We start from the raw sequence: 72,089 nt of genomic DNA, 5'->3' as shown, positions 1-72,089 counted from the left end.
CTTCCAACAGGTGGGTAGTGGGGCATCTTAAAGTCTAATTTCAATGTTATCAGCTGATTCTAACTTACAGGCAATAAAAATGGACTACATTAAATGGGTTTAAGGTGGAGAAGAAGGTCAGCCTCATAGTTAAGGCTATCAAGAAGTAGAACCAATCCAAGGGAAAACATCAGCTCAGTCTACTTTAAATTAATACTTTTATGTTTCAAAACAAGTCCATTAATTCTTTTGAACAAAATCACTGGATAATGTTATGAAATACAAAGGTATTTTAAATTTTAGCTTTCTAAATTGCCTTTTAATATGTCTTTCCTGCCACAGGACAAAAGGTTTTGGTGTTACTATTCTTCTGAAATATTTCCGTTTTTCAATTTAAGTAGACTTAGAATAACTTGGTTCAAGACAGATGTTATAATTAGACAGCTGCATCTATGTAGGCCTACATAGTTTAGAATTGAAAATATACACCTTAATCCTCTCAAAATATTTTTTCAGAGGTAAGAGAACCAAAAGAAATAAATGTGTCCTTTACAGGGCAACTCCAGCAATGGTAAACTGATTTTAATGTTGTTGTGAACTGTGTGCCGTATGCTTCAATATTCCTTCTAAAGTTATTAGTATTTCCAAGAAGCTACCTGACAGAGGGGAAACATTGACAAGAGCTGTGGGTTGACAGGACAGAAATGACTTCAGCAAACATGTTGTGCTATGAACTCTACATGATCACATAGCCCACCAGGCTCATCATGTGCTTTGCTGTGTTATTGATACAAAGTTTATTGCTCAGTATTTTTTAGAATCAGGGCTTTTAACTAAAATCAATTTTAAAAAAATACAGCATTGAGTGAAAACGCTACTATTGTCACCTATAGCTCTATCTAGGTGTTCATCAGGTTGAAAGCAGTTGTTTGGTCATGGATCTGATTTGCCTTCATTTTATCCTCCTGTCCCTTCACTAATTAAAGTTTTAAAAATGCTTTTTGTGAGCTATGATCCAGCATCTCTGAGTGCAGTACAGCTATACTTCCCATATGGGTACTGACCCATAACTGTGAACAGATGTGCTGCTTCGACACAGACGGAGGTTACAGATGTTCTGCTGCCAGAGAAAATGCTGTTATTTCAGCGGAGCAAGAGGAACTCAGAGCACCTTGACCCATCTAAGGAACACCTTACCCTTTGCTTTACTGTTCTGCCAGGTTTTTCTTCTTTTCATACAATGTCGTTGATGAAGCTTTAATGTGTGGGAGACAAGGCTATTGCTGTTTATCAAGTCCTTTGAAATGTCCAAAAGCTTTGCCAGAACTGGGAAGCGCAAGTTTTATTGAACTGACTCTGCAGTGAACTCTCTACGCCAGGGTATTTTTACTTTTTTTTTTTTCTTTTTTTTTTCCCCCTGCCAGTTGGTTTATAATAAAGCAGTGGCTGACTCAGCAGGTATGCCCTGCTCTTTTCATTATCATTTTAAGAAGCTTAGAGAAAGGGGATGCTATATAAAGCAGCTTTTTTTTTTTTTTTTTTTACACACTGAGGAAATACTAATGACAGCACAAAGATGGGCAAAAGGAGGATTAAGGGTTGACCCTTCCAGTTAAGGGATAGTCTTTCAGAAGTTACTCAGGCTGCTATTCCTTGTGAATATTGATTTCTAAGTTTGCACAAATTCTGAACTCAGTTCTAGATCAAGAAAGTTTCAGGAAGATTTTTAAGAGGGAGTCAGTCTGATAGAAGCAACAAACCTTGCCAAAAGAAAATCTCCAGTGGAATGAAACTAAAAATGCTTTTTGTGATTCCAAAGCATCACAGCAACACAGTCAAGCAACACAGCATCTTTTAAAACCATAAATGGGAAGAAAAAAAATTTTTTTTTCTTACCTATTTCAAATATATGTAAGGGATAGTGCTTCTATATGTCTGAAGATTAAAAAGAGCTTAGGCCAAAAATATCTGCAAGCGAAGTGGTCTTCTGTTATCTGTCTAAAGTATTTTGGGATATAGCTGATAATCTAAGCAGTTGTTCTTGATTATTTACTGTTACTTTTTACATTTATATTTGCTCGCCTTCTGGGAAAATAATTTAATTAAACTATTTTCACGAAGTGGCACAATAACAGATCATTCTAGGAGGAGAATGAGTTCTTTTCCTTTCCAAAGAGTACTACACTAACGATTATCAGCCTACATTAAAGCACTGAATACACGTGGTTTAACGATAAATCCCTACAAAACCATTTAAGTGCTCTGATTAAAAATTCACCTTTAAAAATAATTATTAGACAAAATAAAAACACTCAGCAATTAAAGGACTACATGTTAGTATTTAATTGAGTAAAACATATTCATAAGAGGAAAAGAAATCCTACCTGACAGCTTCAGATGATTGCCTTACAGAGATCGCAGAACTACATGTATTATTTGGGGGGAAAATATCACTGCAATTCCATGCAGTTCATGCCGTTAAGGACTTGAGGAATCTTAAATGGCAAGTGCTGATATATGAACAAATTCACAAACTAGTAAGCTCAAGCAATAGGTAGGCTATCAAGCTTTTTGATAAACACTGCAGCTGCACTGCCTCAAATCCTGCCTCCCTTCCCACCACCAAATACACCACATTCATCAGCTCAGAGATTGCATCCACCTGCAGAAGACAGAACCCCTACCTAGTAAACTGGTATTCCTCCTTAATAGTTCTGCATAAAGGAGAAGTATGCTCTGATAATGAAGTGGAATGGTCTTACTAGAGGTGACTCTCCAGCCACTTGCTTTATTTGTAAAGTTTGGTTATATATGTGTATATATACACGTAAGTTTGGTTATATAGCTCCTCAGGTGATCACTTGGTACAACTTATGAATGGACTCATGTTTACTGCAGAAACCTATTATCAATTCAGCTCCATCTTGCCTAGCAGAAGTGGCTCTGAAAATCAAGAAGGGATTAAAACAAGGGTCTGTCTTCATCTCTGAAATAGGCATCCAGATGATTGAATGCACACGAAGGACAAAGGGGTAGTAGGAGAAAAAAAAAGCCATTTTAGCCTGTAAATTGACAACGGCTGTGATTATATGTGCTGACTAGGTGGTGTGGTACTTCTATTTGCAGCTATTATACTACTCATTTAAGGTATATGTCCTTCACTGCACATATAAAATTGAACTCCTGTGCCTGTGTTAAATGTTGCTGATTACACTTTTATTGTTTTAATTTATATTAATTTATGATATGCATTACTAATGCTTTATGTGTATGCCCCTATATCCCTATACAAAACAAATAACATTTGAGTTTTCCTTTACTTTGCAAAGGGCATATGGCTACATGATGGTTATATTTCTATCTTTAATCCTGAAAAGCACCTCAGTTAAGTTTCATTTGGGAAACTAAATTGAAAATTTAAAAATTATTTGCATCTCAGATTAATTTGGAAAGAAAATATACCAACAACTGTAATGAGATGAAGAAAGAAAGTGTGGCTGTGTAACTCTCCAGATGCATGCAGCTGTTATTAGGGATATTTCTAATTCTGCAATCAGTACCAAGTCTCATAGAACTAAATGGCTTTCTGACTGCAGATCTATGAAGTTAGTTGATTATGTCTTTGAACTCAGACAGCTGTTCTTCACAAAGAAATCAGACTTACTAAAAACGGCAGCATAAAAAGACCTAACTGTTTATGGTAACACCACTACTGCATGTAGTTTCATTAACCAGACAGAACCATTGTAAACAACTAGAATAAATGAGGAGTACTTTATGTGAGAGATGTAACATTCTAACTGAAGCTGGTTTATATTCCCTTTAACTCATCTTAATTGCAATCAAAATAATGACACAAATTGCTAATCATATCACTGTGGATTTATAAAGCATCACAATCTTAAGAACAATTCTGCAGCTACACAGACATGTAAGTATTTTTAAACTGTGAAGCTAAAAAGGAGGCTAGAGACAACCATCAAATGAACATGGAGCAGCTCAGCTCTAACCTGTCGGTGAAAATTCTCTGTCTCTCTGAAACTTATTTATCCCTTTAAGATGACCTGTGACCAGCCTGTTATCCCCTGTTATTCCTTAATACATTATAGGGTCTAATCAGAAGTTGGCACTACTTTGTGAGGTAATGTACCATTGCAGTGTGAGGAATGGTAGTGCTTTGTCCATCATGAGTAAGGAGTGAAGTAACGGATCCCAGAATTGACTAACATGGGACAGAAAAATTTGTCAGCATCATCTAAATCTCCAACCTTGAAAGAGCCACATCCTCATTCATATATAGAGCAGCAGCTTGTAAATACATTTCCATATTCAAAGTCTAAGCTAAACACTAAGTGCTATGAGACCAAAAACTGTGTCATGTCCATTCATGTATAATTAGTTAAGCATTATTCTGCTGCTGTTAACCTTACTTGTTAATTCATGACAATGTCCTATTAATATAGTAATTCAGCAGACTTCCATTCCTGTGAATGTAATTACTTGATTTAGAAAACTGAATGAAAATTTCATTGTGCATAGAGTTCAGGGGCTCAGTGTAAGCACAGATCCCTGCTAGCTTGGCTGCCCAGGGTCTCTGAGGCGCTGGGCATCAGTGGGATGGGAGACAAATGCCTTCAGTCATTTTCAAGGCCTGTTATTGGCAAGACTGTCTTACTTACAGTCCAAGTACTGAGTTGTCCATGTACCAGGGGACATCGTCTAGATGAACTCCTCCCACACATGCAGACCTTGCTTTGGGACTATTCTATCCTTTTCTGGGGCTACTATATCCTATTTTATACATATTATAGTAAACGTGGTCAGAAATCAGGGGTGAGAGATGAAGGAAAGTAAATAGAAGTGCTAAGGGAAGCATCTTTCCCTCTAAGTAGAAAGTACATAGTTTCTTAATCAGTTACCAGATAGCATGTTATCACATCCCTCTCCCAACTGCATCCACCTTGAAGATTTAGGTTGTAAGCTCCTCTGCACGCATAACCACCTACTCAGCAGTTCTAAACTGTGCCTCCATTCAGGACTGACTTCCTAGATACCCTAATGAGAGACTGAAAGGCTATCATGGTTATTCCCATGCCCATTAGGATTTAGACTGGTAGCTCATGTAGTCTAGCATCCTCAGCTCAGAAATAAAGCAGTTGTGGAAAAATGCTTCAAAGGCAGGGTGCCAGTTCACACACACCTTATTTGGAGTCTGCTGTGAATTTAGCCTCCTTTATATACCATGAATAGCAAATACTGAGATCAATATAAAGCACTGGTCAGGAGATGACAGGTAGGATAACAACAGATTTCTCTTTCATAAAATGAAAAATTAATTAAGAACCACAGTGTGTCCTTTCTCAAAAGTATATTCAGGCTAAAGTTTTATCTTTTGTGTGATAACTTTCTTAATGCTTTGTTACAGTCTAATAATTTGATAACCACTTGGCTTAAGAACCGTCCAGTTTACTCTGACTTAAGCTGGAGTTCAATATCTGGATCTGTGCCATTTCACTTTCATGTTCATCAAAGCTCTGTGTGGGGGAAAAATGAACACCAACATCCTCCAAATCTTCATTATCCTTCTGCCTTTGTAATAGGCTCAAGTGAGCACTGTCATTCCTTAATTTGATATCTTCTGTTTTATTTTGCAAGGCAGTATGTTCAGAATCAGTACACATGTTGCCACCAGTGGTGGCACCCATCCCAAAGAGTAACTCTTCCCACCACAAAGAGTAACCAGTCTTACATTAAAACAACTGAAATACAGCTGATTCTCTGTTATTCATTGAAATGGGAACTAGGACAGTAAAGGTCATGGAAAAAACATGGGTAAAATGATTACCAGACTGCATGGTGCAGAGATGGCTGTGTGGAGCCAGTCTAGATCCAACAGGGGATAATGGTGAGTTGGAGGTAACTAGTCCCTCTGGGTGTGAAATGACTCCTGCACAGGAAAGAGTCTCCCTGCACAGCAGTGCTCATTGCTCACAGTTATAAAAGGAACCAGGGGATGCAGCTAGAGCAGCAGCCCTCTTGTGGAACCATGTCTGCCTCACGGACAAGCTTCTTGAGACCTAGAATACTGGGGATAGTGCACAGATGGCCAGTCAGCTCTCTTTGGGCATCTTTCTGGCTTAGCACTAACTAGGTTACACTTAGAACAGCTCCCTGCAGAGCCCTGAGTCAGTCTTTGCATTGCTTATCATATGCTCTGGTTTAGCATCACTGAGTTGGCAGTGTTGAATCCTTTTAGATCCCCCCTCCCCAGAAGGCTGCTCAGGTTTCTGTGGCACCACAAGCCAACTCAAGTCCAGCATGAGTGGACATAACAAACTGATGGTCCCATAGGACTCCTGCAAAACCACTGGAGTGTGTTTGCATTTCACTCAACAGGGTTGACCATTCCAGAAAGAGTGGTGAGATTTGCTCTGTACAAAGTCAGCTCCAGTTTGCACAGTTTGATAACTCTGTAAGTTTTGCAAGTACAGCTATACTGCTTCTGGACCCCTGATCACCATGGCATAGTTCGTGTGATCGGCAAAGGCCTAGCTAACTTTGCGCTCTTCTGCTTCTCCATTTACAGTAATCTGAAAAAAACCTGCCTGCAGATTTTTACAGGAACAGACAAAAACTTCTAAGTTCAGATTTTCTGCACAATATATCCACAGTCTTTGTTTGTTTTTACTCTTAAGTGGGTTTAATGAATGACTTAGTAGGCTAGACTTAAAGACTAGGATATTCAAAGATGCCTACAGGAATCAATTGCCAAACTGCAGCTCATTCTCAGATACTCTCTGGCCTCTCTGAAAATCATATTCTAACTACCATTTTGTGTCACTTTTAGCATATAGCAACATGCCAGTGAAACCTTTGTTTAGCAGCCAGTTTTGCTGACATTACCACGACTTGACTGAAAAAATGAGTCTTCTACATCTCACATATCTGTTGAATCCAGCAGCTAGGTGGTGCTGTTCTCACCTGTATATTCTAAGTTTTACATGCTAATATCATATCACTATGCTTCACCGTACAAAGAAACTTAAAATCCTATGAGAAAGAGAAAAAGGTATTTTGTTAAAAATAAACTGGTTTTAGAAGCTACAGCTGTTTCATGTTTCTATTTATTCTAACCTCAACATTTTTTTTCAGAATGTTTTTACAGCCTGTTTTGTGTTAAGTACCTGTTGTTTGGCACCTGGACATACGTGCAACTTTTATCTTGTGTACAGTGTCATCACTTCAAGTGGACTACACATATGCTGCAAGTTTGCTGCATACCTAAGGACCTTACTAAGATGGAGCCTCTAGGACCCAGTCTTCCTCTCATCAAATTCAGTAACAAAACTGACCTTGACATCACTGGGCAGAAAGAGAATTTTAAATCCTTACTCTACTTCTAAAGACAGATGCAGCTTGTGACAATGGCTGACATGGGATGACTTTTTTCTTTTCTTAGATAATGCTTACACCTAAAAATATTCTGCAAGTTACTTTTCACTTTTAAACATCTGTAAAGTAAGAACCTTCAGCTTACTGCTTGTGGAATTTCCCACTGAAGTCTACAAAGGTTTTGCATTCAAAATGATTACAGATTTAATAAGTGCTCTAAATGTCATCTTTTAAATTAAGAAGAGGGCATTTAGCAAAGCTTGTTTGTTCCCATGTTTGTATTCAGTTATTTAGATATAATTTAGAAAACAAGAAGATAGAATGAAATTCCATAGCTGCACTGCATTAGAAATGCTGTCAAGACTGGCTGAAGATTACCGATTCTGCTTCAGTTGGAATTTGTACAAGTAATGTTATCTAAAGAAGAACCATATGAGGGCAAATTGAGCAGCACAGAATGAAAACTATTAAAGTTTAACCTAGTGGCAAAGTATCTAAAAAAAGATTAGACATTCAGCAATACATCTGAATACATGAACATCTGAGATACCTAATGAGCACACCAAATTCCTCTAATTTCCATTTATCAAGCCGTAGTAAAAGTCATAAAATCTTAAGAGCATATCATTCAGTTATAGATCCACAATTAATTACTTTCCCTTGATAATGCTGCATCTATTAATTTATAATTCTTTAAAGAGGACTGATGCTTAACAATGACAGAATGCATCAATTTTCTGAAGTGGCATATGCAAAAATGAAAATTACTTTATTCAAATAATTTAACTCTATAAAAACATCTTATTTTAGCACAGGCAGCTATCATTTGATACATACCAAAACTACTTCTCTGCATGCTATTTAGATTAGAAGTATAAGCGGTTTATTTTAAAGAGGGAATCAGACAATAAATTATCTGTACCTGCAAATACTCCATGGTTAACTCATAATACCTTCCTTTATTGGGTTTTATTTGCTTACATGTTGAACAGTACTAGTACTAAGCATTACTACTGTTCACTATAGGCATGCATATCCCACAAAATACAACAAAGAAAGGGTCATAGGGATGAACTGCCACAGCATAACATACGGCAGCAACTAGTGTAGTAAACTGAAGCAACAGCATACCAGAAAAAGGAAGATAATATTGGACAACACTTTCCTCTGCTAAGAAATTATGGGCCCTGTAGTTATAGCACAAGTGGAGGAGACAGGAAATCTGGGATTTATTCTGGGATCTGTCACAGATTTCCTGTGTGGCTTTGAGAAAGTCCTGTGGGGTTAACTTCAGCCATGAGGCTTTCTTTCCTCTGAGAGCAGCTTATACCCGTATCTCCACAACCCCGCTGTAGTGTGAGCTAATTAACACAAAAGGTAAGATGCTACTAGTGCAACTTTTCTACATAAACAATAGCAAAGTCAGGATCTAACACAGGTGAAACAATATGATCAAAAGCAGGCTAGGCAATAAAAGTACAAATACTAAGGCAGGCAACATACCCCTTCCCAGGAGCTAGTGGGGAGGGAATAAAAAGAACACGCGCTCCAGCCATTGACTGGTGCAGCTGCTACACAGGTGGCATCAGGAGACAGAAATTTATTTTCATTGGAAGCCATCACTACATTTCCCTGCTTCCTTCTAAGAAGAAAAACTAAGGGAAAAATACAGGTTAAACTATACCTCCTTTGCAGTTTCACACACAGCACGTTCTCCTCATGAAATCTAGCATCCAGTGGTAGGAATCCAAGATACTCATTCTTCTATAAGATATCTTCACATGCTTTACAAAATTAGCACAGAGTTTTCAGTTACACAAAGTTTTACGGTCATTTCAACAGGTCAGTTTAATTTATCAGGCCTGGGTGGCTTAATATCTCAGATTTGAGCAAAATGGAATAAATCCCACGTGTTCCTGTTGTGAGCTCATACCCTTTTGGGTTCTTCTGGCTGGAGAGAGGGTTCCACCCATTCTCTGAGGACTAGTCCAACATTAAAATAACTAACCCACAACAAAAAACCATGTTGTGTTTTAGGTCACTTCCCCAGTGCTCTCAGATAATCCATTTTTATCCCCTGTGTTCTGAGCTATTTTGTTTCTATTCAATGTTGCTACCTACAAGGGAAGCAGAACCTCAAGAAGATGGCTCAATGCTGTCCTCAACTTCAGTGGAACATATCTTGAACAAGGCATTACTCAACTTAATTTCCTACGCGCTAGCCAATATGGTTATTAAATCACAGTAGGTATTTTTACTTGTTTCAGTGATGCTAACAGATGCTCGGATGCTAACACAGCACTTAATGCATTTATATTTTTTGTTATTTATAGTCAACAAACAAATAAAAACCAGTATTTTGGGAAATGGAAAGTGCAGTCTAGAAAAGCTTTATTTTGGATTTGATCTGTGTGAAGAAGAATTTACCCAACTTCTGAAGTAAAGTGATTTATTTTAGTATGTGCATCAAATCTTAAACTGACAAATGACTTGCTCAAACTTTCATTTTCAGGGAAAGAGAAGACTGGAATCAGATTCTAGGGTCATAAACATCCCAATCTCCTAAATCATCCTAAAAAATGAAAGACGTGACAACATATGACTGCATCCATATAACCCTAAATCACAACTTTTGTTAACAAACTGTCTTTATAGACTGTGACTAAATTTCTAGGAGACCTGAAACCACATTTATCCACTGAAAACGAGGCCCCCGGTTCCTCAGAGATATCCGCTTGCTATTCTTCCAACATGGCTCTCAACTGGATCTGCTGGGCAAGTGTGAGAAACCAGTCATTTCACTGAAAGGCCTAACTGGAAACAAGTGAATGCTTGTTCTATTCTGGCCCATAAGCAGCAGAACTCTAGAAAAAACGGGAAGCAAGACAAGAGCTTGTGTCCTGAGCTTCAGGCTCAGGACTGAAATCAGATTTGTACAGAGATGTAAATGCAAACCTCAAAATCAAAGCTTTATAACAGGAAGCTCAGGACACAGGGCCACACATTCTGTTTGTCTGCTGTAAGTCTCCTCCTTCTGGTGTGGAAGCAAAACACATCCCTACAAATTCTTTCACTGCATTGCAATGGTTGCATCTGTCTGCTCAAACTTACCCTCTCTTCCTCCTCAGCCCCATGTGGAACTTGACCCTCCAAGAGTTCAGCCAGCTTCCAGGTGGCAGAGTCATCAAGCAAACATGCCAAATCATGCCAAACCAAAGAACCTTCTCCTGATTTGGGCCCAGCATTCAGCCCTCTTCCTCTTAACGAGCTCCTATGTATACCTACAGGGACATTCCCAGTAACAAGTCAGGCTTAATTATCCATCAGAAGACATTGAGCATTCCACTGATCCTGAAGAGGTACAGCATTAAAACACAACAAAATAATTTACAATGTGTTTTTCTCTTCCTAAGGGCTCTAAGACGACTAGAATAAAAATGTCCTGGATAGAATTTTTCTGTTTAAATCCATACTAATTCTAAAGAGGTCAACAATAAACAGATTTCAGACCCAAGGTACAAAACCAACATCTTCCTGATGTCTTCAGTTTAAGTTCTATTGCTCTTTGACATAGCATGGATCATTTAAGAATCTGTCCCAGTAAAATGTATCTGATTGCCATTTGTCATTCCAATTAATTTTTTCCTCTGGTGTTGTATCAGAATCTTTATGAATCTTCTCAGACACCTGGAAATTTAACTTTATGGTAAAAACCCCTTGTTTTGCAGAGTGCAAGATACAAGTCAGTCAAATCTCTACAAAAACTAACTCATAAGTAAAAGATTATGAAATATTTCTTCTATATGATATGCATTTTGTTTAAGCTTTTATTTTCTGTTTTTAAGAATTCAAATCAATCCATCTTTACACAAACCTCGTTCACATATATCCATGTTTTCTAGCACTAGCATTGCTACTTCTTCTCCCTATTACTTTATATCACTATGTGTTAAATGCAACTGTAACCTACCTGGGGCTGGTCTTATTGACCTAAAATAAGTGGAATTTACACAGTTTTATACCTTCAGGGCTTAGGGATTCCAACTGATATGGCACATCACAACATTCCTCCTCAACAGCAAACACTTCCTGCCCATGTTCCATTGTCTCCCAGGAATACCAAACCCAGGTTCCAGTTGGCAAATACAAAATGAGAAAGACTTTTCACATCTTCATTTAAAAGAAGAAAAAGAAAGTCTTTACCTTATTGTAGTTTCAATGATGACACAAAATTTCTAAACCAAACATTCTTTTCAGTGCTGTTCTTTTTTAGCCTTTGTCATCCTGTCTAAAGCATCTTGGGAAGGTTTCCATATACTGTGATAATAGGAACAATAGAAGAGTCTCTCAATTACAGTAGTATCAAATTTGGGGCATGTCTTTTTTTATTGTATGTTTGTGTAACATACAGCACAATGGTCCTCTAATTCTGACACAGATTTCTGGGAATACAGTACAACAAAAACTAAAAACAGAAGAGAGGGTGAAGGTGCCACTGCGGTTATGACTAGGGTATTCTAAGCATGGGCATGAACCATTCAGAAGGGATTAGAAGACCAGATTGTTTACCATATAAGACAAAAATGCACAGGGTTTTTAATAAATATTTTTTTCATGCTGTTACTGGATTTTGACAACAATATAATTTTGTTAAAATATCATAAGAATAGTTTATTATCTCACAGCATTGCTTGAAAATCTAAACTCTCCTGAGTTCCACAGAGCTGTACCAGATAATTGATATCAGAACAGTGTCCATCTGTTGTCCTTCCTAGAAAACTGGTACCTCAGAAAAGAACTAAAGTTAACACTCACAAACATTAAAAAAGAAAAAGAATCTGCTCCAAACCATGCTATTGCTCTACATGCAAATCTGATTCCTGGAATCCTGAGGGCAGCTATTTAGGGGTGCCTGTGTCTCAGATGGTATGTTCAACTCACAGTCTTGGCTTTTATATTGATTCAGGGTGGACATGGGTACATTAATTAATGTAAGGAAATAAGGTCTAATCATAGGGGGGGTAGGTTCTGGCCAAATTCCAGTTGGAGTAATTACACTTTGCCTTCCTGAATTCTCTTCTCTTAATTGCTATTTAACATAGGATTCTCTAACAAGGTTGTGTGCTTTTTCTAAGTTATGAAGAGAGGAAAGTAATTCCTGGAAGTCTACATGCTAAACAGGAGAAACTTTATATGTATTTGTAGGATACTCTTAAATACCACTAGGCAAAATAAAATAATTATACTTACTCTAAAAGGAAGAAGATATTCTTATCACAAATCAGCCTACTATTTAGTAACAAAAATGCAAAATGAAAAAAAAAAAAACACCCCACCCACCACATATTGATGTCTTCAATAGAATTTTTTTATTGGGGCTTCATTACCTTTTCATTACCACTGAAAAGATGCCAGGCCTGAGTAGGCCACTGTCAGTTTAATTTTGTTCCAATAAGTACTGACATACAACAAGCACGTATGTGGATTGATGCCCCAACATTTAAACATCTGTTCTATATGACCTGATCTTAAAAGGGTTTTCGTTTCTTTAGTGTTCACCTCCACCAGTGTGCAAAACTTTATCCAGAGATGAAACACCATGAAATCCCTTACAACCAAAATTGAGTTACAGCAGAAGAACATGCACAAGGATATGGCTGCCAACCACTTTGTCTGCCTCAGAGCCAGGTCAGTAACCAACATCCATGCTCACCCAGAAGTGCTGACCTTAGAGGTTGCTGCCAAAGATACATGATTTGAACTGTGACTACTTCATGTGAAACACAACAAGGTCAAATTATCTGGAACTGGGTGAAGGATGGAATAAAACAATTTTTTTTTTTTTTTAAATCTCTGAATACTTTTAAGCTTCTATGACAATTACTAAAAACTCCTCTTTCTTCTAAGCATTTACCTTGCATTTAAATGTGGTATGTATTGCCCTTGACATATTGCTATCATTTACAATTATTCACTGATTTGCACCATTTGTTTGATGAAAAAAAGCAGTGAGAGCTGAGGAAAGATAAGCACCAATTCGATCATTTAGTGACATAAGGCCGCATACTCAGATGCTCTGTTTGTGTCAGAAGCCATACTTTTGCTGCAATAGCTGACTAAGTGGCCCATGAAAGCTCACTCCTGGATTTCTGGCCTTCTGTGGCAAAGAAGCCCAGGCACTGGTAATTAATGATGCCTGAGCTGGAACCCTGGTATAGAGCACAAACAAAAACTTTTGAAAAACTGCATTCATGTACCATCTTTCCCCTTCACATTTTGCAACACACTGTTTTTGTGTGAAAAGCTATGAGCTAAAGACAACTTCACCAGTAATTGGATAACACACTTTACCACCATTGCTGTCTAAATTGACAGTATAGTAACTGTTTTGTTTTATTAAATGTGACATTTCCAGATCTTTTTATATGCGATAGCAGATAAAACTTTAAAAATATTTTTAATTTTTTTCTTTTACTCTGTCTTTATTACCATGGAACGGGTCTTCAGCCAGAGTAGATTCTTATATATCATAAACTTCAACAGAGGTTTGTCATCTTTCACTAGCATTTTACACTAGTTACTTTTGCTATGTATTTAGGAAATTACAAAAAATCCCTATCTTTTCTAGGAAGGAGAGAAAGCACAATTATCCCTTCCTAATTATTGCACTTTGGCTTCCTCAGACGATTTATTTAGCATCAAGATTTGTTTAAGTTCACTGATACCTTGGTTAAGTTTACTCTTCATTTATTTTAATTTTATGTTACAAGAATATTTCACTGAACACTCACTGTAAGACCTTCAACTGTGGCCACCCTCATCCTGAAATTTTCTCTCTACCTAATCCTGCCTTATGCCATAACAGAATAATTTTTTTTTTTTACAGAATACATTTCTTCCAGCAAAACATACACATCCCATAGTGTTTTCTATGTTATTTTAAAAAGCTTGTGTAGCATTGCACAGTGTGTGTGTACGTAAGCGTGTACACATGCTAACCTCCCCAAGAACATACACAGAGCTATTGTTGAAAACTTTCATTAAAACTTTGTAAAGGAAGTCCATCTGCCACAACTCAGGATGTCCTGTTTCTGCGAGGGGCTTTGGCTATTGCTTGGCCATTTTCTCATTGAAAACATAAGTAGGAGACTTGAGATCCTTTAGTCTTGCTACTATTAAAACAATCTGATTTGGAAAGGGTGTTTTGAAGGGTTTTTCCCCACCAGCTGGGAATCTTGAGGCATGGACACTTCCTCAGACATAGCACACTTAGTTTAGTGTCCTCTGTTCTAGTGTTGTCAATCGGAAGGATGGGGGAAACAATTTGTTTTGTAAGGATGGGGTACATTCTGGCTATCAAGATAATCTCAAAATACAGCTGTTTTTCCCAAGCAACACCTGTGTCCCTGGTTGTCTTTCAATCCAAACCATAATGCAGCCTAGCCAGGCCTTGTGGGCTCCTGGCAGTGGTGTTCCAGCAGAGTGGGTGGGCTGGAGTTCCTCCCCTGAACTGGCTGGCTGCAGAAAGCAGCCGTGCTTCTGAGTCACCTGGTCAGTCAGAGCAGGTGGGCCTCATCACACCCTAACCCAGCAAGGGCTATGCACGCTCCTCTCCTGTCGGAGGGAAAAACAGAGATCCTTGGCTTCTAAAGTACTGGGGATATAATTTGGGGTTAGCATCTGCTCATAATATCTATTTGTTTGTTTTAAGAGACTGGCTGCTTTGTAAGAGGATGGAGGCAGCTCTGTGGCTAGTTTGGATTCAGATTTTATTTTGAATTATTGAAGACAAACAATAAGTTCAAACCTTAGGAAAATTCTTTCATGATTGGTGATATTTGTTTTACTTTAGTACTGCTCTCCAAAATGTTGTTTTAATTTTACAGTTGATCAGTCTGCAAACTGCAGAAAGTCTCAAATCTCATTTCCACTGATCAAGGGCTTTCCTTGTTTGCGTTCCTCATTTGGAAATAAAGGATTGTAGCCACCAGAGGTAACAGTTTACACTTATACACAGTGGTTATGAGTACCCAAAAAATAATGTTCTTGGTGGGGACAGTTATGATACCCAAGTAAACAAAACTAAATGCCACAGGGGTATGCCCTTCTACCAGGAAATGAAGAAGAGGAGAGAAAGGGACAATGGGTAGAAAAAAGAAAGTGTGTGAGGGGTCAAAAATGTCAAAATAAAGCACCAGTGGGGAACATGAAGCAGAGAACCCAACAGCAAAAAAGAAACTGGCGGTGGAGAAGGGTCATTAATAAAGCCCCTAAACACGTTATTCTTCCTATGAAGGTTTCCTCTTCCCCACATTCTCCTCCCACCTCAGGTAGCCATGTTTCCAAAATGGAATGACTGCTGGTCTTTGTCACAAGACAGCTGCAGTAGGATGGAAAAGACAATGGGGAGGAACTGGAAATAAAATGGCTGCTCGATGCTATGCCTCTCCTTTTTGGCATAGAAAGCAGCATTGCCTATAATAAGAGAAAGAATAAGACACCGCTACATTCATCCTACCACCACTGAGTCCACCTATCCAACAGGAACTACAAGCCATTGGACAGTCCTTCAGTCAGTTTCATTGTGGCAGAACAGGAAACAGCCTTTTAATCCCCCTGTCCCAAGAGGCAGATATACAGCCTTCCTGCCCTACTGAGAATACACCAGTGGGCAGAGGGAATGTAACATTCTGTGGTGTCTCAAGCATAATGTCCATCTGTAATACTCTTGGTGGGTCCTCACCATTAAAAATCTCCCTCTTGTTTGTACAGCAATAATACAATACATGCAAAATTGTACAGAGGCGCATTAAAGTCATATCATCGTCTCATCCTTCTAAAAATTATTTCTGCCTACGTTTCTGTAAGGTGAGATAATTAACTTTGCCAAACATAGGACAGGGTGAGACTTGCTGAATAAAGAGGCAGCATTTTAAAAAGTAGGGCTGTTTGGAAAAATTGAAAAGACATTGAACAGTTAATGCAAAATTCTAGTAGGAATTAAAATAATACCTGATCAAAAGTCCTCAAACTTACATGACAGCTACTCATTAAACCCTTTAATATTTTTAAAAAATTAATATATTTCATGAGGCCTAATGAAAATGAAAGTAGGAATACATGCAGTAACACTTCATTTTTACTGTCCATCCAATCGATCTGTATTTTAAAGTTGGAGGAATCAAGAAACACAAAATGGGAAAATGACTGACCCAGAGTCACCAAGAAGTCTGTGGCAATTATTAACAGAACCTAGCTAGGAATTGGTTTTATCTTGATGAAAAGTGACCCACACAGACTGGGGAACAGAGAAACCCAAAGCAGTGAAACAGAGGTGGGATATGACACGGAAAAGTAACAAAACACTACATGTGATTTAACTACATTACCACAACACACTCAATCTTCTCCTTAAAGATTGGGCAGGATGCCCAATGCAGGATTGGGCCCTTTTGAATAACATGTTAGCTGTGTAAGATCTGTGTTTTTGAAACCAGTTCTTCTGAAGTCATCCAAAACCAACCAAATACTGACAAAGTAACAACTGCTGCACTGTTTGTCTTCACGATGACTCTTCAGCTCAAAGTGAGGGCATAAGGTTGCTGTTGCTACCTAACACCTTTTGCTTTTTACTTAATTTTCAAAATGTCCCTTCTCATCAATGCCACAGCACTGTGTAAAAGGTTATTTGAGGAGATAGAAGAGAGCAACACACTAGCTGTCATTCCTTCCTTCCTGTTCTATGGTAAGGAGCATGCTGATGATATCAGGAACTGAAAATTTTCCCTTTTGGTAGATTAATCTATTGGAGAGCTTTATAGTAGACCAAAAGAATGAGCAAATGTTGTACTTGCCAGTCTAACTCATTAAGAAATGTTCTCCATGTAATCATAATGCAGGAATAAGAAGGTTTGCAATGCTTTTAGAGTGTAAAAATCAAGCATTTACACATTTTAATTGTTTTCATAATAAAAAGGCAATATTACAAATATTTTTGAAAGATGAGGATTCTTTCATGTGTTGAGAGACTTTGGCTACTGTCATTCCTGTGTATGACACGCAGCCACACAGTGCCATCTAGTGTTCTGTGGCCATACAGGGAATAACGTTGAGAGCTTTGAAAGGATACTGCAAATTATTTCACAATAATAAACACGGATCAGTTTTGTTTTTCATAAATACAGTACTATGTCATAAAACAATCACATCTAATAGTTGACAAGGCAGATACTATTCTGAACTACCATTCTCTTTTTTTTTTTTTTTTGAGTAGCACTGAGGAAATTATTACAAGAAGGCAAAAGAATATCTGACTACAAAGTAGGCATCACTTAACTGTCATCAGTATGAGCTATAATCGCATTTAGAGCATATAGTATATTGCAGAGTCACATATTGTACCAGCATTTAGAAGAAGTTTGATTGGGTGTACCATGAAGAAAGAGATGAGAGGAGAGGGAGAAAGAGTGAACAACTAATTAAAATGATGCCTTGCTTTAAGGGCAAATATTCAGTCCTTCGGGCTGAAATATGCACAGCACATGGCCAGTTAATTTCGGACACAGTTATCCAAAATTACACAATACTGATCTCATATTGCTCTGTTGCTCACAGGATCAGACCTAATTTTCTGCTGCCTCAGCATTCAAATTGTCCTTTTAGTTTTTGGATCAAAACTAAAACCCTCCAAGCAATAGCCTAATTTGTAAGTATCAGTCAAAACCTCCACTGCCTACTTACAAAGTAAATGGTACTTGGGTTAGAAGTAATTCTGCTGCACTGGAGCATACAGGAAAAACAAAGGGATCTCAGTGCTACAAAATTCTACTGTAAAATATCATGTGGATTGGCTGCATCTCAATAATACCTTGTAAGGTTTAGGAAGTCCCTGTGCTGTTGCAGAGACACAAAGGGAACAGAATCCGATTAGCTTTTCCATGCAGCGTATAAGCTCCCTTTCAGAGTCAGATCCTGAGTTTGTATGTGGCCCGAACCATTGTGCTTTTAATCAAAATTCAGAAGAAAATAATTGGCTCTGTTTATTGACTATCATGGAGACCAAAATGTTTCCAGCAAGCAAAACAGCCCAAGGGAGGGCTTGAACAGAGGGAGCAGGATGGTCTTAGATCAGTTTTGGCCAGTTATAAAGCTGCACCTTGAGGTTGTAGTTACCTGAAACGGTGTGACACAATCTGGAGGCTTGCTGCTAATGAAATGAGAAGATCCTTCTTCCATTCTTTTTCCCTTAGAGGCTCTGGCACTCATTACACCCCTCTGTGACTTGACTCAGCTCAATAACCTGAAAGAAAATTATTCATTGTTTCCACTTGAATAATAAGCTGAGACTGTTTATGAAAAGATATGATGTGCGTGTATGGAGTGGGTGTAAGAGAAGGAATCAGAATCAGGCAGCCCAGAATAGGGTGAATACAAGGGAGGACCAAGACATTCCCCTTTTGCTGTGCAGTTGTAAAAAAAAAAAAAAAATCTAACCAGATACGAACATTTGGATTTCTAGCACTTTTAGCTTTTCATCTTAACTTTCAGTCTATTTGGTTGCTGTAAGGTTGTTTTTCATCCCCTTCCCCAACAAGGGAAGAATTCCACACTTTGACTTTGTGTCTTATGCACTCATCCCTCTGACAAATGGGGGCACGCTGCATACAGTGCATGGGGCAGAATTAGGCCTGTGTTTTTTATGTTTCTGTCACTAGTATTTCTTCTGGCATGCTGGGCCGTCTGCTGGTTTTTTCCCTTGAAATATTTTATAAAGCCACTACGAGATCTCTCCAGCTGCCCAGCTACATTATTTATTTAGATATGTAATATGTGCCTTCATAAAGATCCAAGCACTTATTCTAGTCCAAATGTACAAACATTGACATATGTTAATGATCATATCATGTATTGCAAAATGGCATGGCTGAGCATATGGGGATTATGGGTACACCGGAGAAAGAGCTGTGGTAACACAGTGTACAGGTTTCTACCCATATACATACTCTCTGAAAACCAAAAGAAGCATAAATGCAATTACTCATTCAGTGCACAGTTTTAAAACAGTTTGTAAAGAATATACATCTATATTTTGCCCCAGATGAAGCAGGTATAGCACCAGCTGAATCATTTTTGTCCACGCTGTTCTGGAAATCATCTAGTGACATCTTGTACACTACTCAGACAGTTTGTCCAAAAATGGATGGGAGTCCTCCTATCAACTCTAGTGGGCAACCTAATAAATGTCAAGAGGTTTACTTGGAAATAAATGGGGAAAACAATCTGATAACTATTTGACCAAATTAATGCTGTGTCTATTTTTGTTTCTAGGATTTTCTTGATTTGCTTGGATAGAAACAAAATAAGAATAAACACAAGTGGAAACTGTTCTTGTGAGACACGGTCTTCACTAAAGAGCTGAATAACCATTTAATCTTGGACCTAAAGACAACCTTCATATCAAACAGGTAAACAGAGTTGTTTGGCTAGCAAATCAAAATACTTCTGCTTAAAATGAATGAAAAAAAGTTAGATTTTAACAGCCTAACAGAAATGGCTGAGATTTAAACTCAGACTAGATTCTTTTAGCTCTGCTTCTGTAAGATAAAAATATCTTTTACTTTCTGAGCCTTTTCTTTCATTTATTTGATCATGAAGAGAAGATACTGTAGATTTATGTGTTGTTTGTACTGGAGAGCACAGCTGGTTTAGCTTTTCTGTCAGACCCCCAGGATCCTGTCTTTATAATGACTTTTTTAAACGCACAGTGGGTTTGCCTAAGCAAATTTAATTTGTATTACATCTGGATCCAAAGGAAAGGAAAAAAAAAAAAAGAACAAAACCCACCAAAACCCCCTCTCCAGCGCCACCTTTAGAAGAGAGTGGATTTGATTTTAAATAGTGTAAAAAAGTCCTTTAGTCTAGTATGGGTAAAAAATCAGTTAAAAAAAGTTGGCCCTCTCACGTAGGCTATTTAAATATATAATAGCAAGCCAAAGGTATGCATTGCCCTTATCAACAACAAGAACAAAGTAAATAAAAAACGCATATTGTTAAATAGCAAACTGCAGGAGCTTATTTCCATGAAAAATTAATTTGGGGAAAGAAGAAAGAGAAAGCAAGGTGACAAAACTAATTCTAATAAATCCAGATGAATTCAAAGAAATAGAAGATGAAAACAGGAAGGCTTAGGGGCAAAATGAAGAAGAATTAGGAGATGTAAAGAAAAATAATTACGTAAACCAGAAGAAGCGAACTTGTGAAAGAATCCCACAGACAGATGGAGTATCAGAGGCAAAAAGAACATGAGAAGGGAATGGCATGCAGTTAAGAGTGGTTTCTGGGCAGCACTAAGCAACAAGATGGCTGGCTGTGAGGTAACTGCTCTTAAAACTGGAAAAAAAATAAACAAAGAAAATTATGATAGAGACTGAACCAGTTTTGGAAAAAAATTAATCTATTTAACTGTAACAAGTCATCAGCAGAAAAATGTATTCACCTACTTCTGAAAGAATTGAAGAATGAAGTGGTTGTGTCTGTTAATAAAATCAGCTATTATGAGAAAAGGCTGGAAGAAACAAAATATTGCTGTTACCATGAAACAGGTATTAGAACAGTTTATAACTAGGAGGATATGCTTCTGTGTCAGGTAAATTCATTGATTAAAATAATAAAATGAAAAACCATAAAATGATACAAAAGTCCTGATGAAACTTGGATTTAAAAAAAGCAGGAAAATCATATCTCCAGGCTACTTTGGGAGAGTGACAAAATAGGACAAAGTGTAACTAGCAGACACATCTGATTTGGATTTTTATGAAGCCTTCGACAACAGGCCAGGCAATACACATAAAACACATCTAGGTTTAATCTGGACAGTCTAGGTTTCAGAATATTCTGTCAGGTTTCAGTGAAAAACAGATAAAAGTACAATTGTGAGAGAAAGGTATTGACTACTTGTGTTAGCAACAGGAGAGAAGAGAAACATTATAATTAACCTTTGAATTGGAGGGTGCCGTTGCCTCCAAACATTCCTGTCCCCAGAGAACAAAACAAAGCAACAAATCAGCCAGGATCCTTGCTCTGTCCTTCTACTGTGGAAATAAAGGTATCAGATATGTCCTATCCTGCCCACACATAACAATTTGTGCTGGACACCAGATTTAGTTCACAATGCCCTCACGAGTGCTTGGATTCAGATGGACACGACTTTAAATAGTGATGGAATGAGAGAGAAGTTAAAAAATTATTAAGAAGGGGGAAAACAACAACTACTCAAATCCTACCTTACTTTGAATAATACTGAATATTTACTATTATTTTTTTTCTTGACAATTCATTTTTAAAAGTATTACAACAGCAGAAAGGAAGAATAAAATTTATTTGAAAAATATGGGCACTTAATTCAGAGCTTGCTGAAGTCAGGGAAGGACTTCCAATGGCTTTAATGGGCTTTGGCTCAAGCCCTTGTAGTGTAGGAAAGAAAACAATATAAACTGAAGTGGGATTTATATCCCTACTATAAATAATGTATGTAATCTCAATTACTGGAGACAGTATTTGTATATATCTAATTTATCATTATTAAAGTGAGATTATGGCAGCTTTATGTGAGACAGAGGCAAATCTGAGTCATTAATGAAAACAGTTCATTTACATTACCCACTATAACTATTCAGGCACTTTCATTCTTCATGTTTAAAATCTCAATCTTGCCCCCCTGTGGCCCATAGGAATATAGCACATGTGCATAGCATAAATTCATCTGAAACTAGACTAAAAATTAAAGAGCATGTATAATCCTTTTTGGTTTGTCATTTTTCCTTCAAATCTGAAATACAAATGTCAAATAGTCAAGGCACAAATAAAACCTAGAGGGACATTTGCTCTTCAACCTATGCTTAGTATTAGCACTTGCTAAAACTGACAGCACCAAAGAAACAAACTTGGAAGACTTTTGCAGAATGTTTCACTCATTCCCTCTCACTAAGGATAGTTACAGAAGGTAGCTGTTCCTGCAGCATGATAATGGGTACAGTTGAGCTCAATTACTTTCGTTCCAGTGGGCATCCCAGTTATTATTTGTAAGAATGGGCTTTGTCCTGCAGAACCACCCATAATTCTGCCCTCAGAGGTGAATTTGGCCCAGCAGCTCAGGAGAGAGTTCTACAGCCATATTGATCTGTCCCTGCTGTCAAGTATCAAAACGAAATTTGAAAATAAACCAGCTTCAGATATCTATATGGTCTTTAAGATAGAAAATAGCTGCTTTGATGTACTAGCAAAGGCTCATGCATCATCACCACCACCATCATTAAAATAGCTACCCCGGGTTCTGGATGGCAATGCAAATCCATGGCTACAGACCTTAAAAGACAATTCCAGAGAAAAGAATACCCTCTCCCTTAAGCAAAAGAAACTGGCAAATAAGATGCTTGCAGGTAATATGCCTGAAAATAGACAATAACACTACAAATGACCACCCCAATAATTTTAGCAAAAAACCCAACCCACTCCATCTATGTACATGGGGAAACAAAACCAACCACATGTGATATATTATTCCTTTAAAGACTAATTTGATGATATAATAATATTTGTGTCATCTCTCTTACTTCAGCACTCTCTGCCTTCTCTGTGAAAAAATAATTTCTCTTCAGACTAATCCATGCGGGTTTAGTAAAAAGAGCTTCCAACCTGGTGCATTGTGTCCCTCAGAAAAATGTTCCACAGGATTGCCAGATTCCTTCTTATCAAGAACAAGAGAACCAACCATTAATTTTAAAAAGGTCATGTCATCAACTGTGACATGCACACAGCCTGACTGGGTTCACTCTGTTTCTTCTTACAGCAGCTGGATGCACAGTTACCAAAACTTACATTTTGTATTTTTCACTGTATATTTTCTGAGAAAGAATTATTCCTTCCTAACAACTTCTTACTACTAATTTGACATATTTATTATTCAGAAAGACTGATAAACTACAGCCCCTTATTTTATCAATTAAACAGGCAAAGCAACAACGCAAGCTCCTAAGCTCCCCATTTGCCTTCTCTTTCCCCGAGCTGTTAACCAAACTGGTTCACTCTCAGCAGCCATCTGATCCTTTTGCTCTCCTGAAACTACCAACAAAAAGGAAATTAATGCCAACTGTGGAGGTGATTTTGTATTGACACTTTTCCAATAGAATCCAGACTTAGACCACCAATGTGCTTCACAGGGGACATCTCCCCCATCATCAGATGGTTGTAATTTTCCAACAGCAACTGTCCTGGGATGCATTCAAAATAGTAACAAAAGCTAAGAAAGATTCTTTATTTCATTATAAATTTTTACACCACTGATTCTTCAAGCTGGTGTTGTATTTCTAAGTATACCAATATAAAACATCCTACTTAAAATTGTTACATCAGTACAAATATAAACTATAAATAAAATCTAATCAACCTATCCAATATAAATTGATATTGCTTTATAAATTATGTTAACGTGCTGTACTTCCATCTACAGTATAGTTAGTTAATATTTCCTTTCATCCCACCAGCCAAAAGGCTAATCCTCACAGCAGCTGTTATTACTCCTGTACAGAATGAATGTGAATTTAACCTCTCCTGGATATAGCCCAATAAATTCTGTTGTTTTTCTAAGCACTTTTGTGAATTAAAATGGATGTTGGCTTGCCATCCAAATTCATGAACAGGTCTGAAGTGGCTTTTAGGCAAGTCGCCAAGTAACTTCCCAATTCCCTTATAGGGTATAGCTCTCACTCCAGAGATCTTCCAAGCAAGAATTGAAAAACAACATCTTCTCCCTTTCCTCAAAATTATTTTTCATTTTCTTAGCATTATTTAAACAAGTTATGCACAAAATTACATTAAAATAATATTAAGGGTTCGTTTGCACTCTTCAATTCTCAATGATTTCAACTTAATTGTACCAATAGAAATATGAGAAGAATATGCCCTCCTGCTACCTTTCTGACAATGCAAAGGCCAGGATATTGAAAAGCTTGAACATAAAATTCAACCCAGTACACATGTTTGGATATTGAATAAGGCTCAGGAAAACAGGAATACTTCCTAGTACAACGAAGATCTATTATTGGAAACAAATATATTGTTCAGCTGATGGTTAACTTTATTCTAATGAAAACCAATATATGCTATAAAGCCTTCTTTTCTCCAAGACATCTATCCCCATTTTCAAAAGTAACATAATTTAGACTTTGATTTGGCAAAGCAATGAACAACCCACTAAAATTTAAAACAATCGGAAATCTACAGAATTTAAGCACATTACTTGTGTTCCCATGGCTTCCCTCCTGGAGATGAAGTATTTCCTGTTTCGACAGGAAGTCATCAGCCAGCTTGCATCAATGAGTGGCTTTGAACATTTTAAAATTCGAAGCATTCAGAGCCCCTGTACAGAGACTTGCCTGCTGATAATAGGTTTTCTTTCTGTTTCACACACCCCTAACCACAGTCTGTAAGGCTGAAATTCACAATAGAAAATATAGACCAGCTAGAGAAAATAAACTTCAAGTAATAATAAACATTCATCCCCTTGAAACTGACTCAGTTATAAGAAGTCAGTTATTGTTTCAATGAAATAACATCCCCGTTTCAACAGCATGCCCCCTCTTCACAGCCATTCGATCTGATCTGCTCTATCTATTGGACATAAAATTTAATTTTGGTTTTATGCTTGAATAGAGTTATTTATTTTCCCTCCTTTGCAAAAATGTTAGAGCTCCCTGACCATGAGAAAGTTCATCACCACCAATGGAAGTGACTGATTTTACCAGAGCGAGGAAGCCAGTGCACTATACAGGCACAGGTACTCCTCAGGTAGTACTTTCAGGCACGAACACTTGCTGTATCCTTTGGAGTTCCCCCAAATTATGGGCCAGAGAGAAATCCGCCGCCTGACAACACCGCCGTCCACTGTCCTTTCAGTCACCACGCAAGCGCCGAATTAGCGGAGCCACACGAGGTTTTTAACTTTGTACAAATTACGGCAGTATTTCTCCCTCTCAGGTAGACTGCCCAAGGACTAGGGCAGGTAGCCGCCTGCCCTGCCGGCTGACCGGCCGGAGGGGCATCAGACAGGCAGCTGCTGATAAAGCGTACCCAACCTACCGCCTCGCACCTTTCCTAATCTCTGAGCAGCTGCACTTTACCGGCGGTTTAACCGCGGCGGTGCACACGGTGGCCTCAATTCCTCTTTTTTCCTACTACTCTGTCTCCCCACTAAGCAAGGAAACCTGCCAGCCTGGAGCCTTGCCTCCGTCCCCTTCCCGGCTGAGGAAGCCGGCCGCCACCCTCTCCTCCCGCCGCGTCCCTCCCGCCCTGCTCCCGCTCCTGCTCCCGCCGCCGGCGTTGTCCCTGCTCTGACAGGAACAGGAGAACGGGTTCGCACCCTAACCTGACCCTCACCTCCACCTCAGCAGCGTTTTAATAACACAAACGCACTGGGAGCGGTTTCTTGCCATTTCCCTCAGGGAAAAGGCCCGGGGGACCGCGTTTCTTTCTCACTGAGGCGGGCTCACGGCCCCGGGGCGCCGCTCCCCCCGCGGCGCCGCTCTCACAGGCCGCTGGGGCGAAGGGAGACTCCATTTCCCAGCGTGCCTCGAGGGGCCATCCGGCGCAGGCCGGGAAGGGGCGTGCGTAAGATGGCGGCGCTCGGGGCGTGGGGCTCGGCGGCGGGGCCCGCGCGGCTGGCGCGCGCGGCGCGAGGGCTGTGGGGCTGGCGCGCGCGGCGGGGGCTCGGGCAGGAGGCGGGGACCGCGGACGGTACGTGCGAGGGGCGCGGAGGGGGTCCCCCCGCCCGCCTCGCCTCACGGACTGCGAGCGCCCGTATAGCCGCCCGCCCCCTTCGCGGTGGGCGCCTGCAGTCCCCGGGGCGAGGGGGGGGGGAAGCGGGACGGGGTGGGTGTGCCGGGGGGGGCGGGAGGAGGCGTGGGGGGGGGGCGATGGCGGGAGGAGGCGTGGGGGGGGGCGATGGCGGGAGGAGGCGTGGGGGGGGGGCGATGGCGGGAGGAGGCGTGGGGGGGGCGAGGGCGGGAGGAGGCGTGGGGGGGGCGAGGGCGGGAGGAGGCGTGGGGGGGGACGAGGGCGGGAGGAGGCGTGGGGGGGGGGGGCGATGGCGGGAGGAGGCGTGGGGGGGGGGGCGATGGCGGGAGGAGGCGTGGGGGGGGCGAGGGCGGGAGGAGGCGTGGGGGGGGGCGAGGGCGGGAGGAGGCGTGGGGGGGGCGAGGGCGGGAGGAGGCGTGGGGGGGGACGAGGGCGGGAGGAGGCGTGGGGGGGGGGGGGCGATGGCGGGAGGAGGCGTGGGGGGGGGGGCGATGGCGGGAGGAGGCGTGGGGGGGGCGAGGGCGGGAGGAGGTGTCGGGGGGGACGAGGGCGGGAGGAGGCGTGGGGGGGGGGCGAGGGCGGGAGGAGGCGTGGGGGGGGGCGAGGGCGGGAGGAGGCGTGGGGGGGGGGGGCGAGGGGGGAGCCGAGGGCGGGAGGAGGCGTGGGGGGGGGGCGAGGGCGGGAGGAGGCGTGGGGGGGGCGAGGGCGGGAGGAGGCGTGGGGGGGGGGCGAGGGCGGGAGGAGGTGTCGGGGGGGGGGGCGAGGGCGGGAGGAGGCGTGGGGGGGCTGCAGCGGGGCCTTGGCGTGAGGGGAGGGGGCGGCGCGGCCGTCTCCTCCCCCCGCCCCGCCCCGCCCCGCCAGCGGCTTCCCCGCCACCCGGGTTAACGGCGTGTGAAATCCTCCCGCAGAAGAAAAAGCCGCCAAGCCTTCCTTTGCGGATGAAGCGGTTCAGAATCTGCTCTACAAAATGACAGGGCTCAACCTGCAGAAGGTTTTTAGGCCGGTGAAAAAGGAGCTTAAACCGCCCAAGTACAAGCTGATGACCGAAGCTCAGCTGGAAGAGGTAGGCTGCTCTGCTGCGTTTTGAAATAAGTTTTGGTTTTAGCAAAAAGTCTGTAACGGTCCGTATTTCTGCTTCCTTTAATGCTGCTGTTGAAAACAGTTAGGTTTCTTTGCTTTGTTTCAGGTCATTTCCTAAATTAGTGTAAATCGGTGTTTCTTCACTTTAGTCATTTTTATTTACCCAATTTTTCTCGATTACTGTGGAAAATGGAAAGAAATTGGGTGCTTTTTTTCTTGAGTGACAGGTTCTCTTTATTATCCCCTTTCCTTATGTTTCCTAATTGTGTTAAATATCTTTATCTAGTATTTAAATTATAGCTCTGGGAATCCTTTGACTACTTTTTTTTTTTTTCCTGTTGTCTGATCATGGTCCAGGATGATGAAGGGACCTGACTTAAGCCAGTTCTTCTGAAACCACCATCACAGCTACATATAAACTGTTGATTGTGGCTTATGCTTTGGGTGAAATTTACTGTGGAAAAACACCTGAAACAAACTTGGTGTTTGTAGTAATATATGTAGATTTTAGTTTTGGAACTTCCTCCAGCAATTTGTCCAATTTACAGTAGTGGTATATTGTGCACAATGTAGTCCTGGAGATTGAATTAGTGTCTCACTTCTTCTCAACTGCAGAAGATAAAAAAGATTTTTAAAACTTCTCTCTAAATGAAGATACTTGTCCCAAAATTGTATGTTAGGTTTGCAATAGGATGATTTTTTTTTAATTGTAAAATTAAACTACTTTCCCCCCTGCCAAGGCCACAAGAAAAGCCATTGAGGAAGCTAAAGAAAAACTAATCATGCCCCCTGTTTTGAATGAACGAGAGCCAATTGATGATGTCTTAGCAGAAGACAAATTCCTTGAAGGAACTGAAACTACAAAATATGTGTTTACAGATTTAACTTACTCCATTCCACATCGTGTAAGTAACAAGTATTAATTTATTTTAAGAGTGTTTCACACTTAATTTCAAAATAAGATTTAGGTTTTAATAAAAGGTAGTTCTAGCAGTTTGCAAAAAGGTTGAGGAGTTGTAAAGTCAGTCTGGTATGAGGCAATACAAAGACATATATTTCTAAATGTTTGCTTCTAACTGATAATGATAAATTACATTCTAGTGCTCAAAAGCAAGCATGGGGGGGGAAGATGTTGGATAGTTAATTATTTTAAAAGCAGATGCTTGTGATATGCTAGGAGTGCTGAGTTCTTCCATACTTCCTAGAAGCTTTCTGTGGAATTTGATTACTTAGTGCTGTGCATAGCACACACCAAAAGATGGAGCTACTTCACAGTTGCGAAGATTTGGTGGAAAGCTGAGTAAATGATAAATGAATTCATGAGAAAGCTGTGAAGAAACAGTTGTCAAATAGAATTGTGGAGTATAGGGATAAAGATTCCTTTGTATAATGAAACATTTAGATTGTCGTAAGTACCTGTAATAAGAGGCTGGAACAATTCTTAAAAAATAGTTACGATTCTAAGAAGTCTCCACGGTTCAAACACACATATAGTGATGATCCTGTGAAGTGAATTGCCAGGTCTTCTATATATTGCTCCATCTCAAGCTCTCTCCAGGAACCTCCTATTTATTCTTCTGCCTCAATGTACTGGAAACTTCCTTGTCCCAACAAACTTTCCTATCTGCTGCCCTAAACCAAATATGCTTGTGAACAGATCTGAGTATATTGTTTTATTTGTTGTATTCTTTGTTTTGCACTTGCCCTTACTTGATTCTAGCACCTACCTCTGAAATAAAGTACAAGACACTTGCCTTCTTAATTTAATATGTGTTACTAAATGCGTAAAATCAGGCCAGCAGCAACATTAATGACTTTCTCTAGGTATCACTTACGTTATCTGTCAAAACTTCACAGAGCTGTAGCTTTTAGTGTAGGCACGTGCACAGTTACGTCATACAGTAAAATTAGGGTGCAAATGTAGCACTTAATTAGCAGTTATCAAGGGAGAAATGACAAATCTAGCACTTAGCAACGATCAATTAGAAACTGGTATTATTAGTGTGAGCTTAGGTATAGGAGGAGTTTGCCAAATAAGAATCTTTTTTACAATGGTTCTGGCTACAAAGAGAGAAGACTTGAGAGATAATGCTTTTTTTACCTTCTTTCCAGGAACGTTTCATCGTAGTTAGAGAACCAAATGGTGTTTTACGCAAAGCAACGTGGGAAGAACGGGACAGAATGATACAGATATTCTTCCCAAAAGAAGGGCGCAGAGTTATTCCCCCCAGTGGTGTTCAAGGATGAACACCTTGTGGTAGGATCTTCCTTGTTTTGAAAACTGCTCGTTTTTACTTAACTGTGCTCTGATAGTGCAACTGTGCTATAAGCCAATCTGCTTGTATGTTTTAAGCTGCTTGAATTCTGTTTTGAACTATTGCTTATCATTGTAACTTAGTTAAAATACTTATAATAAAGTTCCAGGTTAGGGCCAGGTAAATCCTAGGTAGGTGTCAATATGCTGTCGTACTAGAAATCCACATTTAATTCTTATGCATTGATGAAATTATATGCTCAATCTGAAAATGTGAACTGGTGTTTCAGAAACAAAAATCAAGAAACATTGTATTAATGTCATCAAGACAGTTACTGTACTTCTATCCATTTTGTCTTGCGATTAAGGGGATAATCACTGTAAGTGTTGCCCAGAACAGAAATGTTGTGGCTGCTGTTTTGATTTTGGAGAGTTGGAATGGCATGATACAGAGTCTATTCCTGAATCTGAACTGTTGTTTTAGACTGTGTTTCAGCAAGACCGTCATGAGGACATCCTTAACATGTGCATTGCTCAGTTTGAGCCAGATTCACCTGACTATATCAGAGTGAGTTCACTTTTCATTTTTCTAGTTAAAAATAGTATTAGTGAAGAACTTCAGGGTTTGTTTTGTAAACATAAGTATTATTTGGGGACCAAAGGTGGTGTTCATATGTGTTCTTTTTTTCCCCCATACAGATTACCTGTTATCCTGGTGATGAGTTTTTGGGTTTTTTTCTTGCAGAAAAGCGAAACAGGATTCTGCTTAAGTAACTTTGAACGTTATAGAATGAACTACAGATGCATAAAAATAGTCTTTATATAGGTATTTTTGGTATCAAACCAGAATTGATGATAATGCCCAAAAGTGGCCACAACCAGAATTGTGCTACTGAAGTCATGCTAACTGCTGTGTTAGGATTTGAAAGGACCAGGTAGATAACTGATGAAGTTAGGTAACTGAGCAGTGTACCTGAGAGCACTGTACACAAAGTATTATTTTTAACAAAGACCAGGTACAAAAATACGCTTCTAGCTGAAATACTTAAATTTAGTAACTGTAGTTAACTGGTGAGTATGTTAGTCTACACTTGCCTTTAAAATGTTTACTTGTCTTTAAGCTGTAATAGTTTCTCAAATCACTGAGAATGTAACTTCTATTAGGCAATTTTTCAAGTACCTTTCTTCAAAGTAAAATTTCACCTCTTTCCTCTAGCATTTTTCTCCTTAAAGAATAGATGACAGCTTGACAGCAGTGAAACGAAGGTTCAGAGCTTATGTCCCTCCCTCCCCAAATTTCCAGTACATAGCTAGTGTCTACCTTTCTCTTAACGTAAAGATGTCTATGCCTAAGTACTAATAACTAGGTTATCCCAGTGTTACCCTGAATTACAACATGTATAAAGCTTTAAGGTAGCATGGTTCAGCCTGTGGCTTACTCTGGTGCTTCAGGGAGGTCTGAAAATAGATTAAAAACTCTTAAGTGAGAGGTAGAGGGGAGAAACTGTCATCAAGCTCCAGTTATGCTAACGAAACAAACTTTTTCTGTGTGTAGGTTCATCATCGGACATATGATGACATTGAGAAACATGCCAAATACGATCTGCTCCGTTCAACAAGACACTTTGGAGGAATGGTATGGTATCTAGTAAACAGAAAGAAAACGGATGGCTTACTAATAGATATGATCCACAGAGACTTGTAAGTGGTGTTTGTCATTTATTAATTCTGCTTATCTAAACAAATAGAAAACAGCAGGTACCATTGTTTGAAAATAAAAACAGTATTTCTGTGAGATGTATAAGTTTTCATTTGCCTGAACTTTGAGGCTAGCTGTAACTTTTAGCTGTATAGATGCTGGATGGAAGCACCAACTACAGTCCATAAAGTTGTGGGGTATTAAACTAGGTTTCTGCAGAAATTAGCCTTTTGTGGTTGTTGGGTTTTTATTTTTGTTTCCCATGTAATAGTCAGTACACTTCCAGCTCTGGGCAGTGCTGATCTTAGAGCCTAACAATTCTATACTACTGAGCTCAATTTTGGCTTTTAAGATTGAGACACTCAGGTTTTGGAGCAATTCCTAAGTAGTTTTGGAACAGACACACTTTCATTTTGAATGGATGCATTTCTGTAAGATATGCTGCTAAACTTACTCAAAACTCTCTGAAGCAAACAATATTTAATTGTGCAAAATGTCACTAGAGCTAGAAGTTTGTATAATTAGAACTTCAAGTTCATTTCCTACTCTTGAAGTTGGAAACTTTCAACAGGTGGTCAGATCTTACTTTTAAACCTGAGGATATGAAGAAATACAGGGAAGTTCCAGTTTTGGAATCAAATTGTTAAAGGGAAAATTCAAATACCTGGACAACTTAAGTTACCAGAGTTTGGAACATCTTTACCTGCCACGCACCCACTTGTGGCTTATGCTTACATTTATGTAAAAAAACCTGTTCAACTTTTAAATTCAATTGAGGTCAAGGTGTCACAAGATTTCTAATACTACTTCTGTAAAACAAGCTAGTGACTGCAGTCAGTATTAGAATGTTTCTCTTCCTACTTGTTACTGGATAATTAGTTGTATTTTACAGAAGATTTCAGCTTTATTACTGCTGAACAGTACATCAAGCTTAAACTGCAGTATGGATAAATTTATATACCTGGTGCACCTTGGTGTTCGCATGCTTCTCGTCTTCCTTCTCACGAACAGGTTGCCGTTGCAATAGACAATGGGGTGTATACTCAGTGAAAGCCAAAGTTTATGAAAGCCTGTGGTGTGCAAAGTACACTTTCTCTAAATATGCTAAGTATTAAGAGAAACTAATTGCTACAAATGGGCCTTTATTTGTTTAGGCTGGATGATGCTACAAGCTTAATTACACTGTATCATATGCTTCATCCTGAATGTCAATCAGCAAAAGAAGCTAAAGAAGGGAAACTTCAAGGAGTTGATCTGATCAAGGTACGCTTTCCTACTTTAAGGCTAATTAACTACAGAAGAAAAAGCTTTTAAACAGCAGAAGCCTATTTAGTATTCTAAGTTTCTCCTTACCTTCAGAAGTAGATACTTGACTAGAACAGTTGTGCATGCCAGGTGGTTTTGGTGTTCTGTTTTGGGGTTTTTTTTGTAAACTATATATAGGTGCACCAGGATTTCAGTTGTAGCTGGTTGATCTACCACTGGAATGGTGAAATCTCATTATGCAGCTATGCTTTCAATTGTACATTAATCTCTCCCCTGCCATGTTTGCAGGTATTTGCGAAAACTGAATCGCAGAAAGAAGGCTATATACAACTGGCCCTCCAGGCTTATGAAGAAGCAATGGCTACTTCTACAGCTTCATGAAATAAACCTTAGTTCATCATAAGTTTTAAGTCCGTTTATAAACATTCTCTGTACAGGATTCCACAATAAATACTTTAAACAACTGACTGTTCTAAAAATTTCTGTACTAAAACATGTAGGAATCACTACAGCAGCTTGTTATTATCAGAAGTTCTGTAAATGAACTTAACAGCAGTCATCATGATTTTTGGTTTGAGGTGACAATACACCCGAATTCCTTTCTTTACTGTTGCACCTTGAATATAAAGAATTAGCCACATTTCATTTTACTTCCTGAACCTTTATTTAGGAAGTGTGTAACACTACCTCTGTCCCTTAAGACTTACTACTGTTCTGTTAGATCTTTTAGCTAAAAGTGTTGTCTGGCAGAGTAACTGAGCTACTGATTGTTAACAGATACAAGCTAAACAGCACAGTGAAAAAGTAACCATGTACCTAAGTGTATGTGCTAAGAAAAGTCAGGTTAAAATACTAATGCTTGGTTACTATGCTCCTGTTTCAAATATTTGCAATACACACTATTGAAGCTGGGCTAAGAACAGCGCAATTACTAATAAATAGAGAACTGAAGAATAGGATGTTTAAAAGGGTTTATTGAATTGCTTGATAAATGAAAACATTTTTTAGTATGCACAGGAGCAAGCCTACATCTTGAATTTCAATATGCTGGAAGCTGATTCTTTTTGTACAGTTACTGGGTCTACCCTTCCTTCTACATGTACATGGTCCACTTGCAGTATAAAAAAATCAAAATAACTTGAAGCACGTAGTCCACAGAACTTCATTCCTTTGTTTAGAGTAATTGATTTGGTCATCTAAAAAGTATGTTCACTCATCTAAGATCTCTTCATCCAGATTGATATCTGTGGTATCGATATCCTCCAAATCCAAGTTATCTAAGTCATCTTCCAAGTCCAGCAGTGTCTAGGAAAAGAAAAGACAAGATTAAGGGGAGACTAATGGTTACATGTTAGCCAGCTTATATGATGTCTGATTCTGTATGATGTATTTGCACATTCTGCAAAACACCAAGCTGAGGCAGTCAGGTGGAACATAAATGTTAAAATAACCTGTAGGAGAAGCTGCCTTCTTGGCAAGAAAGCAGCTCTCAGTTGCAACTTATACCATGTTCTGACCAGCTGTCAGAAGGACTTCCCCTTTCGTTCCTTGTAAATCCACAAGGCTGTAGGAGCTGGTCCATATTGCTGTGTACAGTTTCTGCATACAACAGGAAGGGATCCATACACTTTACTGGTCCTAAGCTGTCTATTAATAGAGTAAGTGACATTTTCCAGTGGCTTAATTTAATCACATGATTAGTTGGAAGTCTTCAGTGTAAAATTAATTTAGTGCTTGTACTTCCCTTCAAAAAAAAAAAAAAAAAACAACAAACCAAACCCAAACATTTCAGTACCTTTTGATCTCTTGTTGGAAGTAGATCAGAATTCTGCAAAACTGTCTTCATCACTTCTTGTTTAGGAGATGGAACTGGTTCTTCAGCCTTCTTCTAATAAAAAAGATATTCCTTAAGTTCCTTTTGTTGAAAGAATTGAAATTCAAAAGAAGTAAACAACAGCAGACCTATAATCCCCCCATCCTGGTGGTTCTCCTTCAAAGTTTTCCCTCAGTAATTCTCCAGCCACATCCATCTTCACAGCCAGTAAGTCGGTAAGTGTTCTAGTCCTCCCTCCACTGGAGACTGTTTCCCCACCCAGTTTATTTAAAGCAGTTGATGATGGAACTGATACAATGAAAACAACCTTCAGAAAGTATCGGTTTATTTCAAATACTGAAATGCTGTTAGTGATCTTCAAGGTCCTCAGCAGGAAAGACATTAGGTTACTTGAGATTGTCACAGCAGTTTTAGCAAAGGCGGTAAATCTTAGTACTATTGCTGGGCTTTGTGTTCCGTATCCTGTAACGGTTTAACACTTATCCTCTCTTCGCTGCTGCACAAGTTCTACATTAAGACAATTCAGTTAGTACCATTACTGAAGCAATGGTACTATTCAATTAACTGTATTTAGATTAGTTATATAGTTATCTCCTACGAAACTTCCCATATTCAGCCTCAGCTGTAAAAGACAACTGTTGATTAAGGACTTCCATGCAATCATTAACTGAATGCAAGGATACACTTCTAACATTAGTGGTCTTGTTTTCAGCTTCTAATGCAAGCTAGTTTTAGTTTGTTTTAGGTAACTTTTGTTAAAGATACAGAAATAGCATTGCAAATGTGCACACAAGTTTGATTGTGCTTTCATGATACTTGCTTTGATACACAAGCAAGCAGTCACTAAAGCTGCTTGCAAGTAAGCTAACTTCTCTGAACTGTCAATGAAGTTTTGTAGTGCATGTCCTACGAGGAAAAAGGAGAGGCAGAATGGATAGTTGAGACTTTCTGTTTCTCCCTCAGTTTCCACTGTGTTCTTTTAGAAGTTTATAGCCTTGAAGAGCTGTGCCAACATCATTGTTCCTAAGAAACTCTCACATTCTGATTTTCATATTCAAATGTAAAGTATATTTGACATGAGCAAGAATTAGAAGTTGTCATCTTCTGTTTAAGCTCTGAAAAGCATTTTAAGTGTTCGTTTCAATCTCTATGCTTACACCTTATATTTAAGTCACGTGTTTTCTGCATAATACTTAGACAACTGAAGTGGTAAAAAAAAAAAGTTATCAGTTTGAGTTAACTTCAGATATTGATTAGAACATATTTTCAAGTAATTGAGCAGGATTCCTAATCAGTTAGTTATGGAATAGTCTTATTCAATAACCACGCACACTAGCAAAGAATATAAAGCATTTCTAATTGCTGTAATATGCAAGAGTTTCCAGGTTCCAACTACTGAGCTTTTAGAAAATGAACAGCAGTTGAGACAGTGTTTGTATGTGCAACTGAAAATTATTTTTTCTGCAGGATGAATTCAATGGTAAGACTCTGCGAGTACTCACACTAACAAAAGATGACCCAAGGTAAGTCACCACACAAAAGAAATAATTTCACAGTCAAGAAGTCATTAGTAGTTACAGAAGCAGATGAAGAGTCTGAGGCAAAAGAACATGGAACTCTGCTGCAGTGCTTACAGTCAAGCCAATAAGAGCAATAATTTGTCTATTAGTGGTGAAATATTCTCTGGGATAGATACTACTGTACAATAGGAAAATTGCCACTTTCTGTAGAGTTCATCATTTAGTAGTAATACTGACCTGAGGTGCCATTACTCCAGAAGGCTCAAAGCCTTTTGCTTCTTCAAGTAAGTTTCTTTCTTCATTTGGCTAGAAGTAAAAACAAACAAACACCAGAACACATGTTCATGGAATGCTTAAGTGGTTGCACCAACCTGCTTAAAGCTAATCTACACAGCACCAATTGTTTTTCTTCTAGAGACAATAAGAGCTCCCCCTTCTTACTTACAGTGACAAGGGGGTATTCCCTGGCTGGCCGCAAGTCAGCGAGACTCTGTTTAACATACTCTTCAGCAACAAAAGCTTCCTTTAATCCAGGGAAAAGATTTTCATATTCTGTAGGATCAGCAAGGGACTCAGCAGCTTTTTGATTGACTTTAGAGAGATTCTCCCGCCACAGTTTAACAACCCTGGAGACGCAAACCATATTTGTTATTTACAGCTAATTTCGACAACACTATTCATGCTCTGCTTATGCTTTAAAGTTACCTTGAAACTTGGCTTGGCAAATATGTCCGTGCAAGAAAAGCAGCTTCTGGGAGACGCCCGGTTTTAATCAGGAGTTCCAAACATGAATCAAGCCTAGAAGATTTTAAAATGTGATTTTAACCAGTAAGTTTAATAAAGACAAATTTTCTTACCAGCTGTTTGTTCTATTACGCGAAAAGTGCTTTCATTTCAGATTTGAAAAGTAGCAGCCATCATAAAATAGAATCAGCTTTTCTGAAGAGACACATGTCACAATCTTTCTTCAGGAAGTTTTAAGTTAGTTGTACTTAACCATTTGAAGAACCTGAGGTTCTTTGTATTTCGGAAACCAGAACAGAACAATCTGAATCCATGCTTGCTACTTACTTTCCCTGCAGGAAGTAGCTCATAAATGCAACATTGTTCTTGCCATCTTTTTCTGCTCCTTCAGCTAACTTATTCACCATGTTAGCGTTTCCTGAAGCTGTAGCCAGGAGCAGCAGTCCTCCGTAGTCTTGTGCATGGTGGAGACACTCCTGGGCTAAGCCAAACTGGCATTTACTAATGGCAAGCTCAGCAAGTTGCTTCCATTTCTGTTCTGACTAATGGTACAAAAAGGGGAGAAGGAGGGTAAGAAAAAAACCAAAAGATAACCCTCACATTTTTGAACGGCATCTAAAGATTTTTCAGATCATTCAATATGAAAATATAAGTTCACTTCTGAAGGTACTGTATCCCATCATTACACTTGTCTTCCCTTCGAGATACTATGATTACTGCAGCTTCACAGCATGACACAGTGAGTGTTATATGCAGATCATTACACAGCTACACCATGACATAAAATAAACAGTTTTTCATTAAAGATGGAGGGAAGAGGTAGAAATAACTTTGGAAATGTAAACAGTAACAATCTCTTAAAGAAAGCTCCGAAGTTAATCTTCAGAATGTAAGACAGACATTTGTGTCTGTAACTAAGTTAACACTCCTTATCACTAACTTCATTATTTTACAACAGGAACTGTGAGATCAATTCTCTGAATAATGGCTATGGGACAAATCACTGCCTGTCCATCTTCCTAGCGCATCAGTCTAAGTTTGCCAAGGCTGGAACAAAGGCCCAGAGGCTTCAGTCCCACCACTCCTCCTCTCACTGTTCAATACTGGAGATTAAGGCTTGACTTGTGGTTCAGGTTTTGTATTCTCCAGGAGTTTTGTAGCTTTCTGAGCAGACAACATTTTTCTGTCCCCATCCCACAGCTTATATTCCTTTGAATTACAGGCAGAAGAGCTTCATGAAGGAAGTTGGAGGCATTTATGTAGTGTTCAGGGAGCTGTACTGCATCCCCACATATCATTACCTTTTCCTACAGGGCCTCTTAGATTCACACCAATACTCAGAATTATGACTCTCAAAAAATTACATGTTTACCTCTGCTTCCACTGCAAGCTGATAGGCTGTTTTTAATTCTCCAAGTTGAAGAGCAAGTTCAAAACGATGTTCTGGATCTGTAGATACTGCAAGAGCTTGTTGTTTGAAGCCCTAAAATAGAAATCTGAAAGTAAGACTGTAATCTGTCAGGTCAAACAGCATCCTAGATGTTCTAACAAAAGCCCTCTAAACAGAAGGTTACAGTACTCTCAGATAAATATGGATGATCAAGAAGAGTTTCTGCTTACAGATAAAATGATTTTTTTTGCTTAGCAAATTCAATTAGAAATGTGAAAACACTGATTTATTATGTTTTTGATAACTAAAAAGTAGTTTTCTTGCCTGTTTTTCAAGAAAATGTGCAACTCTGGTTCTCTGTTCTTTTGGAATTGTGGGAAGAACTTTATCAGCCATACTGAAATCTCTTCTCATCACAGCAGTTTGATATTCAAGCACTGAGACCAGCAAAGAGTAGCTAACGATGTTTAGCTCTTTATCACCCAAATAAAGTCGGTTGTCCTTAGGGATATATCCCAAAAGATACATTGTCCTGCAACAAAACAAAGAATATTCACCTTGAATAGATCCACTGCCAAACAGTCTATTTAAAAAGTCCAATAGTTCTTACAGTAGCAAGAATACTCACATGAAAAATTCTACTTTTACTATATATGCACTTTCACATAACACCGATTATTCCCTCCAAGATTACATTACTGCCTCAGAATATACATTAGCATGGTATGTAAGAAAAAGTAGTAATGCATGGCAAGCAGGTGACAAGGTTCACCTTGTCCTAACTTCGTTGAAAGAACCTTTAACATTTGCTTATAACCCAACGCAGCAACTTACCTGTCTAAATGGGCAATAGTGACAATTTCTCCTCCAACATAGTAGTTGAGTCTGTTCACAGAACTGGTGTAAATAAAGCAGTCGCCTACCCACAAGCCTGTTTTCACAATCTCCTGAATTTCACCAAGAACCTGCAAGTTAAGTTCGATTTAATTAGATATGTAAAAAGGTATTTTTAGATAGCAGTAAGACTATTGCATTTTCAGATTAAACTCAGTATTCTATACTTAAGTAAATAGTTGGGCAAGTTGCAAAAAAGTTTAGATACAGATTAGAAGTACTTAAATAATGCTTTTAGTTTTACAAAAATGCTGTAAAATGTGAAATCTCTACCTTATGACTTAACTAAACCAATTACAAATCCAGGAAACAAGCACCAAACTAAGCCTTAAGCAAGATAATCAAAGAAAAAATTCACAAGGATTGTTGTGTTTCTGACATTTCACAGCATGAGGTTTTTTTACTTGTTCTTAAATTTCAATACACACTTCAAAACTTGAAAATTGCAGAAAAAGTTTAACCAATGTAAGCATACTACCTGACTGTGTGCTTTAAAAATAACCTCTGTAACTCTGTGAGAATAGTAAACAGGTATCTGAAGAGAAACACAGGCATCAAAGTCTGTCATACTGGGATTCCAACAGGGATACTCTCCCCAGGGAACCCAAGTAAAACAATTAACAGTGTTCCTCAAGCAGATGTATACTATGTATACTGTATTCCAGTGTTCTGGAAACTAAAATTTAACAGGACTATGTCAAAGACTACATTTGCTATACTCTGGGAAGACTTCCTTCAATGATCTCTAATCCTTTTCCATTTTTTAAATAGAAGGTACCTCAAAAGCATCTTCAATTCCATCTTCAGTGACACCTTCGTGTGTTTCTTGGGCTGCTGCAACTTTTTCCGATAGGTATTTCAGAATGAAGAACGACTCTTCCGTAGCAATGCAGACAAGCTCACCCGAGTCAGACCAGAAAATCTGTATCATCAGAATCAATAATGGCACTGTTTTAGAGACTCCATGTTAAGAAAAGAGGATGTATAAATTAAGGTTAAAACTTACTAACTCTAACAGAAGCTTTAGTACCCAAGAAGCCAATACATACAGGGATTTTCTTCCCTACTGCTATAAGATAGAGATAAACTTAAGAAGTTATTACTTTATGATTGACAGCTTGGCTTCATTCAAGAAAATCAGCAATCTAGTAAAAAAAAAATAAAATCAGTAAACACAGACAGGTAAACATCCTCAGTCCCATCTAGAAACTTACATGTTTGGGCTGAATTTCAATTCTGCGAATCAATTCCGTGTTTTCCCAATCATAGAATGCCAAACCATTAACAGATCTGACGCCCAACAGGAAACCACCATAGATGCCTGCAGGAAAATAAAGGTGGAAAAAATCCACATTGTGCAAAAAAATTGCGCCAAATTATCTATTTTAGAAGTAAATACTTACCTTCTGCTCCAAAATCAGGTTTGAATGACTTCTTCTCTTTGAAATTTTTAAATATCTTTACAACACTGTTGCTCTCCCTGATTGCGTATCTAAATAGAGATTGCATTGTAAGAGAAATAAAAATTACTTGGCTTCCAAAGTAGCAAATTACTAAAATTGTAAGCTGCTACAACACAACCGCGTTTGATTTATCTTCAAAAATTAGCAGAGTGCTACAAATGTAAAATTTTAAAGCAGGACAGTTATTGAAAGTTTGTTATCCACACAGGTTTTAGTCCTCAGGCCAGTTTACCATTTGAACAGCCTGAAAACTAGCAGCAGCAAATTTAAGTTAATACAAAGGAAAAAAATTTGCAACACTTACTCTGAAGAATCATGTGCCCATACAAACTCCTGTGCAGAACCAAAGCTCTTGTTTCTCAAAGCCATAGCTGTGTAAATGATGTATTCACCATCACCACACACTACTACAAACCTACAGCAGAAGAAAGATGCATTTGTCAGACATCAGTTCGATAGGCATGATCGAGTAGACAAATTATCTGAAAAGTTAAAGGCCCCTAGCCCCATACAATCACTGCAAATGCAGACAGAATAAAAGAGCTTCGTATGTTCCAAAATGTCACAGAACTGGATTTTCTTCTGCATCATGTTGCTAGCTACTTGCTATTCCCTCTTCCTTCTGGTCTCTACTGAGCAGCTCTTGTACCTTTTATCTCTTAACCTTTTCTTTTAATTTAGCTTATCTGTTAACAAAAAAAACAGTTAAAGAGAAGCAATAAAAGAATGTGGTCTGCTGCTATTACCTTATATATTTGGCTTGCATACTTCTTTCCCTACCTAGAATGTCCAAGCCCACCTGTTACTCAGATTTTACAGTGCTTGGCTCCAATACACTTGTTCTCCATAGGCTCTCAGCCACCAGCACACATGCAACTCTTTCATTCAAAAAGTTTTCCAATATTAAAAAAAAAAAAAAAAAAACATGCTTAAGTATTTTGTTCTAAAATGTATTACCGTCCATTAGGGTTGTGCTGAATTGTCTGAGGATAGATTTCACAGCTCCCCATATCCTTTACAGCCAGTGGCAATCTTTCTCCGTCTTTGATTTCAGCATCTCCCATAGCTTTCAAGTTAGCCTGTTGGACTTCTGAATGTTTAGCCCAAATAATTTTGCCGTTTGCGTCCATAGACATGGCAGGTTCTTCACGACCAAGCTAGGAAGTGTAACATAAGAATTTAGCAGATGGAGAAAATACATTCTTGATTTTCTTTTCAGTTGAACATATCTAGTGAAATACCCCAGCTCTGTCTACAAATCCCAATTAAAATACCAAATTTTCAGTATTTTACACATCACAGAATCAGAAATCAGTTGCTCCATACACAGGACAGTGATGCATCACCATTTTTCATTTCAAATCATTAATTGTACCTTAACAATAATGCTGCCTTCATCATATCCCAAAGCCACATTATTGGATCCTCTTAAACTGGCCACACACCACACTCTCTCCATACCGTAGTTGAGGGTACTTTCCAGGCGGTAAGTGCTTGAATGCCAAATGCGCACAGTTCCTAGAGGAAAAAGGAATACACGCCTTTTATCTCTTCTCTCAGTGCGAGGCCAGTGGGCGTGTAGCCACACCACAAGAGTTCTCCCATAAGTTCCTCCCCTGTACTTTATGTATCAGAAAATGTAAAATTACCATCTTCTGAGCCTGTGATAATGATAGGCAATTCGGGATGGAAGCTGACACATGACACATTTTGAGCATGTCCTTCCAGTGTTTGCACACACGTTTTATTCTGGGGTGGGGGGAGGGAAAAAAAAAGTCAGAAGTACAGGTACAGATAATAAACACGTTGCTACATTTTTACCTTAATTTCTTAAAAAAAATTTCCCCCCAAATCCAAAATTTGTCTGAAAACATATTTTTCTAGATTTCTTCCAGTAACATTTATTTCCAAGATGCTCGAACAACAGCATTAGACATATTAAAAACTATGACTGTATTGAGTTAATTTCTCCTCCCCAGAAGAAAATATTTCCCTTGACATAGTTGTTTTCCCACTTCTTTCAGATGGGTTTCTGCCTAGAAGATATGCTTTCTCAGAGCTACAAAGCACAACAGATTAAAGCAAGATAGAAAGCAGAGTTCACTGAAAAAAAAAAAAAAAGAAAAAACATCTATCAATCTAGTTACAAGTGAAGCAGTTCTAATACTGTCTTTGTTAAGAATGTTCATTCACACAGTTGTGAAAGAAAAGTTTACTCTGCTTGAGACAACTAAGATCAGACTTCATAACTGATGTATACAACTGTACATGGTGGCAAAATTTCAAGCATTGTTATGTAACAGTCATTACTGCCGTGCATACTTAAATTAACGGTGCCAGCTTTAACTTCTGAGCTTGGATCTGCTCTAAGGCAACATGTGTTAACAACCAGAAAGTACTATCTAACAAATTTTGTCCTGCCCTTCTGGCCATTCATACACTTGTACGCAGGAAAAACTTATGAGTTCTAGGTTCCAGCAGCAGAATTGAATCCCTGGATTCAATCTCTCTTTCCTGCTGAGCATTCAAACAAGTCACCTCATGACCCCTGCAAACTGTCAAGTAGAAGCACATACATGTGTGTGTATGCACACACGTGCCTGTGTACATATGCACAGGATGTAAAAGGAGAAAGGGAAGGGAATAAAGAAAAAGGAAAAAAAAATTAATGAGAAGTGAAAGGATGGAGAGAGTTGATACATGAACAATATTTACATTTGAACACAGAAGAGGAGCACCTTAATCCACAAAAAAAGAAGTCCAAAAGGCAGGGATTACTACGTTACAAGAAAACACCCTAATGCCAATAACAGAAACCTTATGTCAAATTTAATTCTACAAATTAACTTTGAGGTTGTTTAAATTCACAGCAGGTTTTCTCAACGGCTGACAAAATCTTTTCTGTTCTTTTTTTTAAATGAAAGACGTCCCATGAAATATCCTCCCCCCCCCCCCCCCCCCACTTTCTTCTTTCCAAGGAAAACCAAGGAAAATCTGTTGGTGTATTCAAGCCCTTTCCCTCTTTTTTCTATTTCTTCACTAATGGTTTTGCTATGGCAGTCTGCACAAAAGTTTACGAAGAGTTGAACAGATACCTGGTAGTCCCAGATCTTAACCAGCCGGTCATCTGCACCTGAAATGAGATATGGCTTGTCTCCTCCACTGTAATAGTCAATGCAGTTTACTCCTTTCTCATGGCCTTCCAAAGTAAAGTTGGGTGAAGAAGAGCCAAGCTGCCACACCTTCCCAGGAAAAAAAAGAAAACAACAAAACATCCAACCATGTGTAGTTGTTGATCTTTTGCATCCAGGTTAACCTTGCCAAACAGAGCAGATATTCCGATACACTTTACAATTCCAAAGATATGGTTGTTTTCTTAGGTGAAGAACCTGAACAACTGCTTATCAAACTACCAATCCTCCAGGCCCTCAAATAAACAGAAACAGCATGCTGAGCTGCACACGCTGTGCTCACACCTCAAAACAATGAAATTGGTTTCTTTAAACTTTTTTTTTTTTAAGGACATAAAACCATATAAGACACTGTAAGAAGTAGTATCTGTTTATGAAACTAACTAATAGACCTAGAAAAATCAATCAACTATTTGTGCATACACGGGTTGCCCCCAACTGTGTCCTGAATTTTATTTTTTCTAGTTACATTAAATGAATGACAAGTCTCATGGTAAATGAGGCCTCAAAATGAATCAAGTCAAGCTGTAGACATACTGCTATTTTCACATGATTATCACACCAAATCAACATTTATACACACCTAATCTCAACATCTGAGGACGTATGAAATCAAAACTGGCTTTTTACAGCCAATATACTGATAATTTATAGGGAATGTGTGGAAGTCTCACTGCTCAGATGGCTGTAAATCTATAGTCCGAGATATTTAATAACAATTTCACAGCAAATGAGACTCATCAGTGTCTACCACGAGAAGGCTGAAGACACCTTCGCAAACAATTCAATAACTAGAGAGCCAAGGACATGACAATAATGGGAGAAATGCCTTTACTATTTTTTTTAAATGCACACAGTTAAAGGCTTTACCCACTATATATACAGTTTCAATTCTCCCATACTGCTCACTGACAGTATAACCACTACCCCTCCCCAATATTTCTGTGCAATCCAAATGGAAATGCAGCACTTGAAGTTTAGAGAACCACATTTCAACAATTAGAGGTGACAGGCAATCTTGTAAATTTACTGGGTTACTTAGCAGGTGCACAGTAACGACCGACATTCAGGTCTTTGTTCAATAAAAATTCTATTATTGCACCTGTTCTTAAGAATTCTGACCCACTGTCTATACAGTATTACCAGTTTCTGCACTCTGTCCAATAATTACCTAATGAATAAAAAACACCCCAAAATACAGCTTCTCTACCTTGATTGTTCTATCCAAAGAGGCACTGGCAAACTGATTATTGTCTTTTGGGTTTATGACAATCTGCATGACATAATGGGTGTGTCCTTCAAACACCTGAGAACAAGACCATTTTTTATCCCAGTCCCAGAGTTTAATGAGCATGTCATCTGAAAAAAAAACAAACACAGAACCACAACACAAAACACCAAGCTTCAGTTAGTTTAATATATTCTGAGTCCTACCTTCTTAAACCACATAATCCTTAAAAACTTCAAGTTAAAGACTCACTCATCCCTTCCCCCTTGAAAGGAGGCACTGCTAATACTCAATATATTTTTCATCTGTAAGATTACCAGCCCTTCCTTGCAGAAGGACCACAGGGAGTACAAGTTTCTCGAAACGACTGTCCAGTAAAATGGTCACAAAACTAAGTAAGAAATGCACCTGTCTTAAAAAGGGAGATTAAAAATTGATATTAAGGTATTGAATTATTAATCTGAAAATACTGGGCAGATATTAAGGAATTGGACCTGTGCTTTCTTCTGCAGCACCTACTCTGATGAGCACTATGGAATAGGAAGCAGAGACAACCAAGCTGGCTTCCTAGTACCTTTATTTCCAGTTTAAGTGTATCAGCTTCAACAGCAAAACACAGAAATATATGGTGCTTCTGACTCACAAGGCGCTCTGCATTCTTGCAGAGCTCTGACTGCATTAGTGAGGTTTGCAGGAATGAAAAGGACGAGTAGCATGATGTAGATGTTCCTGGGCAAGATCTGTTGGGATACTGTGATCTTCCAATTGTGAGTAACAGATTGCCTCAGATAACAGAGAGCTCAGTAATATTTTGGGAAAAAAGATGGAAGTTATCTGTTGCTTCAAGTCAAGATTGCCAGCTGAAAACATACTCCAAACCATTATGTAATTTTTTTTAAAAACAGAACTTTAGTGTGGCAAACTCTCAAATAACAGCTAATTAGCCCATATATGAACCTTTCCTCTGGCAGATATTAAGCAACAAGGTTCTTCGGTCTTCTCTGACAAGAACATAAACTACTATATTTTAAATTGTAAGTACAGTTGATATTCCATTAAAAAAAACCCATGAATGCATCTGGCAAAGAAATAACATGAAATGACAACTGACACATCAGCTACTTGCTCAAGGATTCCTGTTTCAGCAGAAAAAGGAAAAAACATGCAATCCCTCACTAGACAGAAAACGGAAACCTAAAAATAGGTGATTAATAAATAAAGAAATAGACCAAAGAGCTCTTACCGCTGCTTGTCAGTATGAAAGGCTGCGTGGGATGCACAGCAATACAACGAATGTAATCTGAATGTGCTTCAAACATGTGAACTCTTTCCAAGGTGTTATAATTAAAAACTCTAATTTGCATGTCATCCTATGAAAGGGAAGAAAAGCCACCATTAAAACAGGACTCTCTGTATAATACACCTTATATTCAATACAGGGTAGCTAGAAAAAAAAAAAAATTCCACCACTGAAGAGCCTCTAACAACAAAATGTTTAAGAATATATCATTACCAATGTACAGAAAATACATAAAGTATATTTTGATTCAGAAGTCTGTAAGTTACCCAATCCTATTCCAAGGTATTCATATGAAATGGAAAAAAGGTCAACTAAAATTCCATTTTTAAAATATGTATTTAAAATAGTCTTTTGATTTAAAATTAATGAAAGTGCAAAAATGCTTTTAAACTATTAATGCTTTATATGAAAATGAAAAGCAAGTTCTCCAACGTAAAATTTACAATGTTGTTAATGCTGTGGGGCCAGGAGGAAAGACATTGGACCTCTAAGTCAAGTGGAAAGGTGATTTCAATTTTATTTTTTAAAATTGAGACTTGGGGGTCATGGTGGTGGTGGGATATTTTTATTTCAGCTACAGTATTATTAAAAGCAGTATTCCCAAACCTTTTTAAAAAAAAAAAAAAAATTGAAGAACTATCTGACAAGGAATAAAACATCAGCTAAAGCTTTCAGAAGTGACCATGATTTACAAGGCCAGAGAAGTGAAGCCTAGCAAAAAACCTAGTGATACACTACTTGTTTTATCCAAAGCATTTACATTTCCACTCCGTCTTTTCCGCTTTCACACACGTGCCTGTTTAAGCAGCAACACCTACAGAAAACACTCTTCAGAATGGCAGGAAAGGACGAGTATGTTGTTTTGAGACCAGCCTACCAGCATAATGAACATGGACCACACAGAATAAGCAATGACTAATGGCTCATTTTCACAGTTACCAAGACTTGGCCCTGCTGCTGAAAGCAGCTGTCTTGCCCTTTTCTTACCACTTCTTGCTACTGCATTGCAGCCTCCCTTGGGAAAGCTAGGACAAATACAGCTGCACACTGAATCAGATCAAGAAACTGATCCAGGTGAAATTAAGTTGATAAAAATAAAAATGGAGACTAACTTTCATCAGTTATTAATCCAGTTCCCATGTCGCTCTTTGAACTCTTGTGCTGCCAAAGGGCAGCGTCATACTTCTTGGGAAACAGGGCTAACTTATGTGCACCTCAAGTAACTCGGTCACAGCAGCATAAGACAATGAAATGACAAGCAATTTTTTACTCTGTGTATAGGGCAGAAGACTACAAAAAAACTAAGACAAAAAATTTTAGGCATTACCTCAATTTAGACAAAACATTCATTCCATCAAGAAAACATGCTACCAAGATTAGAATAAAACTATTCCTCTCAAAGTAGACTCATTGAATAAAAAGAGTATTTTTCTAGAGGTGAGTAGAACTAAAAAATTTATTTTCAATATAACCACGAACAATAGTAGAAAGTAACTTCTAATTCATCTTACCTAGGAGAGTCAATAGTTCCATCTTAGTTAAAGTAGCACTACTAATATTTAGTCAAAATTGGGTGCTGAGTGTGTTCCAGTTGACAGTAAAAGTTGAATCTAGATCTACCTTGCACTACATGCAGAACTAGCCATATTAGATTGGTCTCCTTTGAAATGGAAGTTTACGTTTCTAAGCTTACTTAAAGCAGAAAATTTCTGGGAAACTGTACTGAAGTATTCCTTTCTCTTCTACAAATTCATATCAATTCCTATTATTATGTGAGGTAAGAAGGAATGGCATGAAAGTAAATTAGAAAAAGTACTACTGCATATGGAAATCACAAGATGATGTTAGCTTACAGCTCCTGTAACAACCCAGTTCTTTCTCGCCACGAATTTGGCCGCTCTCACTGGCAGGTCGCACACTTCAAAAGTTTTCACCAGAGTCTAAAAATAAAAATAAGTTTATAGCACAGAAGAAAATAACAGTTTTTAAATCAGCTCTTTATCTTTTCTTAACAGCATCCAGCATGTTGCCTCTGGCAACTCTCCAAGAATCCTACAACACTACATGCACACTTTTTAAAAGGAACATACCTATCCAAGAAGGAGGATGCCTGCCTGTTCTGTTCTTTTAACATCACCTTTATGTTCTCCCTTCATTTGTAACCCAGCCTCACCTCCAAACATTTTTGGAGCTGCTGCCCAATTTCAACTATACTTGATAGGCAGGTAGAGATCTAACAGTTCCTACAACCTTCACAAATATAGATGGCATGTACAAGACAGAGGCATCTAATCATTTAGAAGGAAAGGCATTAGTTTGCAAGGAAACCGCATAGGAGATAATTCTTGAAAAATAAATTTATAGGAAATGAAACATCATTAAAGTTGCAGCTAAAGATATTCCTTGTCTACTATTATAGTGACTTTTGTAATGAGACAGGGGAGAGTACAGCCAATTAGTGGCAGCGATTTAAGATTCTTCTTGTGTACCTAGTATTGAAAAACGGAATTTATACACCTGCCAGTTATGAAGGTTTCATAATAAAGGAAAACCAAAATCATCACCTGTGTCTCATGGTTCCATACACAGACACTGCCATTATAAAGGCTAGCCAACATCCATGGTTCCGTGGGATGCAAGTCTACGCTCTTCACCCGGTCAGACCGAGCTGTTAGTTTCCGTTTTATATCAAGTCGGAGAGGCTAGAGGAAAAGAACAGAGAATACCAACTTATTCAACATAAAACTGGCACAGAAATATGATGGAAGAAGGAAAGCTGAAGTTAAACCTTAAAATAAAAGGAGTCAATCCTGCTTTTCAGGCAGACAGAATACTACTACTCTTTTCTATCCATCTGCTTGTTTGTTTTTGTAGGGGTTTTGTACAAACGTCACATCCCCATCCATGGCAACAGGTCCACTTAATTTACTTTTGTGAAATTCAGAATTTTTTCATACTGTAAAAAGTATCTCCAGCACCAGCACAGTCAAAAAAAAAAAAAGATGCACTGCACATCTTCCTGGTTCCGTGAACTACTAAAGCAAAGCAAATTTGCTTCAAATACAAATGATAGAAAATGAATCCTCCTGCTACTTCATCTGAAAAGCCAGGTAGAAAAGCCAGTTATCACAACAGAACGCAACATTTGCCCATTATAAATTTAGTTCCATTCACAATTCCAACATTAAGTTTTAGAATGGAACACCATGTTGTAAAAACTGGGGAGGAGGAAAAAGTTGAAGTCTTTCCCTTATAAAGGATGCTTTGACCTTCCACTTTTATCACTGGCAACGTAAAGCCAGAGTGTTTAAAAGGCATGAACTATAGCAAAGCGATTTTCTAAAATATTTGAGGCATTATAGATTGGCTTAGACACTCAAAGACTGTTGAGCAAACTTAATGCTGCTGACATTTTATCTCAGAGAACTTAATGGGTAATATCTGATCAAAGAATGCTGCATGTGTTCAGTAGCAGAATAAAATTAATAAAACCTACGGTTACATATGTTAGACACTTCAAAAAGAAAAAGATATCTAGCTATCGCATAGTACCTGTAACTTACAGACATGACATCTGACATTACAGAATAAACTTGTGGTTTATTTCTCCTGCCATAAATACTAGAAAAGTAGACAAGATAATTGCACGTGATTCTGTGCTTATCCTTTGAACAGCTCTTACCTACTGCTAGTAAAGACCAGACTCTGGCTGATCTGAAAGGTTAACTGCAGCATGTACTCAGAACACTCTGACAACTGTTAGGTCCGTCTGATGAATACCACACTGGTAACACAGCCCAAAGGATCTGTTCTGTGACTTCCAGCATAATGGTGCTAGGAGCCTTCCAAGTGCTTTCTTCTCATTAAGTTATTTAACTTAAATCACAGAATAACACTACGACTTCTTCAGGCAGCATGGGAACAGGGACGCCCAGGAGCAAGAAGACCCCGCACAGACATCCCTGCTTGCCCTGCCCAGGGCCGAACCCACCTCCCTTAGCTAGGCAGGGTGCGCGGAAGGGCCCCGCATCGTCCAGGCCTGGCCCGCCCTGGCGGGGCGGCTGCCCGGGCCCTCGGCCCTGCGAGGCCCCTCGCTCTTCACTTCACGTCCGACTGCGCCGTTTTTCTGGAGGCACCCGGCCAGAGCAGCAGCTCTGCGGTGCAAGGCTGGGCTACCTCACTGAGGCCACGTAAAAACACCTCAAGGTTGATTTTTCAAGCCTCCTGCACCGGGGGCTTGCGCGCAGTGCGCTCGGCCAGCCCCGCTGCAGCCGGTCATCGACGGCCGCGGCGCCCACCGGGGCAGCCCCCCAAGCCTCCCCGCACGGGCCGCCGGCCCGCTCCGGGCCGGGCTCCTGGGGCCGGGCCCCTGCCCTGTCCCGCTCCCGGGGCAGCGGGCCTCCCCCGCGGAGCGGCCCCCGGACTCACCATGGCCCCGCGTCGCCCCGCGGCAGCGCCGACGGCTGAGGTGTCGCTGCGCCCCGGGCAGGCTCCGACCCTCCGACGTGGAGCTTCCGCACCCGCGGCTCTCGCGAGAGCAGCACCGGCAGCTCCCGGGCCTCGCGAGAGCGGGCGGGCGCCGTGCATGCCGGGATATGTAGGCCACAGCGCCCCGCTGCGCGCGGCGGGCCGGGGGTTGGGGTTGCCGCGCCCCGCCCCGCCACCGCGGCTGTCATGGCGGCGGGCGTGCGCGTGGCGGCAGCTGAAGCGAGGCCCTCGCTGTCCCCAGCCGCACTCCTTTGTGCGCCCTTGGACCTCTCGGTTCCACGGCGGGGGTGGTGGTGGGGAGCTACCGGGCTCTGCCCCGCTGTGAGTGACCTAGAGAAGGGAAGGGTCCTCTGATCCCCTTTGCCTGCTCGGTGTGGTCTCTCAGCGTGCATAATGGCGACACTGGCCAGAGGGGCCAGGTCCTCGGTGGTGAGCGTGACAGGGCCCTGAAGCGAGCCCTGGAAGGAGCCCAGCTTGCCTCTCTCGCCCAGTAAGAAAGATGTGAGCCTGGTCAGTCCTGCAGACCTTGTAGATGTGAAAGGCTGCGTGACACATTTCTCCTCCTCTTAATCTTTTTGTCAGCTAAAGCTACAGGGACTGCAATCCCAAGCAGCATCTCATAGAAATGTTACGTGAGGTTTTGGGAAGCACCAAAGCACTAGGAACCACTGCTGAGAAAAATTCTCCTAGCGCTGCTGCCAGATTGAAGTTCCATCTTTAATTAAAAATTGCAACTCTCACATTTTGTTGTATAAAGGAGAGGAATAACAGGGAGGATACTTATATTCAGTTAAAGAAAATACTCCTTTTGATACAAGTGTTCACCTGGGGATTAGGAGCCCTCGTGTGCTCTATCCTACAACTCAGTAAGAAGGATTGCATTGCCCTGGAGTGTTTACCGTTTGAAGGACATAAACAAACAAAAGGGTGACAGATTACTTCAACTCTTGTTATTTCCACTCCAAGAGAGCAAAGACAGAAAAGACAGAATCTTAAAATTTGAAAAAACACAAACCTGATGAAAATAAGTGAGAAGAGAAATGCCTGAAGCAAGAAAAGGGGCACAATGTTGTCAACCACTATGGGTGAGTTTCGACTTTCAGCTTTCTTTAAGGCTTTCTTTTCATTTTCAGTTCATTATATGAATGAGTGTAGAATAACGCTTGAAACATTTGAGTACAGAATTTCAGGATGTAGAATCTGGATAAGCTTGCTTAAAAGTAATGATCTGAGTAAAATTTATGACTTTTGAGTCTAACATGATTTTTAGACAGCTGAGGTGCAACACTGAAAGAAGAACAGGCTGGAACACTGAAAGAAGAGATGTAGGGGAAGGATACCCATATTAGAGAATGTAGGTAGTGGGGGATGAACAGCACACATTGTACATTTTTTCCTTGAAAAACTCAACGAGGTCCTGTCCAGAGATAGATGAGGGTATTACAGGGGAATCAAAGACATCAAGGAAGGTAAGTCAAAGATGAAGGAATAGAGCTTGTTAGCCAAGAAAATAACAGCAGGGAAAGGAAGAAATTACTTTGCTGTTAGCTTCTCCTGGAAAGTTTTAATAATAGAAAAACTAAAGTGCAGAGAAGAGACACAGGGTATAAGCCAAGGCTGACCTTACAGTAGGAGAGAAGCAATGAAATAAAGCAATGAAATTAAGAATAAGAAATACTCCTCACAGCTGTTAGATGAATGGTACCAGTTCTGAGTCAAGACGACCATAATCCACAAATCACTGGAAATTAAATGGGTATAGAGAGGAAATATTATTATGTATTTGTTTTCCTTTCATATTCTTTCCTATGTATCCTGTACTAGCCACTGTTTCACCAGGGGCTATATACAAAGTAGCTGGAACCATGGGGAGTCTAAGACGACTTTCAATACAGACATGAAATAAGAACAAAATCTCCACTTCAGGTTCTTTTATGTGACCCAACAGCTATTCTTACACCTATTTACTGAAAGATATTTTTCAGGTAAAAAAACCCAACACAATGTTTTCTTCCAGAGTAGTGGAACAGAGGAAACTTTGCTTCTTGTGGGCATTGCCCTGTTCTGAAGTTCCTTATTGCCCCTTTCATACCCCTGCCTGCTCGGCTATGCAGTAGCACTTGCTGCAGCTTACCTGGAGCAACATATATGCATGCTAGGCATTTGGCTATTTCCTCCTGGGCCTGAGAAAAATCCAGCATTTTCTTTAACTTGGAGGAAGGGCACAAACTTGGTTTTGTCTGTCTCCTGTTACTTTTGTGGCTACTTGATATCTTTAAGACCATAGACAGGGAAAGGGGGGAGGAGAGGATGATGTAGGGCAAATACGAGATGGCTGCAGATCAGTAAAGTGCAATCATAGGCCTTGCTTCCTTAAGAAACCAGAATAAAGCTGTACAGAATATTTACAATGTAGTGTCTAGTACTGTTCTACAGCTGTCTTGTTAGAAACACAGACAGCATTTCTGTAAAGTGCAGATGTGCGTGTGTAATGAATTGTATAATAAAGGAACTGGTAATACGGTTTGCAGGACACATTTCCTGTAGGTGCAAAGCTACTTTTAAATCTCTTGAAAGTTCTCAACACAAAGCATTAAAAAGGACCTTTTTTCATTACGAAAAAAAAGTGTGTTCTAAACAGCTGGCCAGCTAAGTGCTGGTGGTTGAAGCAATTGCATTCTGACACATTAAATTGTGTAAAACTAAAAAATGGGCTGGAGTTCTGTAATAGAGGAATTCTGCACATTTTTATTGTTGGATATTTAGTTAGAAACACAGCAGCTATAATGGCATTGCAACAAGAGATACAACAGTTGTAAGGAGGAAGCAAGTATCGTACTGTTTCAGCCTACCAGTAATTTCTTCTTTACAAAGCTCTTGGTTCTTGGGATAGCCAGTCCATTCAACCTTACTTTTCTGAGATTTTAGCTTAGATCCTTTTGGCTGTGAAATTATTGGCAGGTTTTGAATTTGTATGGAAATAAAAAGTTAGCTGGAAGCAGGATAGGGCATTTTAAGATAAAAAATACTGCAATATCATTCTTCCAAAGAAAAAGGTTAAAGTAGTTTGGGATACCAATCACTAGCACCTATAGTTTATCCTCAGCGTACCAAATGAATTGTAACAGAGAAGGGGAAGTCTAACAATAAAACACCAGTCTACTTTCTTTTTCTCTCAGATAAAGACTAGAGGTCTGGAAATAAGAGCCATATCCATATGGCTCATTCTATATGCTTGGAAATTCATATTCAGGCAAAAATCTAACAGATGCTCTTAGCTAGATCCATAAATAGAGTGTGTGCTGCTGCTTGTTGCAGTAGGCAGCTCAGTCCCGAGGGTCTGATGTTTCTTTGCCTTGATTGTTCTAGCCTGTTATCACACCACCCCTGTTATGTGAATCCCTTGTTTCTCCAGACTTCAGCCATTGCTTATTTTCTTTATGGGGATACGTGGTATCTCCTAGGATCACTGCATTTCACTTTGGGGCTCAGTTTGCCAGCATCGCTGAGCTTCACTAACTATTATCTTGAGATAGTATTATGGATGTTTTCCTAATTCCCTAAGTATTCTGTGAGTTATCTTCTAACCTGAATTACTGTGTTATTCTCATTAGATCCTTTATTTTAGAATATACAGAGGCTTTTATATATTTAGGTCAACTCTATAGTATTGTAAAGTGTTTATTTCATATGCAAAATTAATGTGAAGTGCTGTCCATTGCCAGGAGTTAATACTTGCAGTGCACTGAACTGAAGTAAAATTCATTGCAGCCTTAACTTGGAAGGTAGTAAAGATTGATGTAACATAGTGGGTTTAAAGAACAGGTGTTATTAACATGGCAGAGCTGTGAGACAAACGCCACTGTAAATCTGAATTAAAAGCTCCCTTGAAACTATAGTATTTCCCCTTGTTGCAGATCAGGGATACAGCAGTGTTGTGGAATGCAGTTTGCTCTTTCAGTCTGAGATGCCCAGCCTTTGTCTCTTCTTACTCTCTTGGAAACATACTAGCCTCGGGTACAAACCTGACTCATATACAGAGATCAGAGTATTAAACTCACTAGAATAATGAGGAATTAAAATGCCAGTAAAGAAATCAGAACTTTTAGCAGAACTGTCAAAACTGTAGAGTTCATATTATAAAAAAATAATCCCATCCTCTCTAAAACATGCAACCTGCCAGTAGCAGCCTGATGGTGCATAAACCGATAGTTTCAAAAAATGGTTGTTGCTTCAAGTACAATCATATATGTAGTGCATACAAAGAAAATAGATACTGCAGTATGTAAAGAAGGGATTGGAAGTTTTATATTTGAAGTCACCTAAAATAATATCACCTGACAATTTCATTACAGGCCTGCCTTTTCAACTTACAATTCTGCCAAATTTCAGCTGTGTGGGTTTAGATTTTTTTTTGTTTTGGATATCTTTGTCTGAACAAGGGACCTGTATTGGCTTGTATTTTCAAGTTTCAATGGAAAGGTTTAGTAATTTTTAAAAGGTATTAAGGGAGCACAAAATACCAGCTTCCTTAAAATCAGCAACAGGGTAATCATCAATATTTTTAGCAGCATCTGATATGGACTTAATTTAAGCAAAAAATATAAAGTATTAATCATGGTAGCACAGGAAGTTACCCACATACTAATGTGTTTTGATTGTATAGAGCTCAACAATTGTGATGATAAGGTCGAGTGCTTATGGGTAAGGATGAGGGGGAAGGCCAACAAGGCAGATATCCTGCTGGGAGTCACTTATAGACCACCCAACCAGGATGAAGAGGTAGATGAAGCATTCTATAAGCAGCTGGCAGAAGTCTCACAATCGCTAGCTCTTGTTCTCATGGGGGACTTCAACTTGCTGGACATCTGCTGGAAATACAACACAGCAGAGAGGAAACAGTCTAGGAGGTTCCTGGAGTGTGTGGAAGATAACTTCCTGACACAGCTGGTACGTGAGCCTACCAGGGGAGGTGCCTCGCTTGACCTGCTGTTTACAAACAGAGAAGGACTCGTGGGAGATGTCATGGTCAGAGGCCGTCTTGGGCATAGCGACCATGATATGATAGAGTTCTCGATTCTTGGTGAAGTAAGGAGGAGGGCCAGTGAAACCACTACCATGGACTTCCAGAGGGCAGACTTTGACCTGTTCAGGACACTGGCTGGGAAAGTCCCTTGGGAGGCAGTCCTGAAGGGCAAAGGGGTCCAGGAAGGCTGGGCCTTCTTCAAGAAGGAAGTCTTAAATGCGCAGGAGCAGGCTGTCCCCATGTGCCATAAGATGAACCAGCGGGGAAGACAACCGGCCTGGCTGAACAAGCACCTTTTGCTGGGACTCAGGGAAAAAAGGAGAGTTTACCACCTTTGGAAGAAGAGGTAGGCAACTCAAGAAGAGTACAGGGATCTCGTTCGGTCATGCAGAGAGGAAATTAGAAAGGCAAAAGCCTAGCTAGAACTCAATCTGGCCACTGCTGTAAGAGATAATAAAAAATGTTTCTACAAATACATTAACAACAAAAAGAGAGCCAAGGAGAATCTCCATCCTTTCTTGGATGTGGGGGGAAACATTGCCACCAAGGGTGAGGAAAAGGCTAAGGTACTTAATGCCTTCTTTGCCTCTGTCTTTAATAGCTAGACCAGTTATCCCCAGGGTATTCAGCCCCCTGAGCTGGAAGACAGGGACAGAGAGCAGAGTGAAGCCCCCATAATCCAGGAGGAAGTGGTTAACGAGCTGCTATGCCACCTGGACACTCACAAGTCTATGGGGCCGGATGGGATCCACCCAAGAGTACAGACGGAGCTGGTGGAGGAGCTTACCAAGCCACTTTCCATCATCTATCAGCAGTCCTGGGTAACAGGGGAGGTCTCTGATGACTGGAGGCTTGCCAATGTGACGCCCATCTACAAGAAGGGCCAGAAGGAGGACCCAGGAAACTACAGGCCTGTCAGCCTGACCTCTGTGCTGGGAAAGATTATGGAACGGTTCATCTTGAGTGTGCTCAACAGGCATGTGCAGGTCAACCAGGGGATCAGGCCCAGCCAGCATGGGTTCATGAAAGGCAGGTCCTGCTTCACTAACCTGATCTCCTTCTATGATCTGGTGACCCACTTAGTGGATGAGGGAAAGGCTGTGGATGTCATCTACCTGGGCTTTAGTAAAGCCTTTGACACCATCTCCCACAGCATTCTCTTAAGCAAGTTGGTGGCTCATGGCCTAGGCAGGTGTACTCTTCACTGGGTAAAAAACTGGCTGGATGGCCAGGCCCAAAGAGTTGTGGTGAATGGAGTTAAATCCAGTTGGTGACCAGTCACAAACGGTGTTCCCCAGGGCTCAGTTTTGGGGCCAGTCTTGTTTAATATCTTTATCAATGATCTGGATGAGGGGATTGAGTGTGCCCTCAGTAAGTTTGCAGATGACACCAAGTTGGGTGGGAGTGTCGATCTGCTGGAGGGTAGGATGGCCCTGCAGAGGGACCTGGACAGGCTGGACCAATGGGCCGAGGCCAACTGTATGAGGTTCAACAAGGCCAAGTGCCAGGTCCTGCACTTGGGTCACAACAACCCCATGCAACGCTACAGGCTTGGGGAAGAGTGGCTGGAAAGCTGCCTGGCAGAAAAGGACCTGGGGGTGTTGGTCAACAGCCGGCTAAACATGAGGCAGCAGTGTGCCCAGGTGGCCAAGAAGGCCAACAGCATCCTGGCTTGTATCAGGAACAGTGTGGCCAGCAGGAGCAGGGAGGTGATTGTCCACCTGTACTCGGCACTGGTGAGGCCGCACCTCGAATACTGTGTTCAGTTTTGGGCCCCTCAATACAAGGAAGACATTGAGGTGCTGGAGCGTGTCCAAAGAGGGGCAACAAAGCTGGTGAAGGGTCTGGAGCACAGGCCTTATGAGGAGCGGCTGAGGGAACTGGGGTTGTTTAGCCTGGAGAAGAGGAGGCTGAGGGGAGACCTTATCACTCTCTACAACTACCTGAAAGGAGGCTGTAGTGAGGTGGGTGTTGGTCTCTTCTCCCAAGTAGTTAGCAATAGGACGAGAGGAAATGGGCTCAAGCTGCACCAGGGGAGGTTTAGGTTGGATATTAGGAAAAATTTCTTCACAGAAAGAGTGGTCAAGCATTGGAACAGGCTGGAGGTAGTGGAGTTACCATCCCTGGAGGTGTTCAAAAAATGGGTAGACGTGGCACTTCGGGACATGGTTTAGTAGGCATGGTGGTGTTGGGTTGATGGTTGGACTGATGATCTTAGAGATCCTTTCCAACCTTAATGATTCCTAGTTTTTACTTTCATTAAACAATAATGCAGCCACCAAGCCAGGAAACATGAAATTATTACTCTACCCTTAATTGTTTTAGTGGTGGAGTTGGTAGTGTTAGGTTAATGGTTGGACTGGATGATCTTAAAGGTCTTTTCCAACCTAAACAATTCTATGATTCTATAATAATGAGGAGAGACATGTCCATAAACAGGGAACTCTGACAAAAAAAAGGTTATCAGTGAGAGTGAGTTAAGTGTTGTACGTAATATAAAGACTCCAGTTCTTACCCTCTTGTGCTACAGCTTCTTTGAGTACATTTGATCCATTAGGTAAGTGCTATCTTTATGTCATTTATGTAATCACTTAGCAGGAATGATCTTGACTGACCTGCTAGTGCTTCTGATTTATTAACGCTTGCTTCTTCGCATTTTATTTTCTGGAGGCCATACTCACAATTTTGGCATGATTCCACTTCCATTAACATTGGTGGCAAAAGGGCAGGCCTTGAAACCACAGGAGTGGTTTGAAATGCAGCAGTGTATATCCTCCCAGGTATTCCAAGTTTAGAGAATATAATTTCTTTTTTTATCAGATTTACAATGCCTTCCACTATAGCTGAATGTTGGTATCAATGTTCTTTTATTGAGTTTTGAGGCTTCAGATAAACTTATTCCATTTTCTCTGGTCTTCTTTAAACCTATCTGTCAAACTATTTCTAAGATCTGATTCAGCAAGCAGTTTAGTTTGCCCTGAATATAGTCTTGAGATAACATGAACTAGAAAACCTATAAAATTACTTTGTCTTGTCTGAGGAGTATCAGTCTAATAGCTAGTTAAAAATATCTATAGTGGTATTCATGATTTCAGGACAAAAATATTAATTTATTTTCACTTTTAATTGCTATTATATATTATTGCCTTATAACTGCTGACCACAGAGTTGGAGTGTGCTTGGGAAATGATTCAGCATGGGGTTTTCCATAAGCTTGCAAGAAAGTGTTTATTGAATGGTATTACCACTCATCAGAATGATCTGTTGGCAACACTCTGGAAAACTGAAAATACGCATTTGTTTTCTATTAATGTTAGACAAGACTGACATAGAGTTATTTTTTTATCCAGATATAAAGCAATAATAAAAGGAAGTTTAAGAACAGCACTATGAACACTTAGTTAATGTGAAAGGTTGGTGGCCAGACTTTGATAAATGACTCTAGCTTGTTGTCCTGGTTTCAGCTGGGATAGAGTTAATTTTCTTCCTAGTAGCTGGCATAGTGCTGTGTTTTGGATTTAGGATGAGAAGAATGTTGATAACACGCTGATGTTTTTAGTTGTTGCTAAGTACTGCTTATGCCAGTCAAGGACTTTTCAGCTTCCCATGCTCTGCCAGGTACACAAGAAGCTAGGAGGGGGCACAGCCAGAATAGTTGATCCAAACTGCCCAAAGGGCTATTCCATACCATACGACATCATGCTCAGTATATAAACTGGGGGGGGTTGGCCGGGGAGCAGTGATCGCTGCTCAGGGACAGGCTGGGTATCGGTTGGCAGGTGGTGAGCAATTGCATTGTGCATCGCTTGCTTTGTATATTATTATTACTATCATTATTACATTGTTATTATTATCATTACTATTTTACTTTATTTCAATTATTAAACTGTTCTTATCTCAACCCAGGAGTTTTCTCACTCTTACTCCTCCGATTCTCTCCCCCATCCCATTGGGGTAGGGGGAGTGAGCGAGTGGCTGCATGGTGCTTAGTTGCTGGCTGGGGTTAAACCACGACACTTGTGAATGAACAAAGTTGTTTGTTTTCTCTTGATCAGGCAGTTTTGTGTTTTCCAGATGCAGAGATAAGCTTTGTCATGAATGCAGGTTTGTGAATCCTGCTTATTATGTTAATTTATTGTGAATGAGTGACTTTACACAGTTTGATTTAGTAGCAGTTTAGAACTTACTTGCAGCAAATCACAGGATTTGATTGTAATATTTTAATAGCACTGAGTCATCAGTGATTAACAAAGTGATTAGACAAAATTGATCAAAACAGTGACTTAGTTACAGATTTGAAGATGGCAAGGTTCACTCTATTGGAAGTGCATAAAGGAAAATTGTTACACTGAGTTGGAATGATTCACAGAGAAATTGTGTATGCAGGGGATAAGGAGGACCCTCCCGTTGAGTCACAAGGTTCAGAATAGACCCCCTTGCTTTCTAAACTCCTTTTCAGAGAGAAGTCTAGGTGCAGCTAGGTCCAATCTTAGTGTCAGACTTGGTCAACGGTTTGTAGGAATAAGGATAATGCAGCAGTATAAGACTCACTTTGAAATTAAATTGTACATCTACAGACTACTTAAACTGATTCACACATGCATACACACAAACATGAATACATATATATATACATATAAAAATGGTATACTTGTTAAAAATTCCCCTTGAGTTCAGTGAAATATTCATGTTGAATATCTTGGCATTTCTCAGTGGCCGAGGGTTGAGCCTCAAGGAGTGAAGCATTTCAGCCCAGGCTCCACTGTTGGTCTTTGGCAATGGATCTCCAATTTCTGCAAACTTTTAAGAGTTTGCTAGCTCTGAGAGGAGTCCTGCTCAGAGGGAGGTGCTGGTGCAGCCCGCTGCAGTCCAGGAGAGCTCAAAGGGCCTCGCTTAGGACTACTGTTTTATAGGATTCTGAGATGATTGGCTTTAGTCATTGTAAACCTTCATCCGAGCCACAATCCGGGTTGGTAATTACTGCTCTGTTTCAAAGCTGCCAGGGGTAACTTGATTGTTCTCACTCCTCACTTCAACCATGTAAGAGTTTCTGATAAGGACAAGGCCGCTCTCTGCTTCAACCATGTAGGAGTTTCTGGTACAATTAAGGGGCACGTAACTGACCAACTCGCTACACAAGATCACGGTCTGGCAGGAATCCCTGAGGTCATAAAGCGGTTGAAGAGAGAAAAGGGGTGTGTGTGGGATGCACCACCACAAGGTTTCAGCCCCTGGTGTAACATCTACATATACAATGTACATAACAATACACAATCAAACTGTCAAAGCACATTTATTTAGTTAAAATGAACTGAACAGTATTAACGTCTAAATATTCTACATTAGAATCTGTTTCAAAGGAACAGTAATGTTAAAACTACTTTTATGGGACTGCAGTAAGACAGTATCTTTCAGTTGTGTATTTTCTCAACAAAGAAAGGGAAATTGAGGTTAAAGAGTAGCTGTCATTCTTGTTACTAAGATCCTATTGCTTAGGCACTCATCCTGCATGTCCTAATGCTCTGCTATGAGCAGTCTTCTGTTTTATAGTTTGATAGCAGTTGTTTCACCACAGGATCAAATGCAGGTCAGACTTGTGGTGTGCTAGGCACATAAAACCAAAACCCTGCTACTAAGTTTTGTTTTCATAGAATCATAGAATGCTTTGGGTTGGAAGGGACCTTTAGAGATCATCTAGCCCAACCCATGGTGATGCAGAGACATCTTTAACTAGAGCAGGTTACTCAAAGCCTCGTCCAACCTGACCTTGAATGTTTCTAGGGATGGGGCCTCCACTACCTCTCTGGGCAACCCGTTCCAGTGTTTCACCACCCTCATTGTAAAAAATTTCTTCCTTATATCCAGTCTAAATCTATTCTTCTTTAGTTTAAATCCATTACTCCTTGTCCTGTCACAACAGGCCTTGCTAAAAAGATTGCCCCCATCTTTCCTATAGGCCCCCTTTAAGTACTGGAAGGTTGCAATAAGGTCTCCTCGCAGCCTTCTCTTCTCCAGGCTGAACAACCCCAACTCCCTCAGCCTGTCCTCATAGGAGAGGTGCTCCAGCCCTCGGATCATTTTGGTGGCCCTCTTCTGGACCCGCTCCAACAGGTCCATGTCCTTCTTGTGCTGAGGGCCCCAGAGCTGGACGCAGTGCTCCAGGTGAGGTCTCACCAGAGCAGAGTAGAGGGGCAGAATCACCTCCCTCAACCTGCTGGGATATGGTTGGCTTTCTGGGCTGCAAGTGCACATTGCTGGCTCATGTCCAGCTTTTCATCCACCAGTACTCCCAAGTCCTTCTCAGCAGGGCCGCTCTCAATCCCTTCATCACCCAGCCTGTATTGATATCGGGGGTTGCCCCGTCCCAGGTGCAGGACCTTGCACTTGGCCTTGTTGAACCTCATGAGGTTCACAGAGGCCCACCTCTCCAGCTTGTCCAGGTCCCTTTGGATAACATCTTGTCCTTCTGGCATGTCAGCCACACCACTCACCTTGGTGTCGTCTGCAAACTTGCTGAGGGTGCACTCAATCCCACTGTCTATGTCATTGATGAAGATATTAAACAGCACTTGTCTCAGTACAGACCCCCGAGGGACTCCACTTGTCACCGGTCTCCATGTGGACATTGAGCCATTGACCACGACCCTCTGGATGTGACCATCCAGCCAATTCCTTATCCACCCAACAGTCCACCCATCAAATCCGTATCTCCCCATTTAGAGAGGTGGGGGACTGTGTTGAAGGCTTTACAGAAGTCCAAATAGATGACATCCATTGCTTTTCCCTTGTCCACTGATGCAGTCACTCCTTCATAGAAAGCCACTAGGTTGGTCAGGCAGGACTTGCCCTTGGTGAAGCCGTGCTGGCTGTCTTGAATCACCTCCCTGTCTTCCATGTGCTTGAGCATAGCTTCTAGGATAGCTTGAGCATAGCTTCTAGGATAGCTTGAGCATAGCTTCAGGTCAGGCTAATTTATGCAGGGTGTCAGAAGAAGCTTCTAGAAACCCAAAATGTGACCGTAATTCAGAACCATTCTCTCAAGATATGCCTGTCAAATGCAAAGTGGCTCTGTCAACAGGTTTGAGGCTTTTTTAAAATTTTATTTTTATTTTTTTATTTTGTTTTCAGTAGTTGTAATATGTAAGGGGTTTTTTTGAAAGGTTAAGACCACTCTGTCTTTGTGTTTTCAGCTGCATATTTACATGGTTTCTCAGTTTGCATTGTAGTTCAAAACAATTAGTAATCACAGAATTGTATGGCATTTCTATAGCACTGAATGTATGTCTTTGTATTTGAAGCTTTTTCTTCACAATGACACAGTAACAAGTTATTTATGTAGGAGAGCAGGCAGTGATGAAAGCCGTATTAGATTTTATCCTTGCTCTTTTATAATAAACACACATAAATGATGAATTGCCAGAGGCAAATGTAACAATGTATTTGTATATACAAGTCCTATACAAGCTCTGTTTCTTTTGTTTTCCCATTCCTAGTAGAACCTGAATTGTTAAATTTTTCAGAGGTAGTGTCATATATGTCATTCAAGAGTAACAGTGCATGCTATGTACCCTCTTCATCTAGTCTGAAGACTGCAAGTTATCACAACCATCCCTGTCCAACATTTGAATTTTTAAACTCAGACTGTAGCAATTAATGCTTTTAGTTTTGAATGCCTTTTTTGCAGTCCTTTGTCAATATATTACATAAATGGAACCTGACATAGGACTTGCAGCATTCAGATCTTCTGGACAAATTCACTCTCAGAGATGAAGTATATAATCTGTTGAAGAGTGAGGATGAATATAGAATCTTAGTTCAAGCTAAAAACGTTTAAGCTTTCAATCCTAGAGGTTTCTGGTTCAACTCCTCTTATGCTACTATTCTTGAAAATGCTACAATGCTTCTCTAATACATAGTCAACTTCTTCCCTCCCTCCAATTAGTAATAATAACTATCACTGGTTTTATACCCTTTATGAAGAGGCACATTGAATTCTCCTACCAAAAATAGATATGTATTATTTTTATTTGGCTATCCAAATTAAAAGTGATGAATTTTGATAATATGTAGCTAGTGTGTAGTTGGAATTTAATCCCCTGAAAGTAAAAGCACTTGTAAAGTTGTGATGTGGTTTAGACTACAGACATTGTCTTAATAGTTCTGTTCTTAAACAAAAATTATAAGAATTTTATTCAATTTACTATGGAGATATAAAATTACAATAATGACAGTATTTTTTGTTTTGAGGCTGTGAAGAGGACAGGAAGCTCAGATAAAACCACAGGATGCCCCCCTTCACTGTGTGTTTAAAAGATTAGCCACTAGATGACGCCTTGATTCTGTTAATCTTCCCCCCCGCCCGATGTCTGGAAACTGAAATCCTGAAACTGTTTCTTTAGTAAATCCGGTTGGGAAATAATGCTTTTCACATATTTTTAAACGAGAATTTTGAAGGCCTTCTACTGAAGTAAATAAAATTATTTCAGTTTTCACTGATGCTTTAACTCCAGCCTGTTTTGTGGAGGTTTTGGGGTTTGATTTTTTTTTTTCTTTTTTTGGTCATCGATTTTCTTTTTCTATTATATTTATAATTTATTTGTCTTGGACAGAGCCCCTTTTAAAAATAGTTTTTCTTCATACATTTTTTTTTCCATTTTTTTAATGTTCCTCTGCTTCACAACTGTAACTTAGAAGTAGAAGCAGGTCAGGATAGTGTCCTTTACACCACCTAGTAACAGACATTTAGCATGTGTGGATAAATGCTTGCATAAATATGTTTCATTTAGTGCACATTTTTCCTTACCAGGAGGGTGGGGGGGAGGGGGGAGGGAATAAATGATACTTCTGTAAAGCATTTTAATACTGACTGTATCCATTTTATGAGATGTACTCATACATTTGTAAAAATTATCACTGATCCTGGTACTCACATGTTTATATCCATAAATAATTCCTGTGTGGACCAGGCTAGAGAGAGACTGAGATCTTCTGTTTAACCACAGATCAAGGCAGGCATTGTAGTTCCTATTCCTCATTCGTTAGTCTCTGCACTAATAAACTTCAGGTCTGTAGTCTGTCATACACAAGCAAGTTGCTACAGTATAACAAATTAACAAGGGGCTGCTACTCCACAATAAACTGTGGGCATGTTTCTACCTGGCAGTTTCTTGCCATTAATCTAAGGAAAATCACAATAGCCTCCCTTTCAATGAAAGATGGGTAATCTTCAGTATAGACATTTGCAGGTGGACAGTTGCATGTGAGCAATTCCTGGCATCAAGTTGACCAACAGGAACTGTTTACTGCACTAGGCCATCCTTTCCAAAAAAACTTACTGTAACAGAACTTGTATGATAGGACATTGCTATGTTCCTATGTATACTTGCCTGTTTTGCTGACAAAATTCAGCCTCATTCGATGGGTTTGTAACTGGAAGAGATGCTATCCACTGTTTGAAACTTTTAAATTATTTAAAAACAGACTTTAATGAAAGTGCTATGTCTTTTATTATGGGAACTATTTCATGACAACTAATGAATATTGTTATGTTAAATGTGATAGAAATTAGTGATGGAGTTGTTTGTGGGGCTCAGAGATAGGACTCAGAAAACTGGCTCTGACTGCAAATAGAAGCTGGGAGCTTATATAAAATAACACTGGGACCCAGTGTTATTTTGTCAGCAGTATTTTTGGTGACTGTATGTTGGCTGAGAGAATTCTGTTGTTTGGGAAAGTAGATCTGATTTGGACAAGACAAAAACTGGGCTTTACTAGCTTACATCAGATTTGTATTTATGCTTTTAGTGACAAAAGGAGGTTTCTGGCAATAAGCCTTTGCAGTGTAGACCAGACTTCTGAGGAAATTTTTCTATGCTGAAGATGTTAGTATAGAAAAAAATCTATGATTATTGTATTACTAATTTTATTAAAAATATCATTATATAAATTATCTTCTAAAAAAAATCACTAAATTAAAAAATTTGTCTTCAGAGAAGATGCTGCAGATTATTCTGTGGCTTCAAGTAACTTCATAAAGGGCATGGAGCATATTAGTATTAAAGCTTACCTATATCATGCATTAGATAGGACAGGCATGCTGTACTTTGCAGCTCATTTGCAGCTCATTCATACAGTGATGTGGCTACAATCTTACAAATTAAAGAGGGCTACATAAACCAATTTGTTTTTTTTTTTTTCCCCTCTCTAATTAATAGTGCCAGATAATAATACCTGCCATTGAACTAGACATAAAAGTTCTCAGATTGAATCCTCTCCTACCTAAAGATGTTCTCTGGCATCTTTTTTGATATATAATCATTATAATGCAGGGGGAAAAACAGTGATAAAAGCACCAGGCTACCTTTATGCTCTTCAGTCAGTGGAGGTTAATTACTGCTGATGCAGCTGACAGGAAAGGATAGGAGCAGTAATGGTTTTCATTACCAAAACCTAATGGAGTGGTCAGGAAAGAAGGATAAGTTGTAATCTTTTAATAATCTGAGACCAACTGATTGAAGTGTTTCCATATTTTGTTCTTTAGTCCAAGTGGAATCCAGAAAACAACTAAAACATGCAGCCCAAATGCTCTAGCATTGATCTGATATTTGAGAAAGTGGTTTGGACTGTAAACTGCTTAAGGTGAAACTGACTGTTCTGTGTGAATCTGTATACATATGTGACTGCAGAATTATATCCAGAGTGTATATATTTAGAAGTCTTGATTTTTACTGTTGTTCGTAATTGAGGCAAAGGACTACATACATTTTAAATATTTCGCAGGCCCAGATTTTTAGTAAGTTGTTGCACTGTAGTTATATCCAGTAGAGTGATACTGATTTATTCTGTGAAAGAATTTTAATCTGTGTCTACTTCCATTAGGAAACAAATTTGCAGTGGGAGGTGCATTATTTGGGCCTTTTTTTAACCCTATTCCAAGGTGCCAAAATATGTTCTACTTCTCATTGGAAGATTCCTAATATGTTCTAGGTCTCATTTTATTTAAATTACTTGCACTGGGGCAGCTACAGAGTTCTGTAGTGTACTTTATAAATAAAAACACATATCTGAGAAGTTGTTGTAATGTTCTCATGCACAGCCTTGCTTATAGTTTGTTTATATTGAGATCTACAGTAAGCCAAACAGATTTTTTTTTTCTTTATTTATGACTTTGGGAAGGATTGACTTTATTCCTTGAAACAAAATACAAACATAAACTGTATCAAAGAATATAGAGATTTATCCTTGTGAAAAAACAGGTTATGAAAACCTGTAAACTCAAATGTGAGCTCAAGGGCCAGAATCTTCATTGCCTTACGCTTCATGCTGTGTCAATGGAACATTACAGAGGTTTAAACTGCTACACTAAACTATGTTCTGCAATTCCTTTGAGTTAACTTGTTCCATGGAAAGAGTTCAGCCAGTTGGTATGAGATCATCTCCTGATAAATATTACCCTCTTGTAGTACTGCCTTGCCCTTGTAGAATCTCATAGTGCAGGTAGTGCAAGCTAAGCAAGGTGAGTCAGGTGGGAAGAGGTGTAACCAAAACAGTCTAATATAACCCTATTGCTGTGAGCAGATGTTGTATCTGGAAGTCCAAATCAGGGCAAGGGCTGGAGCTGTCTAGACTTCCATTGAGGACCACACTGGACGCTGCAGCCCGATGGCCAACAGTTAATTTATTCCTGCCATTGTGATATAGGCACAGTCAATTTTGCTCTGCTGCAGAATGACTATGCAATCAGCATGGCAGTAGAAAATCTGGTTCTGCTTCCCGTTTTAAATGGCACAAGTTCACTAAAACAGAAATAGTTCAATTATGATCATACAAAGCCCTTCTCTGGAAAACAGTTATTTTCCTTTAGTGACTTTTGATGTGCTAACATTTTAACTGAGTGTTCGTGTTTTCTGTGTATTCAGCTTATGCCATCAAGGAAAGCAATTTGCTGTAATGCTACTCAAGGCACCCATTAGTAGCAAACAGCAATCTGTGTTTTTAGAGAACCAAGACTGTTATTTCACAAAGGGAGCCATTCAACTCTGCCTTAATCCTCTAACCAGTAAAGCTCATCTTCCAGGTGTTATTCCTGACTATTCTACTGATATTGGCTTCTCAAAAATGTTTAGAAAATGAAAGTCTAATTTAGATTAAGTTGTTGGTGATTTATTTAAAAAATACAATGTGATATTTAGCTATATAAATAAATGTCGATTCTCAAATAGTTTTTGATGTAACAGAAAAAAATTACTATATGTCACATGCTTTTATTTTTACTTCCATGTTTTGAACATCTAAGTGAAAAGAAAAATGTTTAACTTAAACACCTTGTTCCTAAACATTCAGGATGTTTATGGCATTCTTTTATTGTTGAATCTTTGAAGCACATATCAATAACAGTGAAGAGTAATACACATTTTTCTGACACTGATACTTTGAATGCATTAAATTCTGCAGCTTCAGAGTCTATAGTCTGTGTTATCAGTAGGTGTGTATGACCCGACTCAGGATCTGGTCTGGCTGAACGGAATAATGACTCCACAGAAGTGCTCTGACTTAAGTAGAACTGCTTGCAAAACCAGCTCCAATTACAGTTAGAGGCCCTTATAATTATTTCAAAAGTTGACATTTAATTAAAAGGTGTAAAGAAAAGATAAAATTATATATTTTGAGAATACACTGTTAGCTTACTTGTCATGCCAACTGAATTTTACTAAGACTTTACTCGCTTTTGTAACAAAGGCTCAATAGCCTTTCTCTGATCAAGCTAGAATGTAGGACCATGGAGTACGGTATTTTTCAATCAATGAATCAATGTGTTGAAAAGATGTACTAAAGCATTCAGTTGGGTTTTAGGACTACTGCATTGGATGCCATGTTGGAAGAGCATTGCTTTAGTCTGGCCACCAGAAAATTTAAGCAATCTTTGGCTTTAGGCCACCTCCAGGAAAAACATATACTTATTCTTCAGTTACTGAAGTTCTTTTTACCTACACACGTGTAGGAAGAGATGAACAAATTTTGAAAAAACAAGTGATCAGATACTAGAGATAGATAGACAGAAAAAGACAAATCAGAGAATTAAGTAAATAGCAGAAATATTAAATATCATAAGGTAGTCAATAAAACAAGTACTACTGTGAGCAGCAGAAATACTGAAGCTTGTTTTGCCATGGATTTTGTCTCATGGTTGAATTCATTAGTATCAAGATATGAACTCCAGCCAAAGGTTTTCCATGGTTACAGGCATTTATCATGCTTTTATCCTAAGTGATTTTTCTGGGACTTGATGAACATGACTTCACCCTGTAGCCTGCCATTTACTGAAGACATTCTATCTGGCTATTAATTTTCATATAAAATTGAAGACCTGTTATATCTTAGAGAGTCGTTATCCTTTGTCAGATTTGGTTGGCCCATCTATGCTGGGCAACTGGTTCAAAAGCTGCGGGGGTGTGGGCAAACAAATATTGTGGACACCAATGCCTCATTTTCTTAACAAATGAGGCTACCGAACCCCACTCCCCCCGGAATGTAAATACATGTGTGTGTAAAGGTGCACATGTATACATCCAAAAGTGAATGAAATAGAGGTGACAGAAAAAAACAATTAAGAAACTATAGGAAAATGCTTGACTTAAGGTGCAGTGACCAAAGGCAGCAAACAGCACTACATATTAAAAGCAGTTCAAAGGAATGCCCTTTGCAGCTTTCACAGGGAGATATCCTATTTAACTTTCATGCCATGGTTTACTTCTGAAGTCATAACTAAGTTTACAGGAAAAGCCTTTGTGAAGGGTTTATCGGATTTTCAGAAAGTCTTCCTATGACAGACTGTTACCTAAACTAAAACCAGCAGGAATCCAAAGTATAGCAACATGAAAACAGGTAAAGAGAATGTCCAATGGTTCTTAAGGCTTGTTTCTGGGTCTTGGTAAACATGAGTTTATGCTGTAGCCTTTCTCTTACTGCAGGTCCTCCTTGGACATTTTTGTTCATAAAAACGGTAAGAATATAATATCTTTGAGATAGTATTTTTGTCAACTATTACTACAGGTACAATGAAAAACTCTGCTTGATTTGCTGATGGAAGAAAGTGGATACTATGGTTGGACCATAGAGACTCCACAAGCTCATCTGCCAGCCTCTTCCTGTCCTTCATTTTCTTTTGAGTGCAGAAGTGTTGCCTAAAGTCCACCTGAAGTTTCCATGCTGCAATTTAAGTCTGTTACTTTTTGTCCTGTCTTTCTTTTCCTGTCTTTGGGTATGGCTGATAATGTGCCCTCATTCCTTTAGCAGCAGCCTTTCATGTTTGTGGGCTTATGCCAAGTGGAGTCTCTGTTTATTGTTGCATAAGGCAAAGCTCCTAATATTTCCATTGATTCCTCCATCTCTAAGAACACTGGAATATGTACTGTCATCTATTGCATTCCCATTTCTATTTAATGATGACTGAAGCACTGCAGTGTGAGATATAATTAAAGCCAGTGTGATATTTAGAGAATAACTGACAAAATTTTTGCAGCTATTGAAAAGCTTGTCTGGTTAATTTTATCTTAAATCTCATTTCACAAAATGATTTCTTTTAATCTTCACCATCTGCATAACAAGTGTAATCAGCAAGCTGAAATTAAAATATCTGCAACCTCTGCCCTTCAAATCAATCACAAATTAAACCTGAAAAAAATGTGTTCTAGTGGGAAAAAACCTTCCAAAGAAATCCTTTCCATTAATCTCTCCCCACTAAGGCAAAATATGTACCCTTGCTTAAAAAGAATAAAAATAAATTTAATTAACAACTTTTTTTTGGTGAAATGTTATTTGTCTTCATCAGATCTTGAAGTAAATACTGATTTAGAAACCTCAGAATTTTTGCCAGATGGCAGTGGAGTAGACATCTTTCACAAGCAGCAAATCAGCAGAGCATGTAGGATATTCATGGAAAATTTGAAAGCCATTCTGTGCACATAGTACCTGTCATGGTTTAACCCAGCCAGTGACTAAGCACCACACAGCCACTCGCTCACTCCCCCCACAGTAGGATGGGAGAGAGAATCAGAAGGGTAAAAGTGAGAAAACTCTTGGGCTGAGATAAAGACCATTTAATAGGTAAAGCAAAAGTGACGCATGCAAGCAAAGCAAAACAAGGAATTAATTCACTACTTCCTATCAGCAGGCAGGTGTTCAGCCATCTCCAGGAAAGCAGGGCTCCATCACGCTTAACGGTTACTTGGGAAGACAAACACCATCACCCTGAATGTCCCTCCTTTCTTCTTTCCCCAGCTTTGTATGCTGAGCATGACATCATATGGTATGGAATATCCCTTTGGTCAGTTGGGGTCAGCTGTCCCAGCTATGTCCCCTCCCAATTCCTTGTGCACCCCCAGCCTACTCACTGGTGGAGTGGTGTGAGAAGCAGAAAAGGCCTTGACTCTGTGTAAGCACTGCTCAGCACTAACTGAAACATCCCTGTGTTGCCAACACTGTTTTTAGCACAAATCCAAAATATAGCCCCATGCTAGGTACTGTGAAGAAAATTAACTCTATCCCAGCCAAAACCAGCACAGCGCGTAGGATATTCATGGAAAATTTGAAAGCCATTTTGTGCACATAGTACGTAGATGACCCTTCAGAGCTTAATAGAAAGATAGCATCTTAAGAACTAGCCACAGAACATTATTGGTAGGAGCATTTACAACATTATTCTACAGCATTTGCCTGCAGTGTTGCTTTCTTCTTTCAACAGTTGATAAGAAAATGCTAGCTGACTTTTAGGGAGAAAAATTGGCTCAGTGCAAGAAGATCTTTAGAAATTCCACCATAAACATGTCTTACACACACCTTTGTCATTGCCATTTGAAAAGTCCAGTGACAGGTAATGGTACTGACTCTTTACCCAGTACTGTACTCACTAGGAAGTGCTTTTGTTATAGTATAGGCTTTTCTGTTTTCTGGATCAGAAGGTTGCTGATAAATTCCCTTCCTGTTAGCTGTATTTGAGAAATACTCTCTACGAGGAGAAGAATCAATGCAAATGGCAATCCTTCAAAACAGCTGAGACAGCACTGTGTGCCAGAGGGCTGAAAAAATGTGAATGAATATTCTCTGATTTACCAGCGAGGTCTGTTCCTCCAGTGCAAGTATTTAATCTGCTGACAAGGAGATAAGGGACTTTGTACAGCTTAGAGACCAACCTAACATCACAAATATGATACAAACAAGTATACCTTTGTATATGCAACATAATGAATATCTTCTGTGTCTCCAGTTCTGTGCATATAGTTGTAAAGGATGCTGCAAGTTCTTGCTTATCAGTATGTGCAGGAAGAAAATGTTGGTTTGGAGCATAAAAAACCTCACATGTTTTCTCACGCCCTGTTAAAAAGTCTGGAATTTTAATTTCAAAAATTGCCAAAAAAAAAAAAAAATAGGGTCAGATCCAGGTTTCTCCTAATCGAAGTCTACTCAAGTGCCCAATTGCCTACTTAATTTACTT

At 39.6% G+C, this 72,089-nt stretch overlaps 2 protein-coding genes across 3 annotated transcripts; one reads left to right on the top strand and one right to left on the bottom strand.

The window, feature by feature from the left end:
* The first annotated feature begins 26,039 nt into the window (after positions 1-26,039).
* MRPS22 (mitochondrial ribosomal protein S22) lies at positions 26,040-32,924 on the top strand. Its single transcript, XM_075716573.1, is given in 9 exon segments — positions 26,040-26,160; positions 27,129-27,283; positions 28,041-28,205; positions 29,413-29,523; positions 29,525-29,557; positions 30,039-30,122; positions 31,110-31,255; positions 32,408-32,516; positions 32,808-32,924. Coding segments are annotated over 9 exon segments (1,017 nt in total). The 3' UTR covers positions 32,901-32,924.
* A 568-nt stretch (positions 32,925-33,492) lies between these two features.
* COPB2 (coat protein complex I subunit beta 2) lies at positions 33,493-50,545 on the bottom strand. Of its 2 annotated transcripts, none has more exons than XM_075716416.1 (22): positions 50,512-50,545; positions 48,648-48,785; positions 47,937-48,023; positions 46,027-46,153; positions 44,766-44,914; positions 43,460-43,606; positions 42,014-42,113; positions 41,740-41,882; positions 41,322-41,521; positions 40,669-40,779; positions 40,305-40,393; positions 40,116-40,222; positions 39,680-39,823; positions 38,842-38,972; positions 38,332-38,539; positions 37,990-38,100; positions 36,945-37,159; positions 36,579-36,671; positions 36,319-36,499; positions 36,111-36,179; positions 34,315-34,407; positions 33,493-33,824 (listed from the first exon to the last, which is right to left on the bottom strand). In XM_075716416.1, the coding sequence occupies exons 1-22, from the start codon at positions 50,512-50,514 to the stop codon at positions 33,729-33,731; spliced, it is 2,742 nt and encodes a 913-aa protein (XP_075572531.1). In that variant the 5' UTR covers positions 50,515-50,545; the 3' UTR covers positions 33,493-33,728. The 2 variants fall into 2 exon arrangements, with proteins under 2 accessions (XP_075572531.1, XP_075572532.1); XM_075716417.1 differs by having other exon boundaries at positions 34,315-34,404.
* Positions 50,546-72,089: the final 21,544 nt, after the last annotated feature.

The sequence above is a fragment of the Pelecanus crispus genome, chromosome 9 (assembly GCF_030463565.1).
Source record: "Pelecanus crispus isolate bPelCri1 chromosome 9, bPelCri1.pri, whole genome shotgun sequence".
NCBI classification, from domain to species: Eukaryota; Metazoa; Chordata; class Aves; order Pelecaniformes; family Pelecanidae; genus Pelecanus; species Pelecanus crispus.
This window is presented reverse-complemented; position numbering and strand designations above follow the sequence as displayed.

Coding starts and splice junctions, on each gene's coding strand:
- COPB2 (XM_075716416.1), bottom strand. Junction 39,824..40,115: donor TTGAAATTCAGCCCAAACAT/GTAAGTTTCTAG, acceptor CTGATGATACAG/ATTTTCTGGTCTGACTCGGG. Junction 37,160..37,989: donor AGCTTGCAGTGGAAGCAGAG/GTAAACATGTAA, acceptor TTGTACCATTAG/TCAGAACAGAAATGGAAGCA.